Below are 72,089 nucleotides of genomic sequence, written 5' to 3' on the forward strand. Positions count from 1 at the left end.
CGACTTTGCTAGCGATGGTTCACTGTCTACATACGCTCTCATTCGCAGAGACGGCAGTTTAGCTTAGCCTTCAGCTACGTCCTTTGATACGATCTAGCAAGGCGCCATATTCAGTTACTATTCTGAACAGATAATATTGTGAATCACGTACCGTCAAGAGCGACGTTCTTCATTAATGGATTAAAGTTAAGTATCAAGCTAATTATGTCCGCTTTCTGAATTCTAACTCCTTGTCATGTTCCAGACCTCACGTCAGTATACACTCCTGGAAATTGAAATAAGAACACCGTGAATTCATTGTCCCAGGAAGGGGAAACTTTATTGACACATTCCTGGGGTCAGATACATCACATGATCACACTGACAGAACCACAGGCACATAGACACAGGCAACAGAGCATGCACAATGTCGGCACTAGTACAGTGTATATCCACCGTTCGCAGCAATGCAGGCTGCTATTCTCCCATGGAGACGATCGTAGAGATGCTGGATGTAGTCCTGTGGAACGGCTTGCCAAGCCATTTCCACCTGGCGCCTCAGTTGGACCAGCGTTCGTGCTGGACGTGCAGACCGCGTGAGACGACGCTTCATCCAGTCCCAAACATGCTCAATGGGGGACAGATCCGGAGATCTTGCTGGCCAGGGTAGTTGACTTACACCTTCTAGAGCACGTTGGGTGGCACGGGATACATGCGGACGTGCATTGTCCTGTTGGAACAGCAAGTTCCCTTGCCGGTCTAGGAATGGTAGAACGATGGGTTCGATGACGGTTTGGATGTACCGTGCACTATTCAGTGTCCCCTCGACGATCACCAGTGGTGTACGGCCAGTGTAGGAGATCGCTCCCCACACCATGATGCCGGGTGTTGGCCCTGTGTGCCTCGGTCGTATGCAGTCCTGATTGTGACGCTCACCTGCACGGCGCCAAACACGCATACGACCATCATTGGCACCAAGGCAGAAGCGACTCTCATCGCTGAAGACGACACGTCTCCATTCGTCCCTCCATTCACGCCTGTCGCGACACCACTGGAGGCGGGCTGCACGATGTTGGGGCGTGAGCGGAAGACGGCCTAACGGTGTGCGGGACCGTAGCCCAGCTTCATGGAGACGGTTGCGAATGGTCCTCGCCGATACCCCAGGAGCAACAGTGTCCCTAATTTGCTGGGAAGTGGCGGTGCGGTCCCCTACGGCACTGCGTAGGATCCTACGGTCTTGGCGTGCATCCGTGCGTCGCTGCGGTCCGGTCCCAGGTCGACGGGCACGTGCACCTTCCGCCGACCACTGGCGACAACATCGATGTACTGTGGAGACCTCACGCCCCACGTGTTGAGCAATTCGGCGGTACGTCCACCCGGCCTCCCGCATGCCCACTATACGCCCTCGCTCAAAGTCCGTCAACTCCACATACGGTTCACGTCCACGCTGTCGCGGCATGCTACCAGTGTTAAAGACTGCGATGGAGCTCCGTATGCCACGGCAAACTGGCTGACACTGACGGCGGCGGTGCACAAATGCTGCGCAGCTAGCGCCATTCGACGGCCAACACCGCGGTTCCTGGCGTGTCCGCTGTGCCGTGCGTGTGATCATTGCTTGTACAGCCCTCTCGCAGTGTCCGGAGCAAGTATGGTGGGTCTGACACACCGGTGTCAATGTGTTCTTTTTTACATTTCCAGGAATGTAGTTCTTCCCTCCACACGCCAGCCTGCGTGAGCTAAAACGCGTGCATTTCGGCCTCCTCTAGTAACACGGTGTTGGCTCTTCAGCCAACACAGCAAGAAACGTGCCGAAGTCTGCTTCGATTGGACAACATCCTATGAAGTCGACACGTAAAAGTGCTTCGCAACTCGGTATACTGTGGACAACAATGCGAGATCACATGAAAAAGGATCTTAAGGTCAGATCTTTTCGTAAACGAGTTACCAGACACAGAACGGAATGAATGCATTTTAGCCTGCCGTGCTTTGTTAACTCAATTTCCAAATGCAGTGAACCGTGCCAAGGTTATGTTTTCAGTTGAATGTGCCCATTTATTGCAGCTCAGGTGTTAGAAATATTGTCGTTTGGACCAAAGAGATTTCTCATCACACATCGAGTTGCAAGGAATACGCCTCATGTAGTGATATGGGCAGCGATGACTTCACAAGATCTGATTGGAGCGTACTTTTTTGAAGGGACTGTGAATGGCGTAAATTATTTACGTATTGTAAACATGGTTAATTTCTCAGCTAGAGGAAAGGGGCCTCGCGTAACATACGGTTGCAGCAAGACAGTCCGCCGGCCTGTGTGGCCGAGCGGTTCTAGGCGCTACAGTCTGGAACCGCGCGACGGCTACCGTCGCAGGTTTGAATCCTGCCTCGGGCATGGATGTGTGTGATGTCCTTAGGTTAGTTAGGTTTAAGTAGTTCTATGTTCTAAGGGACTGGTGACCTCAGACGTTAAGTCCCATAGTGCTCAGAGCCTCCACAATCCGCTCTTGCAGTGCGCGAGTTTCTAAATTAACACTTTCCAGGACAGTGGATAGGTCGTGATTCATCGGCAACGCCAGCTCCCTTGAAATGATCAACAAGAAGTCCCGACCTCACCACACATGACAATTCGTTATGGGGAATCATTAAGGCGCGTTTATCTGTACGTCGTTATGCAAAAAACAAACTGCGCAATACTGTTGAGAACGCATTTCGCACTATACAGGGTGTTTATAAATGAATATCGGGGTTTTAACGCTTTATAATATTTGTTATATTAAACATACAGTTATAAATGATATGTGAAACGAAAGACCAACTCACGCTGTTTAACAAAGAACCTTATAAATGTTCAATGTGAGCACCATTTGTCACACGGCACACATCAAGTCTTTAGCCGAGTTCTTCCCAAACGTTGATAAGTGTGTCTTCAGTGACTGTAGCAACAGCTGCTTCAATCCGGTTTCTTAGTTCAGGGAGGTCTGCTAGTAGCGGAGGCACGTACACACGATCCTTGATGAAGCCCCAAAGGAAAAAATCGCATGGCGTTAGGTCGGTTGAACGTGGAGGCCAATCAAAGCAAGCCCTGTCATTGGGCCCCTTGCGGCCTATCCAGCGTTTGGGTACAGTGAAGTTGTAAGTAGGCTTTTTAGGTTTTTTTTTATTGGTAACGCCACGTAGCGCTCTGTATGAAAATCACTGGCTGTACTGTGTGCAGTCTGTGGCTGGTCTGCATTGTTGCAATATTGCTATTGTAGTGTTGGGCAGTTAGATGTGAACAGCGTGTAGCGTTGCGCAGTTGGAGGTGGGCCGCCAGCAGTGGTGGATGTGGGGAGTGAGATGGCGGAGTTTTGAGAGCGGATGATCTGGACAGAGACAGTAAATTTGTAAGACTGGATGTCATGAACTGACATATATATTATGACTTTTGAACACTATTAAGGTAAATACATTGTTTGTTCTCTATCAAAATCTTTCATTTGCTAACTATGCCTATCAGTAGTTAGTGCCTTCAGTAGTTTGAATCTTTTATTTAGCTGGCTGTATTGCAGTAGTTCGAATAACGAAGATTTTTGTGAGGTAAATGATTCATGAAAGGTATAGGTTATTGTTACTCAGGGCCATTCTTTCGTAGGGATTACTGAAAGTCAGATTGCGTTGCGCTAAAAATATTGTGTGTCATTTTAGTGAATGTATGAGTACGTTCGGTTTTGCTCTGTTGTTTGAAAATCAAATAACATAAGATGATTATCAGCGCAGTAATTCATTAATTTTTCTATGGGGACGTTACAAAGTTCAATCAATCGCGTACTTCGCTGTGCCAGTCCAAACACAACTGTTTGTGTTGCTCTTTCATTTGAAATATCATTTATAACTATAAGTTTATTGTAATAAATATTATAAAGCGTTAAAATCCTAATATTCATTTATAAACACCCTGTAATACCGGACGTGCCAGAAACATGTCAAGATAACGCAGGGAATATGGAAATGTGGCCGGCCGCGGTGGTCTCGCGGTTCTAGGCGCGCAGTCCGGAACCGCGCGACTGCTACGGTCGCAGGTTCGAATCTTGCCTCGGGCATGGATGTGTGTGATGTCCTTAGGTTAGTTAGGTTTAAGTAGTTCTAAGTTCTAGGGGACTAATGACCACAGCAGTTGAGTCCCATAGTGCTCAGAGCCATTTTGAACCATGGAAATGTGTTTACAGCATGTAAGCACTTTTGTTTACGGCAAGTACGTACTTGTGGTCTCACAAACGAAAACAATCAGCCTTCGATACTACGTGGTGCGGGGACTTCTGGCCCATCCTGTACATTGCGAAGCCAGTCTGCGCGACGGGGGCTGTGTTGCATCGCACGGGATGCAGCTGTGGAGTGCGCCGGGATTTCCGTGAATGGCTTTACCGAAAAGGCCGCCAGCTGCGGACAGCCGTGACGCACGACGCACCATCTGCGTCACGACGCCCGGAAGTGGCAGCAGGCGCCGGAAGTGGCGCAAGCAGCTGACTCAGCGCCAGCCAGCCTCCGGGCTACAGGCGCGAGCCGGCCAGGCACTGACCGCGTATTTTTAGACGGCGGGAGGGGGGGGGGGGGGCGGAAACCGGAAGAGCGCTCTGTGTCCGCCCCGTTAATTCGGGAATATCTGGAGCATATCCTGCCCCGGCGGCGGCGCTGGCCGCCTGTAGGATGTGGGATTCACGCCACCCGACAAGTTCCTCCTGCAGCATTGCGGTTATCCAATGTCCAGAATAGCGTCAACCAAAGATAAGACTGTAACAGCGGATGCGCAACTAAGTAGCTGCTAGGACAGCTTAAAGGAAATTTCGTTTTTATGAGACATGATGAAAATCAAAGCTCGAAGACTAGCTGAAATAAGGTAATATAGTTTTAAGGGGGGTAGGACGTCAAACGGGCCGACTTGGAGCAGGAGAGGCACCACATGACATTTTAATTTCTACTGTCTATACTTTTACAAATAAATTCATAAAACTTTGAAAGCATGACCAGGAAGCGTTCAGGATTCATACTCACGGCAGTGGAAGTTCAAAAACGTAACATAATAATTTTTTTACATGTGAAATTTCATGATCTATTCACTTACTATTGGCTTTATTTGTTGCTATACGTACACTTTTGTTCCTAAGTAAGAGAGATCCTTCGATGAATTTTGCACAGCATGCAAACCATAGTTACAGGTGTATGAAACTCTAGAAATTATTTAATTTATGAAAAAATGAATGAGCTGTTACATTTTAAACTTCATGTTTAGATAAAACTCAAATTTTATAGTTAATTATCTCAATTTTTATCACAGTTTTTTAATAGATTTGGAAAATTCTAGAGTTTCATACACCTGTAAGAACTGTCTGTACACTGGGCAAAATTCATCGAAGAATCTCTCTTACTTAGGAAGAAAAGTGTACCTATAGCATCAAATGCAGCCAGTAGTAAGTGAAAAAAATGATGAAATTTCACGTGTAAAAAAAAAAAGGTATTTTGCTACGTTTTTGAACTTCCACTGCTATGAGTCTGAATCCTCAATCCTTCCTGGTCATGCTGACAAAGTTTTATGAAATTATTTGCAAAAGTACAGACAGTGGAAATTAAAATGTCCTGTGGTGTCTCTCCTGCTCCAAGTCGGCCTGTTTGACGTCCTACCCCCCCCTTTGCCATTATCAACTCACCTCCGAAAACAACATTGGATGATATCTGCATGTAAGTCTTGCCTATTTTATGTTTACATTTGCATTGGTACCTATGTCTAGTTGGAAGTGGCGACCATATTGCATCTATAGCAAAGTTTTTACTGTCAAAGCTTGGTAAGCATAAAATTTTTTGTAGTTGCGAAACGTGATGGTTCAGTGTTTTAGTACATCTTTATTACGGTGCTGTATGTTTCCAAAGTATATACAGCTTAGATGATACTACATTTTGTTGTTCTTATATTCCTATAAATTTTATTTATCTGCGGTCTGTATATGTTTTGTTTTCCATATTACTGTATGTTTTCGTATTCGTTTGTCAATTAAGTTTTCCGGATAGTATTCATGTGTAAAATCTGTGTGTTCATTTAGAATTTCGTGTGGATATTTTCTTGTATGAATGTATAATTCCAGTTCTCCGAGAATGTACATAGTAAGTCCTTTCGGTATCCTGTACGATATTTCCAACGCAGCTCTAATTTTCTCGACTTTGTGGTGTTGAGTTCTTAGATGTAAATAGAAGCTTGGCGGATTACTATCACTGTAGTAGTGTGTTCTTTAAATCTGGTCATAAAATTTCGTCCAGTTTGGCATATATAGAAATTGTGGCAGCATCATAGGTGACTTCCAGAAGTGGCATAGTCTGAAATTTTATTGTGCTTCAACGTAATTTAGTTGTAGGATTGTTACCCAGTTATATGTGTGTGGATTTAAATAATTATTTTATTTTATTTTATTTTTAAATTTTTATTTGATTTTTAAACTGTATGTATGTAGAATGTTCTATGTTTTTTTAAGGTTTCTATAGTAAGATGTGTGTCATAATGTATTGTGATGGGTTTCGATTTTGTGTGGTTTTTTATACAATTTTGTTACTATATCTGGATCAAAATCATGTTTGTAGGCTGTGTCACAGAGTATTTTCAGTTCTTTTTGTATAGCTGGTTGTTCTACCGTAAATTGGTTATTCTGTTAATCATTGAATGGAAGAAGGCATGCTTCTCTGTTTTAGGATGACAATAGTTGGCATTTATAATATTATCTACGGTGGTAGATAATCTGTATACGTCAAATGTGTGGCGGTTGTCGTCTTTGCTAATTTTCACTTCAAGGTAACTTACTGCATTAAAAAGAGCCATACGGGAAAAGAAAACAAACACAGACCAGAGATAAAATTTTTAAGGAAAATAAGAACAACAAAATGTAACATCATTTCTGTTAAGCTGTATATACTTTCGTAACACGTAACATCGTAGTAAGGAACTGTCAAAATATCTATGAAAAACGTACTTTTTACATTTCATAACTACAAAAAGTACTATATCTTCCAAGTCGTCACAGAAAAAAATTACTATAGTTGCAATATGGTCGTTACTTCCAACTAGACCAATGCAGTGCCAATGCAAAAGTGAACATGAAACAGCCACGATTTACGTATAGATAATCTTACCTGTGTTATTTTCGCAGATCACTTGGTAATTGCAATAAGCCGAAACAGGCATGTATATAAATCATTAGATCTGGATTACCTTATGGCAGCTACTATCGGAGCTTTTATTTTCGGTATTTCTTGTAACGACGTGTACTATGGTGCGTGCTCGACAGAACGTAAAACCTTGTTTTTGGTTGAGGAAGAAACTGACTTCACTTTTCAAGTCAGAGTGGCTAATGGCTACGCTGAGGCGTAATTACGTAACTACTGTACCACTGACACTACATTGATATAAAAAATTATTCAAATTAATTAAATCGCTATTCTTCACATGTATGGAGTAGTTTTTCTTAATTCGCAACATTCTATTGGTCGGTGAAATCGATGGAATGTAGTCAAAACAAAAGATTGCTAATAAAAAAACACGTCACGCCACTCGACGCCTGACGCCGCCGCCGCCGCCGCCACCGCCGCCTCCGCGAGCCACCGCCAGACGTAAGCCATCGCTCTCACACAGCTGCAGGGTCACAGCAGTTGGGTCAATTTTCGTGAATGCAGTTAGAATTCTTCGCGTGTTACACTGACGTCACAGAACTCAAAGGCGCGCACACGCAGGTCCCATACGCGATGACGCATAGCTGTGGTACGGTTCAGCACCGAGAGAGATGTTCCAGTGCTTCGCAGAGTAGCACAAGGCGCATTGGTCCTAGCGCGACATGAGACACACATTTAACTTGCTTAACTACCCATCGTGACTGACGCAATGCCGCGAAGTGCATTCACACAATGAAGCACTGTCTCCACCACCAGGACAAGGGTTGGTACCGACAGGGCATACACGCCCTTGTTTCGCGCTGGAGGACGGCCATAGAACGGGATGGTTATTACGTGGAAAAATAGGAAGAATAGATAGAACATCATTCTTTCGTGTGTGTAGTTCTCATTATGTTCACTAAAGAATTGTTGAAGACAAAAAATGCTGTGCATTACTTTCAGGGGAAACCTCGTAGTATGCCGTGTAATAATTTTGTAACCTTCGTTTACGTACACACACCTACGTCTTGTTGAATCGTAATCTGACTTGATACTGTCTCTAGATGTTGCTTCTTCCGTCGGTTCTTCTTTAAAAGAACGAACATGATGACAGGGTCGTAGAAATAAAACGGCTACTCGACTTCTGATTCCCAATTAACAGGCACATTTCACCTTATCTGCTTATCTTCTGCTGTCTTGACTGTGACCAGCATCGGACCTCATCTTCCCTAGCAGGGAAACAGATTATTTATTAAAGGGTTATAGGAGGCAACAGGGGAGTTCTACAGACCAGAAGTCGGACAGATCTGGTAAAATAATGTAAATATTTCCGTAAACAGTTAAATGGAAATGCGAGGTAGACTATTAAAATTAAAATGTCGGATGCTACGCACATGCGAATACCACAAAGCTTGCACAGAATACGTCTTGCTGCAGGACAAGGCAAAAGAAATAATTTGCAGTAGAAACAAGCGTTCTGTTAATTCGTCCAGCCCTTGATCAGAGAGAGGGGGGGGGGGGGGGGGGGAGAGAGAGAGAGAGAGAGTGAGAGAGAGAGAGAGAGAGAGGGAGAGACAGAGAGACTTTGTACACCGAGTCATAAATCGTAATGATGATTAACAACGAGAAACAATAAACTGAAGCCCAATGCAGTACAAAGCACTGTCACGCAAACATGGTTAGCTTTCGCGCGCCTGCCGATCGATATGCAAATCGTAGGATTTCTCACGGTTCATGATCGAAATTATAGCAGTTGCATTACTTAATAAGAATGCAGTTAAGATTTGTTCTGACCTGCAAGGCCTTGGTTTACGGTTCCATGGAGTGCCGGAAACTCGTCGAAAGGGGAGGGACGGAGAGGTGTCCCACTGCCATGAAGATGCTGTGGTCAGAAACTCAAAATAACGGCTCGAGCAGCCTTTATGGTTGCTGCTATACTACAAATTACTGGGAATATTTAAGTGCCGGCCGCGGTGGTCTAGCGGTTCTAGGCGCTCAGTCCGGAACCGCGCGACTGCTACGGTCGCAGGTTCAAATCCTGCCTCGGGCATGGATGTGTGTGATGTCCTTAGGTTAGTTAGGTTTAAGTAGTTCTAAGTTCTAGGGGACTGATGACCACAAATGTTAAGTCCCATAGTGCTCAGAGCCATTTTTGAACCAATATTTAAGCCAGGACTCGGAAAATTACTCAGCCCGCATGATTCAACAGTCTTTTGGCTAATCGAGCCTACGATCATAACTGACTGCCGGGGAAAATTAGTTTGATATGGTTTAACTGACGATAAATTCGTCGACTTTCTGTGTATTGATCGTATTGACCTTTGTGATACATCAGATGATTCGCAAATTTGCATATGGTTTGTATCTACCGTCAGAAAAGTATTCTGTTATGACACTGAGTCTTTGTCAAAAAGGCTGGATAGGATGACAGTGGCTCCTACTGCACACCTTGAGGTATGCTTGAGTAAAATCTTTGCTGTACTCGGTGCTTTGACCAATACTATCTGTTCAGTGAATGTTACATTTCTAGCACACTGAGATAGAACGGTAGTTGTTGACGTATGAAAATATAAGAAGAATTCTTCGAATTCCTCTGAATTGCAGCAACGTCTTACACCAGTCCTTACAGCACCTGGAGAGCATCACTACGTTAGACGTCGAAATGTTGTACACAATACTGCAATCATCAGCCCCGCTGAACGCCTGAACGTGCACCTTCGGTCGTACGCCTTTTATTTAGTGCGTTTTGTGACGCATCAAGCAGCAGATGGGTTGTGGCGAGAGAGTTCATCACATGACCCATTGGAATTGATTAATATTTTTGACAGTAGGATTATAGGTTTAAGAATTTGTTTCTTTTTCTGTATGTAAACAATGGAAATAAAATTAGTGTAGATGTGTTAACGAGAAGGAGAAAGCAGATCAAAGGCAGAAACCGACGAGCACCAGGTGGACGGAACATCGTCACCGAAAGTGGCAGAGCCCATTGTCTTGAAATACAGCTGCAGCCGCATACAAAAACTAAACTACTTTTACAAGTACTAAAAACGCTGTTCTTCTGTTGACGGTAGGTGGTTCCAGAGCGATATAGAGTGAGATTGTCGGCAGTGAAGTTGATCATTTGGTACTAAAACGATCTTAGTTGAAACGAGATGAGTTTGATAGATGCTACGAACATCTAATGCGTGAGTCAGATTCTAAATTTTCTATTATATGATATCATAAGACGGTAAGAACAAGAGATATACAATTTTAACTATCGTACGGGTGAATTTGTGAGTTTAAGGAACCATCTACTAACGGAGAACTGCGTTTTTAGTCGCTTGGTACGGAAACTGGCCCTAGTTACCACAGTCTGCTATGTTAACTCATTGGGAACAGTAGCACGTCTACATATATACTCTGCAAAGCATCAGAGGTGTATGGCAGAGGGTACGTCCCATTCTACCAGTTATTAAGGTTTTTTCCTGTTCCATTCACGTATGGAGAGCGGGAAGAATGATTGTTTGAATACCTCTGTGCGTGCAGCAAATATTCTAATCTTATCCTCACGATCCCTATGTGAGCTATACGTAATGGGCTAGAGCACGTTCTTGGAACTTTGTTAACAGACTTTCTCGGGATAGTTTACGTCTTTGTTCAGGAGTCTGCCAATTCAGGTCCTTCAGTATCTCTGTGACACTCTCCCACATATTAAACAAACCCTTCTCTGTATACGTTCAATATCCACAGTTAATGCTATCTGGTATGGGTCCCACACACTTAAGAAATATTTTGGAATAGGTCGCACTTCCCCAGTATTCTACCAGCAAACCGAAGTCTACCACCTGCTTTACCCATGACTGAACCTACAGGGGATAGGCAAAATAATGTGAACACCTATACTTACTTGAGAATGGTTTGTTAATAAGGGGCTGGACCCCCATTTGCCCATAATAAACCTGCGATTTTTCTTGGAATTCTGGCGTATAATGATTGCATAGTCTCCAGTGGAATTTTATGCCACTATTCGATGAGAACCTCTCCTAATTCCTGTAGTGACGAGGGAGGCGGAAATCTACTCCGGAGTCTGCACTCCAATACCTCTCACAAGGGTTCAATATGTTCAAGTTCGGGGACTGTGGTAGTCAGGGAAGATGCAGTTCAGTTGCATGCTGCCCATACCACGATTGTACTGTGTTGGCTGTGTGAATGGGTGCATTATCTTCCTGAAATATGGCATCATTGTTGGAGAACAACATTTGAATCATGGGGTGTCCCTGATCAACTAAAATGTTCACGTAATCGTTGAATGTAACAGGGCCTTTGAGAGAAATGACGAGACTAGCAGAATACCACGATATGGCTGCCCACACCACTACACTTCCATCTCCATACTTACCGTTGGTATCGAGCAAACAGGATTGTAGGCATCTTTTGGCGTTCTCCTAACGTAAACCCGTCCCAATGTAGGAAATAACGAAAACGTTGACTCGTCAACCAAATGATGTGTTTCCACTAATCATCCGTCCAGGATTTATGCTCCTTACACCTGGTTTCGGTATAGCAGTTCGTCCATGAATATTCGCTTTATGGAGTTCTCGGGGAACAGTGTCGATAGATAAGGGTCTAGAAGATTGCTGTGGTGTACGGGAAGGTGTCGTCGTTGAGTGACTGTAGGAGGATACAAGTTGATTAGACAGGATTTGTGATTGGTGTAAAGAATGGCAGCTAACTCTAAATATAGATAAATGTAAATTGATGCAGATGAATAGGAAAAAGAATCCTGTAATGTTTGAGTACTCCATTAGTAGTGTAGCGCTTGACACAGTCACGTCGATTAAATATTTGGGCGTAACATTGCAGAGCGATATGAAGTGGGACAAACATGTAATGACAGTTGTGGGGAAGGCGGATAGTCGTCTTCGGTTCATTGGTAGAATTTTGGCTCTCTGGCTCTGAGCACTATGGGACTTAACATCTATGGTCATCAGTCCCCTAGAACTTAGAACTACTTAAACCTAACTAACCTAAGGACAGCACACAACACCCAGCCATCACGAGGCAGAGAAAATCCCTGACCCCGCCGGGAATCGAACCCGGGAACCCGGGCGTGGGAAGCGAGAACGCTACCGCACGACCACGAGATGCGGGCTAGAATTTTGGGAAGATGTGGTTCATCTGTAAAGGAGGCCGCTTATAAAACACTAATACGACCTATTCTTGAGTACTGCTCGAGCGTTTGGGAATTCTTTTTGCAGGAATTCTTAAGCCGGCACTATTGACTATTTCTTCTAAAAGATTAATTTGCATTTCAGCAGATGCCACGTTTTCAGAAAGTATAGCAAAGCCAGCTGAAAATATGAGACTGTTTCTTCCAACACCTTTGTTTCCTTTTTCCAAGGCTTACTTTATTTCAATTAAATTCTAAATATATTTCCATGTGCGCCCTTTTTACTACAATCCAAGAGTGATTACGAGCTCCATATGGTCTTGTGTTACTCCCTGAACGTCTTTCAGTAAAACTATGTATTCTCAGTAATTATAGTAATTATTTGCAAGCGAGCATAAGAATATCCTCTATTTACATCGGTTTGATAATTCTGACTTTTTTCGTAATTTTGCACGTCGCCAAAGGAAATAACTGAATTCCTTCTAAACTAGAAATAAAACAATGAGAGCGAAGTATGAAATATAACCGTGAGCTGTCGATCTTTCTTGTACAAAAGTCGAGCTCCCGTTAGCAGATTCTCAAATACATAGCTTTGGCGGATACAGTTATCTTGTGATCGTTGGTTGTGTGAAAGGCTGAAGGTTCAGGGACTCACTTTTTGATACAGGCCTTTTTTAACTTCGTAAAAAAGGAAAACTTTGAGTAATGGTTGTTTATTATTGGATAGCTCAAAAATAGAGACATGTTGCCAACATATTACTCCATGAAATCGAAAAATCTCAGTCACTGGTCCAACTACCTCACCAATCTCCAAAGCCGCCCACACAACTGCCCGCTTTCAGAAGAGGCTGCTTCTTTTATGGTGGTAGCTAGTGACATCATTCCTATGATGTTAGACAAGCCGTACGTCAGAATTATGTAATAAATTAAGATCCATAGAGTTTTAATTTATGCTGATGATGGCCACTAATGTGGCTAATTCAGTGCATCTGAATGACATTAGTAGTCCCTCATAGATGGCTGCCTCTATTCGCTTGCAAATCTTGTTTATAATATAGCCTAATGATTGATCCGGGTTGAAAGGGAGTGGGATGGCTAGAAACATACAAAAACAAAAATCAATAGAAATATGTTAAAACAAAAACTAAATAGAATGTTGCTGTAACGCATATCAAACGATTCTGTTTGATCATAGGATTACGAAACCATGACTGGATTTTGTATATTACGAGAGTTGTCGATACTTCTTTACGACGGTTTACTTAATTCATTGTGATTAAAACATCATCCGGAGCGACCTTCAGTGGAATGAGCACATAAAACAAATTGTAGGGAAAGCAGATGACAGGCTGAGATTCATAGGAAGAATCTTAAGGAAATATAATTCATGTACTAAAGAAATGGATTACGAGGCTCTTGTCAAGCGATTCTCGAGTATTGTTTATCAGTCTGCGACCCTTATCATGTAGGACTGATAGAAAAGATATAGAAGATCCAAAGAAGAGCGGCGCGTTTTGTCAAGGGATAGTTTAGTCATTGCGAGAGCCTTACAGAGATGCTCAAACGAACTTCAGTGGTAGACACTACAAGAGAGGCGTTCTGTATCACGGAGATGTTTACTACTGAAATTTCGAGAGACTACTTTTACGTCCTCCCACATATGTCTCGCGTAATGACCACGGCGAGAAGATTCGAGAAATTAGAGTTAATACATATGCTTATCGACAATAATTTCTCTCGCGCGCCATTCCCGAGTGGAACAGGGGAGGGGGGATCAATTAGTGGTACCAGAAGTACCCTCCACCATACAACGTCAGGTGGCTTGCGAAGTTTTAATGTACATGTAGATGTAAATAAAACTAGTTGACTATTCAGATGTGTTTTGACCTGTTGCTTCGAATGGTTCAAATGGCTCTGAGCACTAAGGGACTTAACATCTGAGGTCATCAGTCCCCAGACTTAGAACTACTTAAACCTAACTAACCTAAGGACATCACACACATCCATGCCCGAGGTAGGATTCGAACCTGCGACCGTAGCGGTCTCGCGGTTGCAAACTGAAGCGCTTAGAACTGCTCGGTCACTCCAGCCGGCTGTTACTTCGACTGAAATAAGGCCTACATCAGTTTTATCGAAAGGATTTTGCAAAAATTAAGATGAAGAGTGCTCTGATATCACGCTGTGCAGGATTAGTTAATAAAAGCTATCTCCTAGAAAAGATGTTGCATCACTTTGAATAAGAGGTGATTATGACTCCCAGTACAATATATTAGTACAGATGCGGATCACTGTTAAAAGAGAAACCAAGTATTAAACCTTGTACTACACGAAGAAAACAGTTAATGTTTGTATATGCATGTAATAATATAGACATGTAAACGGAAATTTCCAGCAGTTTTATTGAGTCACCGAAAGTGACTGTTATTTTACATCAGAATCAGTTTTTATGATGTAGAATATAAGGTCATAATTTACGAAGGAGTTTTCACCTGAAACAAACGAATAAATCGAGTGGACAGTATCGATTTAGTATTTTTAAAAAGAACGGCGAGTACCGTAGTATTCCTTATTATCGTAAACTTCTCGCTACAGCCTCTCTCGGCAGTTTCTTAACCGACATTATTTCTTGTCTCAGATCGTGCAACGTTATCTGCGTGCAAAACACGGGTCGAGTACGAAGCGTGAGTTATTGTCTGGATATGTAGAATCTCAACGATTTACCACTTGAGATATTGTGCGTGAAATGTTGATGTCCCGTGGATTCCCACAGCGCCTGACTGCGTAGAGTCGTTCCGTGTCGCAACGAGCGGAAGAGCGTATAGTTAACCGAGACCGCTACGGCTGGTTTTTCATTACTGGCGACTGTTAGGCGGAACTGCATTTCCTGACGGCGGATCCCGTTCGATGGGTGGTGTGGGAAGCGGATGCGTCAAAGTGACGCAAGCAGACGGCGCAGGTATTTCTCAGCGAAGATCCCGCTGTGCTGATTTTACGCTCATATCGATTCACGCTGACTCAAGATATTAGCCTCCAACTCTAAAGCAAGGAAGCCTACTAAATATACAATCGTGTACGAGCCACATCTTAAAACAAAACAGTAGAAGCGAATAAATATATAATGTAGAAAGTGTGTGACGTACTTTATCTGTAATATACCTCCCATACAGGGAAACTTACGCTGAGGTGAGAAAAGTCACGGGATAGCGATATGTCCATAGACAGATGTCACTAATATAGTGCACACAAAGTATAAAAGGGCAGTGCATTTGCGGAGCTGTCATTTGTACTCAGGTGATTTACGTGAAAAGGGTTCCGACGTGATTAAGTTCCTACGACGGGAATTTACAGACTTAGAACGCGGAATGGTAGTTGGAGCTAGGTGCATGGGACATTCCATTTCGGAAATCGTTAGGGAATTGAATCGTCCAAGACCTACAGCGTCAAGAATGTTTCGAGAATAACACATATCAGGCATTACCTCTGACGGTCTCCACTTAACGACCGAGAGCAGCGGCGTTTGAGTAGAGTTGTCAGTGCTAACAGTCAAGCTACAATGAGTAAAATAAACACAACAACCAATTCTGTACGTGTGACTAACGTATCCGTTAGGACAGTGCGGCGAAATTTGGCGTTAATGGGCTACAGCAACAGACGACTGAGTGCCTTTGCTAAGAGCACGACATGGCCTGCAGTACCTGTCATGGGCGTGTTTATATGGAATGGACTTTTCCTCTGATCCAACTGAACCGATGATTGACTAGAAAAGGTTATGTTCGGCTACTTGAAAACCATCTGCAGCCATTGACAGACGTCATGTTCCCAAACGAGGACAGAACTTTCGTGGATGTCAGTGCACCGTGTCACCATCCCGTAATTGTTTGCAATTCGTTTGAAGAGCATCCTGGACAATTCAAGTAAATGATTTGGCCATCTACATCACCCGACATGGGACATAATCGAGAGGTGTTTTCGTGTATAAAATCCTGCACTGGTAACACTTTCGAAGTTATGGACGGCTATAGAGGTAGCAATATAGAGGCTCAATATTTCTGCAGGGGCACTTTCTAACAACCCTACCACAACAAAGGTCAAAAATTAACTATGATTTGTAGTGTTGCTCACGCTGCTAAATATTGCATTTTCGGGCAACAACAAAGTTATATTATGTGGTAGGTGTCATTAGAGCACAGTTTATAAAGTCATTTCATGAAATAATGGATAAACTAGGCACTCGTCTTTTCGTGTTTCCCACGCTGGTCTCGTTGTGAAATCATGGCTCAATCGTCGAAAATCTAGGTGGTGATGATTCCAAGCTCGGATGCAAAGAGGCCTAGGTGTTATTCTGCGATATTCAAAAGTTTTATAGATGTGTTTCATAAACCATTCTTGAAGATTAAACTTTTGCAAGTTATCACAATGGTGACGTAAAAAACATAATCAGCACTCTATAACGTTCCCAGTGTTATATTACGAAAAGACTTAAAAATTGAATAATATATTTTTATCATGTAGCCGTAAAACAATAATTTCTCTGTCGAGAAATGCAAGGAAATGCAATGCAAAGAAATAATTTATGACAAAATGATCTAAAGAGTCAACAAGAATTTTTTTAGTCGACTTCACTTCTTCATTTGTCTTGATAATGTACAGACGGACATCTTGCGAGTGCTGGCAAATGTAAGCGTATTTGTATGAGTTAAGCATATAATATATTAATTGAATATTATTGTGCACTTTTAATTTGTAAGAGGTGATCCCGATTTCATGTCCGCCTTCCTTGAATTAACCTGCATTCAAGTAATTTGGTTGGCTCTGAGCACTATGGGACTCAACTGCTGAGGTCATTAGTCCCCTAGAACTTAGAACTAGTTAAACCTAACTAACCTAAGGACATCACAAACATCCATGCCCGAGGCAGGATTCGAACCTGCGACCGTAGCGGTGTTGCGGTTCCAGACTGCAGCGCCTTTAACCGCACGGCCACGGCGGCCGGCATTCAAGTAATTTACAGTTCAACAATCGCAGCGGCCGATGCAGCCAACGACGCCATTACGTGGCGATATTAACTTATGAAAAATTAGCGGAAGCGGAAAACTCGCCCGCTATTAGCATAATATTAATTTTTCTCCACAGCCGCCCGACGTTGCAGCAAATACTTAGCTTTAAGATTCTTATTTTCAGTACCATAGCCGAGAGCCAGAGCCAGGACTCCGACTACGATACAATGGTTAACGGAGGTAAGAAAAATACTCTCGCGCGTGTGTGGGGCCGCAATTTTAATTAATAACTAAAGATTTCTTGCTTTAAAGTGGACTGACTAGCCGAGGAAATTAATATGAAAAGTTTATTACATTGTTCAACTTAAATATCATTTTTATTAAGGCCCACCACGTAAGTCGGCAACAATCAAAAAATAATAATAACAATAATAATATATTAAATTACGACGGCCGACGGACGCGAGAACTCCGAATTTAAGTTACACTTCTTTTTTATTACTTTTGTTGCAATATCACGTAACTCACAAAACGTCACTACACAATATAAAACATACTTTAAAATATCTTCCTCAGTGTTAAAGTTCACATTTTATAAACTGTCTACAATTTGTGTCTTTTCAACATGACGACCAAGACTTGACTCTCTCTAATAACAGCTTACGCGCCCAAAACTCAGAGTTACAAGTACGTCAAAGATCATAGTGACAAAAGAAAGAATTCACATAAGAATAATATCATTGCAATATAAACATATCGATGTATCAAAGTACCTCTACATTAATGAAATCAAATCTGAATGTTGTCTCAGAAATATGTTAACTACTTTACAGAAACACAGTAGAATATTGCTGGTATCGAGAGGTTGAGGTGAGGTGCCGTAATGGTTACGTAATTCAAGTACCATTACAACTTCCAACTACTCTTCGAGTAGCTGTGCAACACTAGGCAAAAGGAGGTCCGACAAGATGTTAGGAGATATCCCACGAATTTTGTCACCTCAGTGCAAAATGTTTGTATGCGTAGGTGGTACATCCCTTTCATATAGAGAAAATAAAAATACAAGACGTGTATACACGCTAAAAAGGTGTCTTATCCGAAATTAAGCGTATATTGTAGCAGTCTCACTGTATTTCATAAGGTCCTCCCGAGTGCAGTCACTGGGCGCTTTCGCTCGCTGTATGGACTGAATTTCACCACGATTAGATTCGTCACTTTTTGTGCAAGTCCCGTTCCTCGTAAGTCCTTTGACCGACCAATGCTCATACAAAGTCGGTTCAAAGGTCTCCATTTCCACCAGTCCAGATGAGAACTAGAGAGTAGAACTTCCTATTTATCTGCATAAATGATTTGGGAGACAATTTGAGCAGCCGTCTTCGGTTGTTTGCAGATGACGCTGTCGTATATCGACTAATACAGTCACCAGAAGACCAAAACAACTGCACAGTGATAGTTGAAAAATATCTGAATGGTGCGAAAAGTGGCAGTTGGCCATAAATAACGAAAAGTATGAGGTCATCCACGTGAGTGCTACAAGGAATCCGTTCAACTTCGCTTGCACGATAAATCAGTTTAATCTAAAAGCCGTAAATTCAACTAAATACCTAGGTATTACAATTACGAATAACTTAAATTGGAAGAAACACATAGAAAATGTTGTGCGGAAGGCTAATCAAAGACTGCATTTTATTGGCAGGCCACTCAGAAAATGTAGCAGACCTACTAATAAGACTGCCTACACAACGCTTTTTCCGTCCTCTTTTAGAATACTGCTGCGCGGTGTAGGATCCTTACCAGATAGGACTGACGGAGTACGTAGTAAAAGTTCAAATAAAGGCAGCACGTTTTGTATTATCGCGAAATATGGGAGAGAGTGTCACAGAAATGATACCGGATTTAGGCTGGAAATCATTAAAAGAAAGGCGTTTTTCGTTGCGATGGGATCTTCTCACGAAATTACAATCACCAACTTTCTTCTCCGAATGCGAAAATATTTTGTTGACCGAACGATCACCACGATAAAATAATGGAAATCAGAGCTCGTACGAAAAGATATAGGTGTTCATTCTTTCCGCGCGCTATGCGAGATTGGAATAATAGAGAATTGTGAAGGTGGTTCGATGAACCCTCTGCCACCCACTTAAATGTGATTTGCAGAGTATCCATGTAGATGCAGATGTAGATGTAGATGTTAAGAGCGTCAGGACGTTATTGCTGCCAGAGTGATTTTACGGACACTTTAGATGGCTGCAGTAATTGATAAAACTTCGCCTGGATTGAAGTTGTTTGGTTATGGGTTGACTGTCTCATAGCGGGTGACACTCTCATTTATCTATTTGATCCGTTGTTTTGAGCTCAGGACGCTCTTCTGATGTGTAGTGGAGCAATACTCGATAACGAACACAATTGATCCACTGTAACTGGTTTTACGCAGCCATTTATCTTTCTGCAGTTATTGTTGAGGATCGTGCCGATTTCCTTGTCGTGCTTAGATCTCTCCCATATCGGGCATCTATTCCCGGTGACTGAGGAGCAGTTTGCGAGTGCTATGGACCGTAGTAGGGATGCGTTGGCCCCCTCTTTAGTACGCCATTCCATGTTTGGATTTGTGCTTCGATATTTTCTACATTTTCATATATATGTCTATCGAATGTGTTACCCAGGTATGCTGGGTTGGGACTGTTTTCCAGATGCGTACCTTTCCAGACTATATTTAGTTCTTTTCTTGCCTCGTTGTTGTTAAGTTGGGAAAGGCACACCCGGGTTTTGCCAAGAGTCGGTCTTAGTTGATTTCCCTTGCAGTAGTGTGTGAAAGTCAAGACGTTGTGAGAATTAGCTTGGCATGCAGTTGCCGTTTCATTTGCGTAAATAAAAGGTCTCGTCTTTTCCCCAATAGGTTGATCATCATAATCCACCATCTCAATTCATGTATAAGTATCGAGCAACCTGGTCTGGCTTCCGTTCTTACCTCCGTCGTTTCCTGGGCCGACCTACTTTTCTTACCCCTTTCGGTATACATTGCACAGCCTTTTAAGGATATCTACTTTTTTTAGAATATGTTACTTCCATTTCTACTTATATGAGTCGATTTGTTCTGTTATTGCAAACTGTTAAAACTCGTTTCTAACATTTTCGACTTTAATGTATGTTTAAGTTCACACCGTTCAACCGATCTGGGAATTTCATTTCTGACATACTGGTCTATTTATGTCTCGTTTGCTATCCGAGGCTCAGATCCGCAAAGTAGCAATGGAACAACCACTGTTTTACAGGGTTTCAGTTGGGTTTCTTCATTTGTCTTTTTGTTCTTTTATTGTTCTCTAGAGAGTCCGAAGTTTACATTCTTATTCCTTATGCCTTTGCCAGAATCAAAGGAAATGTTACACCCCAGATAGCATTAAAATCACTTACCTCTGATCACACCTGCTGTTTTCTTCATATATAATTTAGATCTATAATTTAGCTAACCTGGTTTAATTTAAAAATATTTCTTTGCGATTTTTCTTCTGAAGTGGTTATTATAGTCCGGGAGACCAGTACACATTAAAATTTGGTATAATGGTCCATACCCACTTTTACTCCTTTGTTGTTTCCTCATCCCACTTTTTAATTATGTCGTCTATACAGGGTGTTAAAAAAAAAGGTACGGCCAAACTTTCAGGAAACATTCCTCACACACAAATAAAGAAAAGATGTTATGTGGACATGTGCCCGGAAACGCTTAATTTCCATGTTAGAGCTCATTTTAGTTTCTTCAGTATGTTCTTCCACCTACGCTCAATGGAGCACGTTATCATGATTTCATACGGGATACCCTACCTATGCTGCTAGAACATGTGCCTTTACAAGTACGACACAACATGTGGTTCATGCACGATGGAGCTCCTGCACATTTCAGTCGAAGTGTTCGTACGCTTCTCAACAGATTCGGTGACCAATGGATTGGTAGAGGCGGACCAATTCCATGGCCTCCACGCTCTCCTGACCTCAACCCTCTTGACTTTCATTTATGGGGACATTTGAAAGCTCTTGTCTACGCAACCCCGGTACCAAATGTAGAGACTCTTCGTGCTCGTATTGTGGACGGCTGTGATACAATACGCCATTCTCCAGGGCTGCATCAGCGCATCAGGGATTCCATGCTACGGAGGGTGGATGCATGTATCCTCGCTAACGGAGGACATTTTGAACATTTCCTGTAACAAAGTGTTTGAAGTGACGCTGGTACGTTCTGTTGCTGTGTGTTTCCATTCCATGATTTATGTGATCTGAAGAGAAGTAATAAAATGAGCTCTAACATGGAAAGTAAGCGTTTCCGGACACATGTCCACATAACATATTTTCTTTCTTTGTGTGTGAGGAATGTTTCCTGAAAGCTTGGCCGTACCTTTTTGTAACACCCTGTATATAAAAGGAATAACACTGGGAAAATACTACGACCTTGTTTATCTCCTTGGTCCGTAGTAATGCCATTCATGCTTACTTTGTTTCCCGTTTTTATTCCGAACCACGCGAGTACCCGACTTTTTCCGGGTGTGCATTTATTCCAGTCTTCTATTAGTACAGCTCCTTCTTTCTCTCTCTCTCTCTCTCTTTGTCCATCTCCTGCTACCCCTTCTCTATCCATCCCCTCCTCCCTTTCTCTCTGTCCATCTGCTCCTTCCTCTCTGTGAGTCTCTTCCTTCCTCCTCTGTCCATCTTCCCCTCCACTCCTTAACTTTTTCAAAGCTCGATGAGAAGTTTATCTTCTGTGCGCCACTGGGGCACTGTGCTGATTTGCCTGTCTTGCGCCGCATTTACGTGGCTAGTTACGTACATCAGGTTGTGCAAACGTCCAATTGTTTGATGAGAACGCTACTATCATTTAATGGTCTACGCTGCCACGGAAATCCTGCTCCTGCCCCGTCTATCAGTCGCTCCTCTCCACATTGCCCATCTCCTTCTTTCCCTCTTAAGTCAGTCCCTTCTCCCAATCTCCTCCTCCTATCTCTTTATCAATTTCCTTTTCTCCTTCTCTTTGCCATTGCCTCCTCCCCCTCTCTCTGTCCATATCCTCCTCCCCCCTCTTTGTCCATATCTTCCTCTTTCCTTACTTTGTCCATCCCCTCCTCTTCCCTTTTCTACCGATCTCCTCTGCTCCTCTCTCTGAACCTCTCCCTCCAACCTCTCTCTCTCTGTCCATCTGCCCCTCTTTTCTTTCTGTGTCTATCTCCTCCCCACCCCCATTTTCTCTCTCTCTCTCTCTCTCTCTCTCTCCACCTCCTCATCTTCTCTTACTGCACATTTCCCCATTCCTGCTTCCTCCTCTCTCCACATTATCATCGCTACTCGATAGGAGGTTGCTGTGTCTTAGCCTCAAATTATTTCTTCTCAAAATGGTTCAAATGGCTCTGAGCACTATGCGACTTAACTTCTGAGGTCATCAGTCGCCTAGAACTTAGAACTAATCAAACCTAACTATCCTAAGGACACCACACACTTCCATGCCCGAGGCAGGATTCGAACCTGCGACCGTAGCGGTTGCTCGGCTCCAGACTGTAGCGCCCAGAACCGCACGGCCACTCAGGCTGGCTATTTCTTTTCAGACAGTTAGTAGGATGTGTACCAAGTTTGGCTGAAATTGATCCAGGAGTTTTGGAGGAGCTTTTTACCTGTGTATTTGCCAGCATACGCACATGTCACATATATTTAACATATTTGACAAATATTTTTATACTTAGTTCACCAATATCTCTAGCGAATTTCGCCTTCAGTTTAATCTTCATATCTCCTGAACTATGTGTCGTACAATGGTATAATTTTGTAGGTACACTAAGGTGCAAATGGGGATGCTGTCTCTGGAATGTGTCGCGAGTGCAGTTGGTAGTGAAGAAATAAACGTCATGCCTGATGCGGCTGTTTACTATGTAAACAGTGAAGGCAGTGAAGATGCAGGAAGTGGCCAACTTCTTTCATCATTTTGTAGGAGTTCTCAGTTAGAAAATGTTTCGTAAAGGTTTGAAATTACGCGTAAAGTTTGTTGTAAGTCGTTAAGTGCTCTCAGTCTAAAATACGGATGAATAAAATCTGGGTATCTGCGTGATGTGAGCTACACTCCTTTTTCATACACACCCCACCCCGTGGTAGGTAGGTGGTTCTCATTCCCATTAAACTAAGTGGGCATAAGTCGCGGAAAGGGTTGCCCTATTTGAAGATGTGCCGTGTATGACGCCCGAATGTTGTGACACGAATTATACACAGGTGCGTAGTGAAGATGGAAGCACGTCGCAAAGTAACCGACTTTTTGAAAGCACACACAGACAATTTTTCCACTTGCGCACACCGCCACACAGGACAAGTGTTTGACGAACGAACGTCATGTCGTCTCGGTAGGGTCCTGCGGGGCGATACACAGTTTGGCCGCCTCCGATTTATATGCCAGGAGTTCTTTTCCACCAGGACTATTCGGAGGCAAATTCACGGTTTAAGCGTCACTTGCCAACAACCGCCAAGTGCCCCAATACCTTCCCATGACCTTACCCAGTCAATGTAACAGAGAAAGATTAAACTGTAGTGTATCATAGAGAGGGACAGAACGCACACACAGCGAGTATAAATTACTATCTTCATATCAAAGTATGGCGCTGGGGCAGTCGCTGTTCCCGTTCCGACACGTAAATCCAGTCATGAGGGATAGGGAACAATTACTTCCCTCATTTCCAACTTCCTGTTTTCACGTATCAAATCGACCCACAGCATACCCCGCCACAAAGACTGCAGTAAGTCAGAATGTCACTATGCAACGCTTTTAAGAAAATGGCTCTGAGCACTATGCGACTTAACATCTGAGGTCATCAGTCCCCTAGAACTTAGAACTACTTGAACCTAACTAACCTAAGGACATCACACACATCCATGCCCGAGGCAGGATTCGAACCTGCGACCGTAGCGGTCGCTCGGCTCCAGACTGTAGCGCCCAGAACCGCTAGGCACGCTTTTAAGAGAGGTGCATCATTTTATTATATTCCAAACAAGGAAACAAAAACCTTTCTATAAGCATTCGTTCGGAAAAAAATACTTGTTGAGATATGGGTCATGTAACTGGTGTAGAGAACGTTCAAATAAATATGCATTTTAGCTGAAATTGTGTTGTGGCGTAGCCGTACCGAGTCATGGACAGACAGATGCTGCCTCATCTCCGCTCGATACACTTGCGGACATGTAGTACATCATAGCACGCATTGTGTGTCAGAGGATGAAGACTTCTGGTTTTGAAATCGATTGCAGTTGGAGCAAAATAATAAATACAACCTGACCAACAAAAAATTATAAAAGGGAATAAGTATGTTATACCTATATCGATAGCTGAAACCTGTATAAATAAAATCGTAAATGTTTGTTTGTTCAAAATCGTAGCCGGCCGGAGTGGCCGAGCGGTTAAAGGCGCTGCAGTCTGGAACCGCACGACCACTACGGTCGCAGGTTCGAATCCTGCCTCGGGCATGGATGTGTGCGATGTCCTTAGGTTAGTTAGGTTTAAGTAGTTCTAAGTTCTAGGGGACTTATGACCACAGCAGTTGAGTCCCATAGCGCTCAGAGCCATTTGAACCATTTTTTTTTTTCAAAATCGTATATCGCCGAAAGCTCTTCATTTATTGTTTTGAAGCTTTGACACAACGTTTCGTTCTGTTTCGCGTGTGTTTTTGTTTACTTATTTTTAAGATATGTAATATATAGATAAATATGTAAAATATAAAGCAGAAATGCTATTGCCAAAAATCGCGAAAAGCTCTTTACAGATTTACTTCAAATTCTTACGTATTAGTACAATAAATGTTTCAACACACACACACACACACACACACACATATATATATATATATATATATATATATATATATATATATATATATATATGTATATATATACTATTGGCCATTAAAATTGTTGCTACACCAAGAATTCATTGGACAAATATATTGTACTAGAACTGACATGTGATTACATTTTCACGCAATTTGGGTGCATACATCTTGAGAAATCAGTACTCAAAACAACCACCTCTGGCCATAATAACGGCCTTGATACGCCTGGCCATTGTGTCAAACAGAGCTTGGATGGCGTGTACAGGTACAGCTGCCCATGCAGCTTCAACACGATACCACAGTTCATCAAGAGTAGTGACTGGCGTATTGTGACGAGCCAGTTGCTCGGCCACCATTGACCAGACGTTTTCAGTTGGTGAGAGATCTGGAGAATGTGCTGGCCAGGGCAGCAGTCAGACATTTTCTGTATCCAGAAAGGCCCCTACAGGACCTACAACATTCGGTCGTGCATTATCCTGCTGAAATGTGGGATTTTGCAGGGATCGAATGAAGGGTAGAGCCACGGAGCGTAACACATCTGAAATGTAACGTCCACTGTTCAAAGTGCCGTCAATGAGAACAAGAGGTGACCGAGACGTGTAACCAGTGGCACCCCATACCATCACGCCGGGTGATACGGCAGTATGGCGATGACGAATACACGCCTCCAAACAAAGTGCGTTCACCGCGATGTTGACTCGGGGGTCGAGACGTGGCTGCACGATCGGTTACAGCCATGCGGATAAGATGCCTGTCATCTCGACTGCTAGTGATACGAGGCCGTTGGGATCCAGCACGACGTTCCGTATTGCCCTCCTAAACCCACCGACTCCATATTCTGCTAACAGTCATTGGATCTCGACTAACGCGAGAAGCAATGTCGCGATACGATAAACCGCAATCGCGATAGGCCGCAATCCGACCTTGATCAAAGTCGGAAACGTGATGGTACGCATTTCTCCACCTTACACGAGGCATCACAACAACGTTTCACCAGGCAACGCCGGTCAGCTGCTGTTTGTGTATGAGAACTCGGTTGGAAACTTTCCTCATGTCAGCACGTTGTAGGTGTCGCCACGGGCGCCAAACTTGTGTCAATGCTCTGAAAAGCGAATCATTTGCATGTCTCAGCATCTTCTTCCTGTCGGTTAAATTTCGCGTGTGTAGCATGTCATCTTCGTGGTGTAGCAATTTTAATGGGCAGTAGTATATACATTGTTGTGGGTTGGCAGGAGAGCCAACACCAGGTTACAAGAGGAAGCCGAAAGGCACGCGTTTTAGCTCACGCAGGCTGGCGTGAGGTCTGGAACAGGACAAGGAAATTAGAATTTAGAAAAACGGACGTAGCTGGTGGAATACTTAACTTTAATCCATTAATGATGAGCGTCGCTCTTGACGGTGCATGATTACAGTATCAATAGTAACCGGTACTGGCGCCTTGCTAGGTCGTAGCAAATGACGTAGCTGAAGGCTATGCTAACTATCGTCTCGGCAAATGAGAGCGTATTTTGTCAGTGAACCATCACTAGCAAAGTCGGTTGTACAACTGGGGCGAGTGCTAGGAAGTCTATAGACCTGCCGTGTGGCGGCGCTCGGTCTGCAATCACTGATAGTGGCGACACGCGGGTCCGACGTATACTAACGGACCGCGGCCGATTTAAAGGCTACCACCTAGCAAGTGTGGTGTCTGGCGGTGACACCACATATATATATATATATATATATATATATATATATATATATATATATATATGTGTGTGTGTGTGTGTGTGTGTGTGTGTTTGTTAAAACGTTTATTACATAACATGTAAGCGCTCTATAATTGGTCAAATTCTGTAATTAGATATATACATACACATATTGCAGAATTTGGTCAATTATTGACCTTTTTCTTTTTATCTTCCGAGAACTTGTTCATGCGTTGGCTGATGGCCTTCCTCCGTTCCTTTGACTTCACCCTCCTAGACTGTGAATTCCGTTGTTGGACAAGAAATTTTGCAGTATTGATGAGTAGCCTGCAACTTTCCCTGTTCTGTATAGTGTCTTCCGCGTCGTTAAGTTTTCTCAAGTCCTTTCTTGCCTCTTCCAGCCCACCTGTGGTGTTTTTTTATTTGGAAACGAAATTAAAAATTTTCGTCGCTAGCCTATTCTCATTCATTGTCTAAATATAGGTGTATTAACCTCCTCTTTCCTATTGTATCTATGATTATTTCTATGTTTATGTGTAGGTCTTTATTTTTCCTCTTCATCCAGTTTTATCTTTGTTCTGTTGTGGTCCTAAAAATTTTTCTACGTATTTTCTTTTCTTTCTTTTCCAAATCTTCTTGTGCACCTTTTTAATTCAGTGTTAAGTATTTAGATCAATAAAGTGCTTCTGATTTAACTACTGTTGGGTAATGTTTAATTTTTGCCTGGAATGAAACTGATCTTTTATTATATCGATTCTTGGTGAGTTTGTATGCTAATACCATTTTATTCGGTACTTCCTTACTTGTGGTGTTATCTAACCCATTTCATTGTATCCATTCTCCCAAATACATGTCAACTCTTCTGATGTTTCCGTGTTGTGTTTGTATAGGTTTTTCTCTGTCGTGTTTATGTTCAATGTACTTCGTTTTTAAATATTATATTAGTAATCCGATGTTAGCTGCATTTTCGTGCAGTGCTTCTATCATTATCTTTGCATCTATTTTGTCCTTAGAAATTATTGCAATATTGCCAGGAAGAGAAATTTCACATCAGATCTTCCTCTTCTTTGACCTAAATTGATTCAATCGATGTTTCTCTCTTGTAGTTCTTTACCCCATTTCCTCATTACCTTATCTTAAGAGCAGATTGAAGAGAATCGGTGAGAGCCCATCGCCCTGCGAACACCAGTGTTAGTTCTGAAGGGTTCAGAAACTTCTACCAAAAACCTTAACTTTCGAAGTTGTGTCTGGGAGTGTCTGTTCTATTAATTGTCTGGTGGTTTTGTCGGTACCCGCTTCTTCTAGTCTTAGGAATACTATTCATCTGCCCACTGAATCATATTCCTTTCTGAAATCAATCAATGTAACGACTGTGCTAAGGTTCCGCATTTTTCAGGTCCTGAGAATAGTTTTCAAGTTAAAAATTTGCTCTGGCGACAATCTATTTTTTCTGAACCCTGATTAGTACTCGCCAGTTGTTTATTCTGCTTGGTCTTCCGTCTTTTTCAATACAGCTTCGGGTATAATTTTGCAGCTGACTAGAATCAGAGATATGCCTGGGTAATTGTTGGTATCTATCCTGTCTCCCTTCTTACGTAGTGGATGGATTATGGCTTGTTTCCAATCGTCCGGTATTCTTCCTTTCCCCCAGCAGTCTTTAATAACCTCATAAATTGTTTCAGCTGCCCTCTTCTCTCCCAGTTTCCACATCTCAGCTAATATACCGTCTTAACGGGCGCCCTGTTGTTTTTCAGCTATCCAGTGTATTGTTCAATCTGATGCAGCAAGGCTGGCGGTTCTAAAGGTGCGGTTTCTCTCGAGGCTGTCTGAAAATTAGTCTTTGTGCTGGTTCCTGGAGTCTGAAGTTTGTATCTATTTCCTCTAACCCTTTTTTGTCATATTCCCGTTATCTGTTCGAATAATTTTGATGTGTGTTTTTTAATCTCTGTGAATTTGTCTCAGTCTCTTTCCTTTTTGTGGGAGTTCCATTTTATCCAAACAGTTAGTCTATGCTCTATCGTTTCATCACATATCTTATTCCGCCACATATGTTTCCTTCTTCTTCGCCGTGCGGAGTGGCCGCGCGGTTTGAGGCGCCATGTCACGGATTTGGCGGCCCCTCCCGCCGGCAGTTCGAGTCCTCCCTCGGTCATGGATGTGTGTGTTGTTCTTAGCATAACTTAGTGTAAGTAGTGTGTAAGTCTAGGGGCCGATGACCTCAGCAGATTGGTTGTTCTTGTTCTTTCACCGCTTCTATGATAGCTACTCTGATTTCATCCCAATTTTCCATCTTCTTTGCTTGAAACTTTTCAACACATTCGTTCCCGTGATCTGACAGAAATTTTGTGTCAGTTCTACGGATTATTTTGTTTTGGGTTTTGGTTATTTAGGTTGAAATTTGGCTTTGATTTCTGTTAAAAAGTGGTCCGAATCTATGCCTAGTCATCTTCTGACGCGTACGTTCATGATTTTTCTATGGTTTTGCTTGGTTATTGCCACATGATCCAGTTGATATGAGCTTAAACGTTTATTAGGAGAAGACCAGGTCTTCTTACTCCTAGGTAATTTCCTGAAAAGGTTGAGATTAGTTTTACGTCAAATTGTCTGCAGAAGTTGATGCGTCTTTCTAGGTTCTTATTAGTGCGTTTGCTTGTAGGAAAATGTCCTACTGTTGCCTTGTATTTCTCTTCTCTACCGATCAGTACGTTGAAACCTCCAACGAATTGCTTTATGTTGTGCTTTGGTACTTTTGATGTATCATTTTATAGTGTCTCCCAAAATTGTTCGACTTTTCTGTTTTTTTTTTCTTTTATCGTTGGTGATAGGTGCATGTGCATTTATGATGGTATAGCGCTGGTTGGTTGATCAAAACGAGGGAAGTGATATTCGTTCCGAAGGGACGCAAAATTTAATACGGCTTTTGTTACATTCCCTTTGACCATGAAAGCTGTTCCAAGCAAAGTGACTTCCTATTTATTCTTTATGGTTGGTTTTACTGTATATATCCTGCAGCCCTCTCATTCAAATGCGTTCTATCGTCACCGTACCTGGTTTCCTGAAGCACTAGTATGGGTATGTTGCGTCTGTTTAATACATCCATCAATTCTTTAAGTTTCCCAGTCTTTTGTGTTGATGTTCAATCAACCTAGAAGATATTTCTTCTTAGGCCGCATGCGAGAAGTTCTAGGAAGCACCGACTTTTCCTTACATGATGTTCTACGCTCTCTACAGAATCCGACGGCCTAGTTGCATCAATGTTTCCAGTAATGAAGGATTGTTTACCTCCTGGAGTACTTTTCCATTCAGTGTTTATCATCATGGCTTGGTTGAAAATAAATTAGGAAGGAGTGTTAGTCTCTTTGTGGGATGTTACATCTGTGACCAAATCGCCAGAAGGGTCTTAACAGGGCGCCGAATTTGGGAACACACGTCTTTCGTAGCCGATCACTTTGGTAACAGGCGTTACTGATTTTTGCACCCGCCGTCAACATCTAGATAGACGTTGACCAAGTAATCGCTTGCTGCAAGTGAGACGTGACGTGTATTTTTCTTCCGTTTTGTTGGTTGCCTCTTCTGCTGGATCCACCGCGCTGACGACCGTCCTCTACGCCTTTACTACCGTTGAGGTATCACTGTCAGGAGAAAATGTCTCCTCCGCCTTCTTTACCGTTGAGGTTAATTTCTCTATTCGTCTCAGAAGCCGTTGATCTTCTTCATCTCAAGTCCCAAGTTGCTGACTAATTGCCTTCTTCTCTCCTTTTACCAAGCGATCAGCTATTAGAAATAAACTGTCCCACAGTGGTCGTCTGGATCATTGAATACTGAGCCCCTACCACGTAAAGGTGTGGCTTATCGGATTGTGATTAGTACCATTATAGAATATGGATTTGCAATAACAACAAACAAGGCTCAAGGTCAGAGAGACGGGGGAAGAGGAGATGGACAGAGATGTGTAGGAAACGGACATAGAAGACGGAAAGGAGGAGACGGACAGAGAGAGAAGGGGTAGGAAGAGGTGGAGAGAGTGAGGAGGAGACGATGGAAATAAAAAGGAGGGAGGAGGGGATGGACAAAGGGGGGGGGGGGGGAGAGGGGGCGCGAGGCTATAGAGAGAAGGCAGGGAGGAGGAGGTGGATAGAGAAAGTGGGAGGAGGTGGTGGATAGAGAAAAAGCGACAAGGTAGTGGACAGAGAGAATGGGAGAGAGAGAGGGGCAGGAGGAGGTGGAGAGAAGGGTGGAGGAGAAGATAGAGGAGAGGAGGTGATGGACAGCGTGAGGGTGGTGAAGGAGGAGATTGACAAAGAGAGATGGAGGAGGAAATAGAAATGAGGGGAGGAGGAGATTAGGACATATATCCAATTCCCAAAAAATGTTCTAATGTATGGAAATCTTATGGGACTTAACTGCTAAGGTCATCAGTCCCTAAGCTTACACACTACTTAACCTAAATTATCCTAAGGAAAACACACACACCCATGTCCGAGGGAGGACTCGAACCTCCGCCAGGATCAGCCGCCCAGTCCATGACTGCAGCGCCTCAGACCGCTCAGCTAATCCCGCGCGGCATCCAATTCCCATAGATATTAGAAATGTGTGGTTTTTCTTTTCTTTCTTTCCCATTTTGCAGCAATGCGTGGCCAGGAACAGCTAGTTCCTGAATAAATTTCGCTCGCCAGATTATCGAAAATGATTCCTCTGAGGAGCAGTCGCTCACATGACTCTAAATAGAAATGCTCTGGATCTAAGGGCATCTGGTTTTTCCTATTTGCAAGGTTGGGCACCAGTATGGTGACCGTGGAACGATACCACAGCTGGAAGATGATTGGGGGAAGCAACACACAACGTTTTATTTGGCGTACAAAATTTATAAGTACGCAGATCCTGGCAAAACCAGTGCATGTTTCAAAATAAAGGACAAGCTATGACGGGAAGTACGTGCAGGTGCATGTTGAGTGTGAAATGACTCCTTCCAGAGTGTTTTTACGCACGGGGAGTTTACCTGCATACTGCAACATAGCTACAGCGAACTCAGTGCAGTACGGACCTGTCATCGGGAACACAGGCCCATCCTGCGTGGAGAATGCCACACGACACGTCTCCCGTTTAACACTGTCCGTCTAGAATGGAGTTCTTGTTCCACCCTGAACACCGTGACCTTTCTTCGACGTTTTGTTGTACTGGGTACGTACAGGTTGTCAACCAAACTGATGGCGCGTGCACGCTCCTCCGACAGGAACGACTGAATGATTTGTCTCTGTAAAGTTCCTTGGTAAGGTCGGTTTCGCACGATGACTGAGCCTGGCAATACAGTGTCTATAAGAACATGTGTCAAATTTTTAGGGATTTAATCTAGACATCAAAACCTTACGAAAAGTTCATATGAACATGAATCTCAAAATCCTTCGTTAGGGAAATATAAAGGGAATTCACATTCCTATCTGCCAGGTCATACACGTGGCCCACATCCGCCATTTCAGACATAAAGTACATCGCTCTGATGTATTGCGACGGAAGTTAAAAATAGAGAAAACGACAATCAGACAAAACAAAACAAATGCCATGACCAACTAAAACAAAGAGAGTAAAAATGCACATTTGAGGTAAATTCAACCACGACTTCCTAAAGAGGAAGTCTTTAGGAAGTCGTGGTTGAATTTACCTCAAATGTGCATTTTTACTCTCTTTGTTTTAGTTGGTCATGGCATTTGTTTTGTTTTGTCTGATTGTCGTTTTCTCTATTTTTAACTTCCGTCGCAATACATCAGAGCGATGTACTTTATGTCTGAAATGGCGGATGTGGGCCACGTGTATGACCTGGTAGATAGGAATGTGGATGCTGCATGTCAGCTTCATGCTGAAAGCTACCCTCGCAGGCAGTCACTTGTGAAGGAACGTTTTACGGCTCCACCCTTGCTTGCGAGCGACAGGCTAATGTGAGAAGAGATTTGCAGTTGGTGAAAGACTATACGATGTCTGAACGCCTGCGAGGGTTCTTCGTACTGTGGATGAAGCCCTATCAACCAGTACAATGAGAATCGAAGAAGTATATCCTATAGTCTGTAGTCGCAATTTATTTATGTTGTCTACTGGCTACTGGTTTCGGTACACAGTACCATCTTCAGGCCACTCAAGTTCAAAAAATTTCTATAACATAATCTGAACGGCAGTCAAAAACCAATTTAGAAAAATTTTATGCTCTGTGGCAGCAAACGTGTGGTATATAATGAACCTTAAAATGTTTAGCTAGCGTCTTACTCCTGGCACGCAGGCGTCACACTGGCTTTCCAAGCAGGTATGTCAAATACTAAAAGAAGATGTCAATATTGAGCTTTAAATAGAAACAAATTGCGGCCAGTAGTGATAAGCGTCCCCCTATATACAGAGCTTATTTCATTTTATTTTTTTAGCTTTTAAAAAACTCAGAATGGGAAAGACAGCTAAAAATAGCAGAACATTTGGAATTAAGAAATTACGTAACTAACCAGGTCCAAGAAACAAATTGAAGTACGTAAGTATGACTTACACAGGTGGTATCTCGGATAAAATAACAAGGCTGTTTTGGAAGAAAGAGGTTAAGATAAGCTTCAAAAGTAGAAATTCATTGCATAACACACTTTCCCATAACGTTGATCCCAGAAAAATATCATCAAATTCGGGCGTTTAAAATATTTCCTGTAGTGATTGTAACAGTTTTTACATTGGGCAAAGGGGGTGAAACTTTCTGACAATGTTCAAAGAACATACTGCAGGGGCAACTAAAGAAAAATCTGCCTTTGGTAATCATCTTAGTAAAAATAAGCATAAATACAAACTGCAGGGAATAATTTTGAAATTTTGCTTATTGCCAACTGATGACTGTCTTGGAAACAAATCGAAATTTAGTCACTTAAAGAAAAGAGCGGATAAAGTACGTAATGGTTACGTTGAGCTGAGCGAAAAGAAATTTCTAGAACTGTTCACAAAATGGATATAAGGGTACCACGTCATGTTAGTTACTGGATACACTTTCGATCCAAAATTTACTGACTTTGTTGTTAAATTCAACCCCGTCCCCCTCCCAGTTTTAACTTTTGTGCTTGCAAAGTTTTATCAAGTTCTCCCCCATCCCCCCTATACGTATTACCTCGCTCCGCTTTTTTTGCCTTCCGTCGTCTGATAGTCCTCCCTTGTTCCCCCCCCCCCCCCCCCCCCCACCTCCCTCCGTGATACAACCCACACACTATTACTGAGTGCAAATGTATGGTATTTAGTTTACTGTATCCCAATGCTTACTGTGTTTCAAATGGTCGACGTAAAAATGTAATTTAGGATGATAGCGGCCCTAGCACCATGATGCTTTAATTTGTAGATGCACAAAGTAACTATGGACTTAAAATCTCATTACTTATAGACATACAGCACCGTCAGGTTCAGGACATAATTACTGGATTACAGCGCCACAGTGGGATAATGTTCACAGTGTGTTAAGTGTGTTTATCAAAATCTTGTACATGGCTGCACGTCCAGAGACCGTGAATAGTTACAATTGAAAGAAAATCAGCCCTCGGTCACTATTTTTAACAAATCAACCTGGTTTCGACACTGCTAGGAGTGTCTTCCTCAGAATTTAAAACAAAGAATGGTCTATATTCTATAACATGGCCACGGAATTATGATTAAAAATGTATGATGGAATATAAGTACTGAAAGACTGGCAGTACTTATATGTCATTTATAAAATAATAAATATGCCAAAAGGGCATTAGTCACAAAGATATTTAAGATAAAGAAAACTTCGCGCGCCCTTCTCTGCTGGTAGAGAAGACAGAGTATTCTAGAGAAGAGTCGAAGCCTAGCCATGAAACAGATCGGACGTGTGCAGTAGTAGTTGCGATGGAAATGATAAGTTGGCGGATCTACCAGTGTTTCATACATCAAAAGTGTTGGAAAGTGACGGCATAATTATTCTGATGAGTGTGTAGAAATTTAGGAGTTTTTAAGTGAATTTTGTGACGAGAAAAGACATATATTCCGCGTGGCGTATTGAGCAGGTCGGTGGCTAAAAACTGTGACTGTAATATTTGGCGAGCGTTCTCAATCAAAAACAATCCGTATTTTTGTAGCTGTTACATTTTCGGGAAATGCAACACCATGAATTTTCTAACGTGAGTGAAAGGGATTATGAGTGACTGTGTTAAGACTAGCACGGGCTTGGCAGTGATACTTGTTCACCTAAGTTTCAGAATATATTAATTGAGGACAAAATTTCCAACCTTTCATTTGTATGAAAACTTTCTCCCGAAACGTAGATTAGTGACTTAAATTGCAGCCTGGTTCACGTCGAAGTACAGTAGGTTTCGCTCGGCTTTCCTACTGATGATCTGCTGAGACAATGTTCGCAGGTAGGAGCAGGTACGTCGTAAAGGGACGGAAAGAACCGCGCCGCCGCACTGCGTGGTGACAAATGAAAACACTCGTATTACTACACGCAACAGACAATAAACACTTGTAAACGTATCGCGCTGTTAGCGAGGGACGGTCTCGCACACAGTCTGTGCTGTGGTGCCCGGCTGGTGCAGCCAATGGGGCTGCGACCCCGCCTACTGAGGCTGGCAGCGGGCGCTGCAGCGCGGCGCCGGCCGTGCGACGCGGCCGGGCCGGCTGTGTCGACATCTCATCGGCAGGCGGATGGCTATTGTCTCTTCCGCGGCTGAACCCGTTCGCCGTGTCGCAACGTCCGCAGCTGCGGCCGCCGCCGCCTCCGCCTGACGGATGGCTCTGGGGCCAGGAGCAACGGCCGACACTTGTGGCCGCTCGCTGCACCCACCTGCCGCGCGGACAGCACGCTGCTCGCTGCGACCACGGCCGTCGTTAACAGCTGCCCGTCTCAGCTCACGGGACAAACTGTGCACAAAATTGCAAATTAATAGTCATCACTATCTACCCAGACACTGACAGTAATATCCATCATCATTCCCCTTTCCGATTTTTTTTTTTAAAGAGTAAACGTACAATTGACTTCGTATTACTGTATTTATCTTCTGTACTATCTACGCATAAACGGCGAACTCTAGATAGCACAAATGTTGATGGTGTTAGGACAGCAGCCAGCCGGAAATTTACTTTCAGTTCCTTTATTCAAAGGGTACCGATACCGGTATGTATCAAAACATGTGGTGCGTGGTAGAAATCTTCTCGGTGACAAATCTAAAGTGTTCAGTGACATCAATTCACGTGTGCAACAATAAGAATGCAGTGGGAATGTATTTACATCTGTTGGACGAATGTTATCAAAACAAACACTCCAAACCGACGTTTCACGACAATTAAACTGTAAAAAACACACCACATGTCATAAAGAAAGCGTGTAAACTGTCTGAGGATGAATCACAACGATTCGAAACCGGTAACGGTACCCTTTGAATAAAGGAAATTTGTGGCTGGTTGCTGTCCTAACACCATCAACATTTGTCTTCAAACAACAGCCACGGTCTCCATCACCTCATCATATGACAAAATTGCATCTCTACTCCAAAAGCTGTCTTAAGCCGCTTTTACACGAGTGAAAAATGTAAATCATTATAATGTTGTAAGACGTGTATATTTCTATTGTCTATTGTCAAACCACAATTTATGAAAGATGTTTATATTTTATTGATAGGATTGGAAATACACTACTGGCGACTAAAATTGCTAAACCAATAAGAAATGCTGATGATAAACGGGTATTCATTGGACAAATATATTATACTAGACCTGACATGTGAGTACATTTTCAGGCAATTTCGGTGCATAGATCCTGAGAAATCAGTACCCAGAACAACCACCTCTGGCCGTAATAACGGCCTTGATACGGCTCGGCATTGAGTTGGATGGCGTGTACAGGTACAGCTACCCCTGCAGCTTCAACACGATACCACAGCTCATCAAGAGTGGTGACTGGCGTATTGTGACGAGCAAGTTGCTCGGCCACCATTGACCAGATGTTTTCAATTGGTGAGAGATCTGGGGAATGTGCTGGCCAGGGTAGGAGTTGAACATTTTCTGTATCCAGAAAGGCCCGTACAGGATCTGCAACATGCGGTCGTGCATTATCCTGCTGAAATGTAGGGTTTCGCAGGGATCGAATGACGTTTTGCCATTCGTGCACCCAGGTTCGTCATCGAGTACACCATCGCAGGCGCTCCTGTCTGTGATGCAGCTTCAAGGGTTACTGCAGCCATGGTCTCCGAGCTGATAGTCCGTGCTGCTGCAAACGTCGTCGAACTGTTCATGCAGATGGTTGTTGTCTTGCAAACGTCCCCATCTGTTGACTCAGGGATCGAGACGTGGCTGCAAGATCCGTTACAGCCATGCGGATAAGATGCCTGTCATCTCTACTGCTAGTGATACGAGGCCGTTGGGATCCAGCACGGCGTTCCGTATTACCCTCCTGAACCCACCGATTCCATATTCTGCTAACAGTCATTGGATCTCGACCAATGTCGCGATACGATAAACAGCAATCGCGATAGGCTACAATCTGACCTTTATCAAAGTCGGAAACGTGATGGTACGCATTTCTTCTCCTTACACGATACATCACAACAACGTTTCACCAGGCAACGTCGGTCAACTGCCGTTTGTGTATGCGAAATCGGCTGGAAATTTCCTCATGTCAGCACGTTGTAGGTGTCGCCACCGGCGCCAACCTTGTGTGAATGCTCTGAAAAGCTAATCATTTGCATATCACAGAATCTTCTTTCTTGCGGTTAAATTTCGCGCCTGTAACCGTCATCTTCGTGATGTATTATTTTTAATGGCCAGTAGTGTAATTGTGGTAGCAGGGAATTTCTGCACCAAAGTATTGTTGGCGGGAGAGACCGCACATTGATATAATTTTAAAAAGGGCGGGAGTGACCGCATATGGATACATTTTAAGAAAAGAGCGGGAAAGACCTCACATTGATACATTTTGTAATGGTAGCAGGGATTATCTGCACCAGAAAGCATTGTTGGCGGGAGAGACCGCACTTAAGCGTTCGTAGGAAGTCAGTAGTAAGCGAGAAGTGAAGCGAGTCGGTAGCAGGTCTGAAGCGAGAGGTTGAGAGGAGCGGTGTGCCTGTCAGCCACCAGCTATGATTTACAAGAGATTATAAACGGATGTACAGAGACATCGGTTAACTATTATCGTAAGAGGAACTAATATTATTGAATTTTTGTTTTTTTGTTTTGAGAGACTCAAGATTACTGAAGGTATGTTTGCGCAATGCTAGTTGTAAGATTATTGTAAAAAGTGAGTCGCATTTGAACGTTTGTAAAATCATTTCATTCAGAATATAATTCATTTTTGTCTGCAATATTCCATTACTGATTATAATCCATCCCAAAAATCATCAGCGTAAAACTTTGCAAAAATTTTATTGTTGTCAAGAAAATGTTTAACTATGAATTACGTAACTTCACTCAAATTAATTAAAGAATAACGTCAGCATTGCTATTAAAGAATAACGTCAGCTTTGGTAATAAATACAGCCACTTATTACGACAGTCCACAGCACCTAATAGAGTATAGTAAAACAGAGTAAGTATATTCATGTCGCAGTTCGATGGCGATCCAAAAACAGTAAAAAAGTAAGGAACAGTTTTGCGTTATTGCAGGTAACGACTGAGGACCACGACGACGACACATTCTACGTTTCGTCGAAATAATCAGAAAATCACTTTTAATAAGCAGCATTTAAATTTGTGTGCGATGATTGAGAAAGAGAATTAATTCGAAAGGGAACATTTCATTTGTTATTATTAAACAAGAGATAGAAATCCTAAGGGAAGGTTTCATAGGTTATTGTAGAAGGGAAGATTCCGTAACAAAAAGAGATATAGAGGAGACGGGAAGGTTTCAATGTGTTGAGATAAATCAACATTTAGTCTAATTAAACGACATCTTCTGTACACCATGAGCTGCACTAGAAATGTTGTATTTGTCAAAACTGGTTTTCGGCTTTATAACCCGTCACCAGTGACATCAGGTACAGAAGAACAAACAGCTGTATGTGCAACGACTTCTACAAAATGATAGCTGGTCATATTAAGCAGTAATATAAGTCTACTTAAATTACGCACCTCTACAGCAGTGACGTGTTTTCAGTTGATACGACAGGGTCTGATATATGTCCGATAACGTAGTACACAGTTTGTCATGTTCGTTACTGCTGTCAAATTTTACGAACTGACAATCGTTCATCATGTTTGACATAACTGTCGTACAGAGTAAACATGGAACTGACAGCTCAACGCAGCGTTTACTGAAGCCTGACTTTTGGTGAGGTATGATGGAGGAGCCAGAAAGCTTGTGTGTGGAACTAACATGATTTTCTGAAACGTATTGGTGTTGTAAGCTTCAGAGGTGGTTTAAACAATTTCTGAAATTGAACAATTATTTGCATACTAGTTGACTTAAACACATATAACGTAGAATCGTGTTATGAAAATAGCATCAAGTTATATATATATATACATTTAAAGCAGACTCCAGGTTTCGTAAGAACAATTAAATGAATAAAGACACTTGTTATCTAAGACAAATAGCACACTCTACTTACAGAAGCACTTTCATAATGAGCATACTATTCGAAGAAAAACCGGAGCTGACGACAACTGGTTAAAAGTATATCATTAAGCTACGTCTGTAAACACTAGATAATTAAACCCCATAAATAAAGGGCTACATAAACTATTTGAATACTACCGGTGTTTCGGTTAAGGCAAATTGTAATGTAATTATTTATGCTTACATACAGTACAAAAGCAAAAATACGTAAGATGTTTCTAGTTATGATTGCGTTAAGACAAGTTTCTTTCCTTGTATTTTTCGTCTGCTGTTCGAAAAATTACAGCCAAACACGACACATGTATTTGCCATTATGTCAAAACTCTAAAGATATCGTAGTTGTATCAGTTTATTCCCACTTCTTACTCTTTTTTGTCAGTAAATAAACAGCTTTTTACACGTCCTCTGCTTTCGCCGCCTTATTGCGGCGACATCAGTGATAGTGTATACGGTATAGCCAGTCTTGAAATGTATGTTTGTGGTCTGCCACAGGCATTCATACAATTACGTAAATTACAATTTTTGACATTTCACATGTGATATGTTGGATTATTTTGCAATGTAATACCTTTTGTATATTCTTCCTTCACACGTCTTATTAACTCCAGATAACATTAAACTTGCAGTGTTGTTTCTCCAGAATCGCTTTATAGCGTGTAGCAGTGCTCACGGTCAACGTTTTGACCACTTGATGTGGCAGCCGTAACAATAAACATATCAGCCGTAGCTGAATTAAGTGTTTGCTTGCATTTTTGACGGCAGACATTTGACTGCGGAACGGTAGTTAGTGGCTCTGTTATCTTGATGTTATTCAGTCATGAACATATATGTTAAATCGTTGAAGTTCTCTTAGAAGCTTGTTTCAAACGCCGCAGGAAAAAGTATATACTTCCATTAAAAATAGTCAAGTCGCTGTCGTAATTCGGCGATTATAGACGATAAAAATTACTTTCGTAAGTCAGGGAATTTGCCATATTGCCGGCCATAATTTGGCGAAAACCGCATCTCGATATATTTATGTATTTTGAGTATGTTTGGGGCGGCTCCTCTGATCTGTATCACGCTGTGTATGTTTACTACGTTTCTTGTAAACCATTAGGGCGACACACCAAAAATGTTATGATGTACATAACTACGTACAAGAGAAAACAGAGCTACTACAGACACAGAACAAAATTAAAAATAACAGACTGTAGTCCGTGTATCAGTGGCTCACTTCTGTACATTAAATTGCCGGAATCCATAAGAATACGTACTGGTCATGCATCTGAAACAAAATTTAAATATTGTCTTGTAAACCAATATCTACGTTCCAAAAAACTTATACATACACAGTATGTGCTAACCTACATAGATAAATGTGACACAGGTAAATATCATACAAGTATGGTATTGTACATAATATGATGTTTGAAAAAGTCATTATTTGATGATTACACGCAAAAAGAATAGTTAATAAATTATATTACACATTGTCTCAGTCGACTACTTGTAGAGAGTCTACTGCAGCGCCCCTGGCGTATTATTACTGTACTGAGACTCCCTTCTCACGAGTGGTCGTTATATTTTTAGACTCGGCGCCAAAATTACGTGTTCTGAGAGCAGTCTGCTGTAATAGGACGTTCATAGAAAAAATTCGAATGTAGTAACACTCCTAAGGAACTAACAATGACAGTAGGGTTTATTAATAAGCACAATGTTGTGGATAAAGATATACGATAAATTCTCAACAATGCTGAAAGCTGAAATAATGGGAAACGTTTCATCTAAACCTTACAAAATTTCTTCATTTATTTGCTCGAGAAAATACAAGTACAGAAACACTTCAAACAATGTTTAAAGGACAGTACACAGCATCTTTTTATTTGATCCTTTGCCTCTAAGCGCCAAATAAAACGCTATTTTCAATTAACTTGTGAGTCAACTGCCAGTTCCTCATTACCATGTTGTTGTTGTTGTTGTGGTCTTCAGTCCTGAGACTGGTTTGATGCAGCTCTCCATGCTACTCTATCCAAAGCAAGCTTCTTCTTCTCCCAGTACTTACTGCAGCCTACATCCTTCTGAATCTGCTTAGTGTATTCATCTCTTGGTCTCCCTCTACGCTTTTTACCCTCCACGCTGCCCTCCAGTACTAAATTGGCGATCCCTTGATGCCTCAGAATATGCCCTACCAACCGATCCCTTCGTCTTGACAAGTTGTGCCACAAATTTCTCTTCTCTCCAATTCTATTCAATACCTCCTCATTAGTTATGTGATCTACCCATGTAATCTTCAGCATTCTTCTGTAGCACTACAGTTCGAAAGTTTCTATTCTCTTCTTGTCTAAACTACTTATGGTACACGTTTCGCTTCCATACATGGCTACATTCCATACAAATACTTTCAGAAACGACTTCCTGACACTTAAATCTATACTCGATGTTAACAAATTTCCGTCATTACCATACAAACCAATAATACTAACCATCATTTAATTCAAATGACAGTACTCCACTGAAATGGCTGAACCAGGTACTTTGACAATTACTGAGCTGTTATAGTTGACTGTATGAGGATACAAGATGACTTAGAGAAAATGTCTAATTGGTGTGATGAATGCCAGCTAGCTCTAAATGCAACAAAATGTAAGTTAATGCGGAAGAGTAGGAGAAACAAGCCCGTAATATTCAGATACAATATTAGTAGTGGCCTGCTTGACAGAGTCACGTCGTTAAAATATCTGGGCGTAAAGTTGCAAAGCGGTATGAAATCGAACGAGCATGTGTGGATTGTGGTAGGGAAGGTGAATGGTCGACTATGGTTTGTTGGGAGAATTCTAGGAACGTGTGGTTCATCCGTAAAGGAGAGACATATAGGACGCTAGTGCGACCTGTTCTTAGGTACTGCTCGAGTGTTTGGGAACCGTACCAGGTCTGATTAAAGGAAGACATCCAAGGAAATTAGAGGCGAGCAGCTAGATTTGTTACTGGTATGTTCGAACAACAGGCAAGTGTGAGGGACATGGTTCTGGAACTTAAGTGGGAATCCCTGGTGGGAAAGCGACGTTCTTTCAGGCAGCATTGCTGAGAAAGTTTAGAGGACCAGCATTTGCAGCTGACTGCAGAAACATTCTACTGGCTCCAACATACACTGCGCGGAAGGATCACGACGTTAAGATACGAGAATTACGGCTCATACGGAGGCATATACACTACTGGCCATTAAAATTGCTACACCACGAAGATGACGGGCTACAGACGCTAAATTTAACCGACAGGAAGAAGATGCTGTGATATGCAAATGATTAGCTTTTCAGAGCATTCACACAAGGTTGGCGCCTGTGGCGACATCTACAACGTGCTGACATGAGGAAAGTTTCCAACCGATTTCGCATACACAAACAGCAGTTGACCGGCGTTGCCTAGTGGAACGTTGTTGTGATGCCTCGCGTAAGGAGGAGAAATGCTTACCATCACGTTTCCTACTTTGATAAAGGTCAGATTTTAACCTATTGCGATTGCGGTTGATCGTATCGCGACATTGCTGCTCGCGTTGGTCGAGATCCAATGACTGTTAGCAGAATATGGAATCTGTGGGTTCAGGAGGGTAATACGGAACGCTGTGTTGGATCCCAACGGCTTCGTATCACCATTAGCAGTCGAGATGACATGCATCTTATCCGCATGGCTGTAACGGATCGTGCAGCCACGTCTCGATCCCTGAGTCAACAGATGGGGACGTTTGCAAGACAACAACCATCTGCACGAACAGTCTGACGACGTTTGTAGCAGCAGGGACTATCAGCTCGGAGACCAGGGCTGCGGTTACCCTTGACGCTGGATCACAGACAGGAGCGCTTGCGATGGTGTACTCGACGAGGAACCTGGGTGCACAAATGGCAAAACGACATTTTTTCGGATGAATCCAGGTTGTGTTTACAGCATCATGATGGTCGCATCCGTGTTTGGCGACAGCGCGGTGAACGCACATTGGATGCGTGTATTCGTCATCGCCATACTGGCGTATCACCCGGCGTGATGGTATGGGGTGTCATTGGTTACACGTCTCGGTCACCTCCTGTTCGCATTGACGGCACTTTGAACAGTGGACGTTACATTTCAGATGTGTTACGACCCGTGGCTCTACCCTTCATTCGATCCCTGCGAAACCCTACATTTCAGCAGAATAATGCACGACCGCATGTTGCAGGTCCTGTACGGGCCTTTCTGGGTATAGAAAATGTTAGACTGCTGCCCTGGCCAGCACGTTATCCAAATCTCTCGCCAATTGAAAACGTCTGGTCAATGGTGGCCGAGCAACTGCCTCGTCACAATACGCCAGTCACTACTCTTGATGAACTGTGGTATCGTGTTGAAGCTGAATGAGCAGTTGTGCCTGTACACGCCATGCAAGCGCTGTTTGACTCAATGCCCAGGCGTATCAAGGCCGTTATTACGGCCAGAGGTGGTTGTTCTGGGTACTGATTTCTCAGGATCTATGCACCCAAATTGCGTGAAAATGTAATCACATGCCAGTTGTATTATAATATATTTGTCCAATGAATACCCGTTTATCATCTGCATTTCTTCTCGGTGTAGCAATTTTAATGGCCAGTAGTGTATGTGCAACAGGGAAGGCATAGGCGGAAAAGGCTAGAAGTAGGTCATTAGCTAAAATGTTCATTGGCAGTTAATAAAAACACTATTATTGAGCTACTCGACGACATTTGACACATGAATTTTCACTTGTGTAGCTGTCTCAGATTAAAATGAAAGACCAATACGAAAATCATAAATAGTTTGCAAGTATGTCTACTTGTCTATATCACCATTTTCTGCAAGGCAGATTTTGAGACAAATATGATATATTTTCCTGTGAAGGGATAAGGCAGTTTGTGCAGCTACGCTAGGTATGGCTGGATGTATGGTGCCCGCTTCACCGTACACAGAAACGCAGTCACTAAATAAGCCGTCGCCGTAGAATAGTCACACTGCGCCTTCTAACTGCTCCGAGATATTACGAAAACCACACTCCATTAACGCTAATGGAAATGTGGTACACCATATGTGGAAAGATTGTTCCTCGAGCACTTCTTAAGTGTCAAGAGTAACAACGAGCTGCCTGCGACTGCAAGAAAGCGTCCTTGTTATGTAAGGCCCATTGTGCCAAATTGTAGTGACAAATTTAGTTACTCTTGGAGGCCAAAATACACATGACGTTTATTTTTCTTTATCGGGCTTCTAAATTTCCATGGAAAGTGAGGTCATAAGAAGCAAAGTGTTATCACACTTGACAAGGACGTGGAGTCAGTCTAAAGTATCGGTTTCAGCAGCCTTCACAGAATTACCAGGAAGCTGCTTATGCAAATCACGATAAGGTTAAATGTTGGAATATGAACTTGTCTCTTGCTTAATATTGCAGTTCTTGGTAACCGGAGAAAGAGCGAGAAATATTAATATGGGATTGGTCAAGCTTTGCTTCGATGACTGTCATTTAGAATTTTACCACTCAAATGCTAAACAGAGCAGTTTACGCGAAATAGAAGAGGCTACGGGTGAAAGCGCGTCAACTTCAAACACAGGCTGAAATCATACTTGCTAAACAACACCCTGTAATCCATGTATACTAGTACAATTGTGTGGAAGACTGTGGTGTGTGTGTGTGTGTGTGACTGTGTGTGTGTGTGTGTGTGTGTGTGTGTGTGTGTGTGTGTGTGTGTCTGTGTGTGTTTGTGTGTGTGTGTGTGTGTGCGTTTAAGAAAGGGAGAGAAAGACACTGAACGAACACTGCATGACAAAAATAATGAAGTACCCCGAGGGCTTGTTTAGATGTCTGTATAACTCCGCGCACGTACACACCTTCGACGCCAGGTAAATGAATAAGGTCTATCAGAGTACATTAGTGTTGTTCGAGTTTTGTTACCAGGTCTGGTGGGGTACATAAGAGGCGTGAGCGTTATCAACACCGAACATAGTTTGAAAGGTCCCTCGTTGTCTCTATCCGGCTAACTGGTCAAAATGTGCAGTATTAAAATTTCCTGACCATTCGGATGTGACAGTGGACCGACGTTCCGGACTGCGTGGGAACTTGAAGGCACGCAAACTTGTCGTCAATTTTCAAGTCGACCCCGTCTGACTACCAAGGGAGAATCGATCATGTTGTACACCAAGCACATTGTAACCTATCCACACTTGCCCTAGCCATCCGAAAGCAAGTTATTGACTCTCTGTAACCTGTCTCATCCCACATAAGTGGTCGGAGATTAGCAGTTGCCGGCCTAAGGAATTATCGTCCCATGCGTGGGATACTGTCAACACCGCGGCACAAACTACTGCGTTTGGGATGGTGCCATGACCGGAAAGCATGGACTGCTGATGAACGACGCTGCATTGCGTTCAGCGCACGATCACCGTTCTACACTACATCAGAGAATCGTCGTTGGCGAATATGATGGTGGTCTGGGGAGAAGTCCCATTCTTCCCCTTTTGGAGAGGCATAGTCTACGTCTACATCTACATCTACAAGGTTACTCTGCAATTCACACTTAAGTGTCTGGCAGAGGGTTCATCGAACCATTTTCTCTACCATCCCACTCTCGAATTGCGGATGGGAAAAAGGAACACCTAAATCGTTCCGTTCGAGCTGTGATTTCTCTTGTTTTATTATGATTATCATTTCTCCCTACGTAGGTGGGTGTCAACAAAATATTTACGCATTCGGAAGAGAAAGTTGGTGATTGAAATTTCGTAAATACATCTCGCCGCAAAGAAAACCGCCTTTGTTTCAGTGACTGCTACGGCAACTCTCGTATCATTTCAGCGACGCTGTCACCCCTATTGCACGATAACACGAAACGAGTTGCCCTTCTTTGCATTTTTTCGATGTCCTCCGTCAATCCTACCTGGTAAGGATCCCATACCGCGCAGCAACATTCCAGTTGAGGACGGACAAGTGTAAAGTGAGCGGTCTCTGTAGTGGGTTTGTCGCATCTTCCAAGTGTTCTGCCAACAAAGCGCAGTCTTTGTTTCGCCTTCCCCACAATAACATCTATGTGGTCTTTCCAATTTAAGTTGGTCGTAATTGTAATTCCTAGGTATTTAGTCGAATTGACAGCCCTTGTACTTGTGCGGTTTATCGTATACCCAAAATTTATCGGATTTCTTTAACTACCCACGTGGATGACCCCGCACTTTTCTTTGTTTAGTGCTAATTGCCACTTTTCGCACCAGCAGAATTTCTCTCTAGATCATTTTGTAATCGGAATTGATGGTTTGATGATTTTACTAGACGGTAAATTACAGCGTCATCTGCAAACAATCTAAGGGGGCTGCTCAGATTATCACCTAGATCATTTATATAAATCAGGATCAGCAGAGGCCCTATGACACTACCTTGCGGAACGCCAGATATCACTTCCGTTCTACTCGATGATTTACCGTCTATCACTATTAACTGTGACCTCTCTGAGAGGAAATCGCGAATCCAGTCACACAACTGAGACGACACTCCATATGCACGCAATTTGATTAATAGTCGCTTGTGAGGAATTGTATCAAAAGCCTTCTGGAAATCTAGGAATATGGAATCGATCCGAGATCCTTTGTCGACAGCACTCATTACTTCATGGGAATAAAGAGCTAGCTGTGTTGCACAAGAACGATAGTGGTGTTATTTGTAGTATCATGGTGTGATGGGCCGGGCCATCCGGTGTGACTTCAGGTCAACCCTAGTAATGTGGTATGCCACTCATACCCTGCGTCATCCTATGTTACCTCCCACGCGACTTTATTGGGACGCCATGTTTCAACAGGACAATGCTCGTCCACGCATGACATATGCCTCTATGAACTGCGTGATCTTGAGGTATTCCGTGGCTACCAAAATCCCCAGATATGTCTCCAGTAGCATGTAAAAGGGACCAGTCCGGACGTCAGCTCCGTCCCAGTGTCTGTGGTCAGGATCTCGAGGACCAGTAACAACAGCTGAGGTTCGGCTCAGCCCAGGAGAGGATATAACGGCTCAAGGACACCCTTCGCAACTGGATCAGTGCACACGTGCCGGCCAGAGGGAGTACAACGTAATATTGATGAGCTGGTGCTTCACTTTTTTTGTCATACTTTGTACCTAAGTATAAATTACTCTATGCATCGAGAATCAGCGTAACTTTTGTATTAACCAGCTATGTGCTTGTTTACTATTGTGATCTGTTGCAGTTTAGAGGAGGAATATCTGTTGGAAAGAGCTTCTGTGCTCGGCATTTGTAATATCCCTCAAATTCGTCACTGATGAGGTAGTGATGCTTACTCCTCTCTTCGTTATGGACGTTTTGACGATTCTACAGAATTATTTACTCTAATAACTCAGCACCTACGTGCTCTTCGACCCTCTCTTCGTTATGGACATTTTGACGATTCTACAGAATTGTTTACTCTAATAACTCAGCACCTACTTGCTCTTTGACGTCCCTCCGGTTTGTTGTGAATATTCAAGCTGACGACGCATTTCCATCGTTGTACGAAAACTGTGTCACATAACTTTTGTTGTCGGAAAAAGGATCGCAACCGCTCTTTTGAGTCTTTACAGTGGCGATATTGTGAATGATCGTTAAATCTAAAATGTGGCCTGCGATACCTATGCAGCCGGCCGGGGTGGCCGAGCGGTTCTAGTCGCTTCAGTCTGGAACCGCGCGACCTCTACGGTCGCAGGTTCGAATCCTGCCTCGGGCATGGATGTGTGTGATGTCCTTAGGTTAGTTAGGTTTAAGTAGTTCTAAGTTCTAGGGGACTGATGACCTCAGAAGTTAAGTCCCGTAGTGCTCAGAGCCATTTGAACCATTTGATACCTATGTCCTAAATCACAGTACAGAGTGTCCTTTGGTGACATGAGAATATTACTCTCTGGATACCCAAGTATATTACAGCGTTTCGCCGTTAATGAAACCACTGTCAAGGGGTATTAAACAAGAATGATATGTCCTCCGTTCTGCCACGCCTATTCTCGAAAAACCCTTTACGTCTGGCCTCCTCCCACAAATAGACTAAACAGAACTACTCCTAAATTTATACTTGAACCTAAAGTTATCGCTGCAGACGAATTCTTAATTTGTCTTGAATAATTGCTTGTCAGTCTCCAGTGACCCAAGCTGATAAACAGCATAAATTTATTTAGCATGCTGGTCACTCGCTAGTACGCTAACAAGGAGGCAACATGGCAATTCGATTTTTGTATTTTTTATGTGGTTGGCTGCAGTTCCGAAATCAAATAGCAGTCATCAAAAGCACTTCCACGCAGCTCTCAAAAGTTCTCTAGAAAATCGACTTTGAAATTTTCTGTGATTCTTTAATACCCTAAAGCAGGATTGTTTCTCGGAAGAGCCGCGCAGCTGTGTGGTACATAGCGTGCGTGCTATGCTGGCGGTGGCACCGCAATAAATTTTTAAACAAAGGTGCATGTTTCATGAGTTTTCCGTGAAGTGTACAATACATAACAATGAAAGAAAGTTTTTCGTAATGTTTTTTATGTAAAAAGTCTTTATTAACAATCTCTATATCGTCACCCAATTCAAACCACTATGGACAGAAACTTGAAATTTAGACAAGGTATTGATCTTCCATCGTCTTTTATTTATTACTGTTGCCATAGTTTCCTTATTCTTTTATTATTTCATAAAGGTGTCAGACAAATCTTTAAACTTTTAAGGAGGGTAGGACGTCAAACGGGCCGACTTGGTGCAGGAGATGCACCATAGGGCATTTTAATTTCCACTGTCTATACTTTTACAAGTAAATTCATCAAACTTTGTCAGCAGGACCAGGAAGGATTCAGGATTCACACTCGTAGCAGCGGAAGTTCATAAACATAACAAAATAATTTTTTTAACATGTGAAATTTCGCCATTTTTTTCACTTACTATTGGCTGCATTTGTTGCTATAGGTACACTTTTCTTCATAAGTAAGAGAGACAGTTCGATGAATTTTTCACAGCATACAAACCATACTTACAGGTGTCTGAAAAATCTAGAAATTATTTAATTTATGTAAAAATGAAAGAGCTGTTACGTTTTAAACTTTATGTTTAGAAAAAAATTAAATTTTGTAGTTAATTATCTCAATTTTTACCGCAGTTTTTAATAGATTTGGAAAATTCTAGAGTTTTATACACCTGTAAGTATGGTTTGTATGCTGTGCAAAATTCATCAAAGAATCTCTCTTACCTGTGAAGAAAAATGTACCTATAGCATCAAATGCAGCCAACAGTAAGGGAAAAAATGATGAAATTTCATATGTAAAAAAGAATATTTTGTTATGTTTTTGCACTTCCACTGCTATGAATGTGAATAGTGAATCCTTCCTGGTCATGCTGACAAAGTTTTATGAATTTATTTGTAAAAGTATACACAGTAGAAAATAAAATGTCCTGTGGTACCTCTCCTGCTCCAAGTCGGCCCGTTTGACGTCCTACCCCGCCTTAAAGCAAATGAAGCAATGTACTTCATAGCTACATCACTTTGTAAAAATATTTCCAGACAAGGATTGGTGCCATTCTGCAAGACAACCGATGTCGAGAGACGTACAGACCAGGTGAGGGCAAGTCTTAAACACCACACGTACACGAGTTCCTTAAGCCATGACACAACGAAACAGGGACGTTATTGTCTCAGCATTACTGTATCAATCCTTTGCCATGTGTTTGTTGCTCGTTTCTGTCGGCATTGCTATTAAAATAGCACTGATCGCTTTTCCCATTTTGTATAACAACTCATAGTTTCAAATCAATGCAAAACTTACGAATAAAATTTACTCCTTTCTTTAAAAAAACGTTTATTTAAAAACGAAATATTTTAGCATTGCTGGTATGGTTAATACATATTTCAATTTTTTGCTCGGTTACTACTAAAAAATAAAAAAAAAACACTTTTTATAACGGAGACTAAACAAATACCGAAAAATGCCGATTACTCAGAACTAAAACAACGGTACCGGTTTTAACCGACCACTTTCTTCCATCGCTATGCTGCACATCTGTTGAGCTATGTCCACGGTATTCATTTTGCGATTGCTGGCGTCAGTTTCTCGACTTCTTGAACATTTTCATCTATGGACGTTCTTCCCGATCAGCAGTACCCAAGTCTGTGCACCCTTGGTCAAAATGTTGACACCATTCCCTGAATTTGGTCCATATACCGCCAGAATTTCGCAGTTAATCTGTGTCCAATGTAGACATTTTCCCCGCAAGAACAGTACGGCCCCGCTTACTTCAACTTTCCGGCTGCCGAGTAATTTCACTCACACACTGTGATTCCCTAGTTATGTGTACCACAGCAGAACCGTAGAAACCCGGAACATGTATCCTCTTCAGACTGCGCAATGATGGAATCTTTTGTGTAACTTTGCGAAGTCCCTTCATGTAAGACTGACGTAAGTGGCACCGACGAATTTGACCGAAACACCTCCACACGAGCTGCACCTCTGTACGCAGACTGCCCGCAGGGGAGACGGGGGCGGCTGGTGACCGGGTCGTTGGACGGAGAGGTCTGGGCCCGCAGCAAGGTCAAGGCGCGCTGCGCTGCGTCGTGACTCCCCCACCAGGGCCGTACACCATCAGCCCACCCGCCGGCGGGCTTGCGCAACGTGTTATGCAGCCGGCCAACTCCCTGGTACCCGGGAACACGCAGTTAGCGCGTGCCGACCAAATCTCCAGGGCCCGAGGAGCCAGTCGGCGCCGCAGCTTGCGAAAGGATTGTTATCACTGTGCGAACGATGTGCTAATTCACCGACAGTGAAAAAACTGGCACCGCGTCACCACATATTCTGGGCATCTGTAGTACACTGTGTGGTGAAATGAAACCGCACTAATCCCAGTAGTTCTGAAACGTCCCCTTAGAAAAATTATACAAGACTGTGCTTAAACTGACATACAATATTTTTAGCGCAACGCAATTTGACTTTCAAAAATCCCTACAAAAGAATGGCCCTGACTAACATTAACCTATGCGTTTCACAAATCGCTTACCTCACAAAAATCTTGGTTACTCGAACTACTGCAATACAGCAGGCGCCACTACTGCCAGCTAAATAAAAGATTCAAACTATGGAAGGCACTAACTACTGATAGGGATAGTTAGCAAATGAAAGATATTAATAGAGAACAAACAATGTATTTACCTTAATAGTCATAAAATATATATATATATATATATATATATATATATATATATATATATATATATATATATATATATATATATATATAGCAGTTCATGACAAATTACAAAACTCCGCCGTCTCACTCCCCACATCCGCCACTGCTGGCGGCTCACCTCCAACTGCACAACGCTACGCGCTGTTCACATCCCGCTGCCGCTGCCCAACACTACAATGGCAGACAACAATGCAAACCAGCCACAGACTGCACACAGCACAGCCAGTGATTCTCACACAGAGCGCTATGTAACGTTGCCAATAAGAAAACATAAACAGCCTACTTACAATTGTCACACTCCCTCGGAAAATGTATTTCGGGAGGACGAGAGCTGCCTTGTGTTCACCTGCTTGAACTTTTTATTTATTTTTCGAGTCCAGGACGTAAAATAATCACAAAAACTAATACGTTTTGATTCACATAACAAATTTGCAAAATTAAATACGTACTGTAGTATTTATGACACAGATTCAATAATATATACAAATAAGCAGCAAGAGGATTATATTTTTTGACAGGCCCAGTATTCGGCGGTTTTCATAGCAGTTTCGCTGGCTGCAGCAAGATCACAGATAGGGCATGCAGCCGGTAGGTTCCTGCAGACTAGCAGATGTTGCTCGTCCCGTACGTCACCACACTGACAAATTTCTACATCTACAACTACATCTACATCCATACTCCGCAAGCCACCTGACGGTGTGTGGCGGAGGGTACCATGAGTACCTTTATCGGTTCTCCCTTCTATTCCAGTCTCGTATTGTTCATGGAAAGAAGGATTGTCGGTATGCCTCTGTGTGCGCTCTAATCTCTCTGATTTTATCCTCATGGTCTCTTCGCGAGATATACGTACGAGGGAGCAATATACTGCTTGACTCCTCGGGGAAGGTATGTTCTCGAAACTTCAACAAAAGCCCGTACCGAGCTACTGAGCGTCTCTCCTGCAGAGTCTTCCACTGAAGTTGATCTATCATCTCCGTAACGCTTTCGCGATTACTAAATGATCCTGTAACGAAGCGCGCTGCTCTCTGTTGGATCTTCTCTATCTCTTCTATCAACCCTATCTGGTACGGATCCCACACTGCTGAGCAGTATTCAAGCAGTGGGCGAACAAGCGTACTGTAACCTACTTCCTTTGTTTTCGGATTGCATTTCCTTAGGATTCTTCCAATGAATCTCAGTCTGGCATCTGCTTTACCGACGATCAACTTTATATGATCATTCCATTTTAAATCAGTCCTAATGCGTACTCCCAGATAATTTATGGAATTAACTGCTTCCAGTTGATGACATGCTGTATTGTAGCTAAATGATAAAGGATCTATCTTTCTATGTATTCGCAGCACATTACACTTGTCTACATTGAGATTCAATTGCCATTCCCTGCACCATGCGTCAATTCGCTGCAGATCCTCCTGCATTTCAGTACAATTTTCTATTGTTACAACCTCTCGATATACCACAGCATCATCCGCAAAAAGCCGCAGTGAACTTCCGATGTCATCCAAAAGGTCATTTATGTATATTGTGTATAGCAACGGTCCTATGACACTCCCCTGCGGCACACCTGAAATGACTGTCACTTCGGAAGACTTCTCTCCATTGAGAATCACATGCTGCGTTTTGTTACCTAGGAACTCTTCAATCCAATGAAACAATTGGTCTGATAGTCCATATGCTCGTACTTTGTTCATTAAACGACTGTATCGAACGCCTTGCGGAATTCAAGAATCACGGCATCCACCTGGGAACCCGTGTCTATGGCCCTCTGAGTCTCGTGGATGAATAGCGCGAGCTGGGTTTCACACGATCGCCGTTTTCGAAACCCATGGTGATTCCTACAGAGTAGATTTCTAGTTTCCAGAAAATTCATTGTACTCGAATATAATACGTGTTCCAAAATTCTACAACTGATCGACGTTAGAGATATAGGTCTGTAGTTCTGTACATCTGTTAGACGTCCCTTCTTGAAAACGGGTTGACCTGTGCCCTTTTCCAATTCTTTGGAACGCTACGCTACGCTCTTCTAGAGACCTACGGTACACCGCTGCAAGAAGGGGGGCAAGTTCCTTCACGTACTCTGTGTAAAATCGAACTGGTATCCCATCAGGTCCAGCGGCCTTTCCTCTTTTGAGCGATTTTAATTGTTTCTCTATCCCTCTGTCGTCTATTTCGATATCTACCATTTTGTCATCTGTGGGACAATCTAGAGAAGGAACTACAGTGCAGTCTTCCTCTGTGAAACAGCTTTGGGGAAAGACATTTAGTATTTCCACCTTTAGTCTGTCATCCTCTGTTTCAGTACCTTTTTGGTCACAGAGTGTCTGGACATTTTGTTTTGATCCACCTACCGCTTTGACATAAGACCAAAATTTCTTAGGTTTTTCTGCCAAGTCAGTACATAGAACTTTACTTTCGATGGCTGCAGCTGGATCACAGATAGTGCATGCAGCCGGTAGGTTCCTGCAGACTAGCAGATGTTGTTCGTCCTGTACGTCACCACACTGACAAGTTTCCTCCTCATTACTGAAGCCCCACTTCCTGAGGTTAGCTTTGCACCTTGACACCCCAACTCGCAGTCTGTTCAAAGTCTTCCAGGTCACGTATGACAGGTGTGAACCTTGGGCTATTTCTTCCTTAACCGTTATGTGATTGTCTTCAGCTAGGGAGTCTCGCCAAAGCTCCTCTCTGTGAGTTCTGGGAGATGAACGAATTGCCGTACTTTTCTGTAGGAAGCTTTTTCCTGACCTCAGTCTTGGCTGCTGAGGGTCACGTCCGAACAAAGGATGTCTAGGGTCGATTTCTTGTTTTTTCTTCTCCACTTCTGTTGCAGCTTGCCCTCGAATGCGTGGCGGTGCTATACCCATAATTTGGTACAGCTTACTGACAGGAGTAGGTCGTAAGCAGGCTGTAACAATGCGTCCTGTCTTGTTCAGGGCTGTGTCTACATGTTTAGCATGTGCAGAGTTTTGCCAGACGGGTGCTGCGTATTCTGCGGCGGAGAAACATAGTACCAAGGCAGATGTTCTAAGCACTTTTGGCTGGGTACCACAGGTGGTTCCTGTAAGTTTGCGGATGATGTTGTTCCGCGCTTTTACCCTTTGAGGCTAGTTTCTTCACAGTGGGCTTTGAATGCGAGGGAACGGTCCATCTTCACCCCAAGGTATTTTGGAGTTTCGCAGTGGAGTAGTTCTTCATCTCTCCAAGTGATGTTCAGTTTCCTTTGGCTTCCCTATTTCTAAGATGGAATGCACAGACTTGGATCTTTCCAGGGTTCGGTTTCAGTTGGTTTTCATCGTAATACTTGGCCAAATTTTCAAGAGCTGTTGTCGGTTTCACCTCTACTTCCTCAAAGCTCTCACCTTGGGCAGCGAGTGCTGTATCATCAGCGTATATGAATGCCTTAGTTGAAGAGTTAATTGGCTGGTCATTTGTGTAGATATTATATAACAGCGGAGACAGCACACTTCCCTATTTGGAATGACCCTCGAGGAGATCGCACACTGTGAACTGAAGCATGTAGTCATCGTTAAATCGTCGATCGCAAGGACAGTTTCGGTAGATCGAGCTAACGCTCTGGTTGGCTAACGTGGACTGCTCCACTGAGCTCAGGCCGCACTCATCGACAAACAAGCGCCTGTTTCTACAGCGCAGTTGCCATTGTCAGTCAAGAAGAGTGCATTGTCAGTAACATAGGTGACTGTAGACGCGTGAGGTTGTGCGCGTTATGTTTTTGAACGGATATCAGACATTTACTGATATGGATTGTTTTATTTACGCATTGCTACTAAGCTAGATTTGTTCTAATGATGGCATGTTCGAGCAAAATACGAGGGCGAGTCAAATTAAACCCTTAAATATTTTGTTTAATATTATTTATTGTGCAGCAGTGGTACAAAGCTGTATCACTTTTCAACATATCTCCCCCACGCTCAATGCAAGTCCGACAGCGCATACAAATTCTTTTGGTAGTCCGCGCAACCACTCATGCACCGCGTGGCGTACCTCTTCATCAGAACAAAACTTCTTTCCTCCCTTTGCGTCTTTGAGTGGTCCAAACATATGGAAATCACTTGGGGCAAGGTCTGGTAAGTATGGTGGATGAGGAAGACACTCAAAATGCAGATCTGTGATTGTTGCAACTGTTGTACTGGCAGTGTGGGGCCTTTCATTGTCATGTTGCAAAAGGACACCTGCAGACAGCAATCCACGTCTGTTTGCTTTGACTGCAGGCCGCAGATGATTTTTTTAGGAGATCTGTCTACGGTGCAGTGGAGACAGTGGTCTCTCTAGGCATGTAATGCTACAAAATTACGCCTTTTTCGTCCCAAAGAGAGTCAGCATAACCTTCCCTGCTGATGGTTCTGTTCGAAACTTCTTTGGTTTTGGTGATGAGGAATGGCGCCATTCCTTGCTCGCTCTCTTCGTTTCCGGTTGGTGGAAGTGATCCCAGGTTTCGTTCCCAGTAACGATTTTTGCAAGGAAGCCACCACCTTCTCGTTCAACGTGCCGAAGAAGTTCTTCATAAGTATCAACACGTCGTTCTCTCATTTCAGGAGTCAGCTGCCGCGGCACCCATCTTGCAGACACTTTGTGAAACATCATGCACAATGTGGTGTGCTGACCCATGACTAATCTGTAAACATGCTGCAATGTCATTCAGTGTCACTCGGCGGTTTTGCTTCACTATGGCTTCAACTAGTGCAATGTTCTGCGGAGTCACAACTCTTTGTGCCTGACCTGGACGAGGAGCATCTTCCACTGAAGTCACACCATTTGCAAACTTCCTACTCCATTCGTAGGCTTGCTGCTGTGACAAACACGCATCACCGTACTGAACCTTCATTCGTCGAAGAATTTCAATAGATTTCACACCTTCACTACGCAAAATCAGAATAACGGAACGCTGTTCTTCCGTGGTGCAAGTCGATGTGGGGCGGCCATCTTTATACTGATACTGCGACGGTATGTGTGCATCTGCACTATGCTGCCACATACACGCCATTCTGCACGCTGTTTGTAGCACGCTTACCAACTTACAGGATAACGGCGCGAAACTTCGATTTGTTATCACAAATTTAAGGTTTTTATTTGAGTCACCTTCGTACAATAGAGGAGCTGGTAAAGATTATATCGCCAAGGCCCCTTTCACATGCGAGCCGTGCATCCAGATGCAGAGAGCTGAGGCGATTCGCGTTGCGTTGGACCTTACGTGTCCTTTCACACGACGGATTCAGAGCTTCGACTTCGGCTCACTGAGCCACAGTGCAGCTGAGTCGCCTGCAACTCGCTTTACACAAAGCTATATGGGTGCTTTCACATGGGACACAGTGAGCCGCTCGTCGCCGTCCTCGCGCAATTTCGGTACACGTTTTTGACGCAGCGGATCTACTGTTTCTGTCCATCGACCAGTGTACACCACTAGTTAAGGTCTGCGTGAGCCTCTAAAACCTTGGCGGAAACAGTGACTGTGTTTGACGTAGAGGGTTTCATTGCGGAAGTGCAAAGTAGGCCCGTGCTGTGGGACTATTCCACACCTGATTATTTGAACAAAGTAAAAAAGGCCGTAGCTTGGAATGAGATCTATAGAATGTACAACAAGGATTCTGACACCTTGCCCCCATAGGAGATGCAAATCATAGGTAAGTAAGTGTAAATATTTTAATTTATCTGTGGTTAGGTACTTTCTGTACAAACATACGAAACTGATACATTGTATTGCAGTTCGTTTTGTGCTACGTGACAACACATCTCAATTATCTTCCTTAACGTTTACATAACGGCTATATTCCAGACTACTATCATTCGCGTTTCCAGTACTGCTGACGAAGTAGTCTGCAAAATTATTGCGAATACTTTTCACTGCAATCGATCTATGGTTGGTAACTGAGCCACATTCTGTATCTTTAAGACCATCATACTGCATACTACCTTCAAATTTTATTCCGTCTTTGGTGCGAAGAGCAGTTTGGATTCAGTAGAAATGTTGGAACACGTGAGACAATACTGGCACTAGGACTTATCTTAGAAGATGGATTAAGGAAAGGTAAACCTGCGTTTCTAGCATTTGTAGACTTACAGAAAGCTTTTGACAATGTTGACTGGAGTTCTGAAGGCGGCAGGGGTCAAATACAGAGAGCGAAAGGCTATTTACAATTTGTACAGAAACCAGATGGCAGTTATAAGAAACGATGGGCATGAAAGGGAAGCAGTGGTTGGGAAGGGAGTGAGACATGGTTGTAGCCTATCCTCGATGTTATTCAATCTGTATATTGAGCAGGCAGTAAAGGAAACAAAAGAAAAATTCGTAGTAGGAATTAAAATCCATGGAGAAGAAATAAAAACTTTGAGGTTTGTCGATGATAGGAATGTAGTGGCATTAAATCGGGTGATGCTGAAGAAATTAGATTAGGAAATGAGACACTTACAGTTGTAGATGAGATTCGCTATTTGGGGAGCAAAATAACTGACGATAGTCGATGTAGGGAGGATATAAAACGTAGACTGGCAATGGCAAGGAATGCGTTTCTGAAGAAGAGAAATATGTTAACATCGAGTATAGATTTAAGTGTCAGGAAGTCGTTTCTGAAAGTATTTGTATGGAGTGTAGCCATGTGTGGAAGTGAAACATGGACAATAAATAGTTTATAGACAAGTAGAGAATGGAAGCTTTCGAAATGTGGTGCTACAGAAGAATGCTGAAGATCAGATGGGTAGATCACATAAGTAATGAAGAGGTACTGAATAGAATTGGGGACAAGAGAAATTTGTGGCACAACTTAACTAGAAGAAGGGATCGGTTGGTAGGACATGTTCTGAGGTATCAAGGGATCACCAATTTAGTATTGGAGGGCATCGTGGAGGGTAAAAATCGTAGAGGGAGACCAAGAGATGAATACACTAAGCAGATTCAGAAGGATGTAGGTTGCAGTAGGTACTGGGAGATGAAGAAGCTTGCACAGGATAGAGTAGCGTGGAGAGCTGCATCAAACCAGTTTCTGGACTGAAGACCGCAACAACAACTGCTGGTGCGAACAAATTTGTGAAGCAACACTTTATAATGTGTTCTGCAAACTCGAGGGAGACAGTCAATGGTCGGTTAAAAATTCGTCACTTATTCTACAATATTCCAAGTGTAGATTCAATAAGAGCCTTGTTCTAGACAGACGGTAGTTAAAGACTGTTTTTCAAAGACAGAGATCTTCCAGCAAAAGGACGCATGGCTTTGTGTTCCCTGGCAATGGGCGTGTGCTAGGTAAATCAAATGTTTTATTTATAATTTCGTTTCCGAAAGTCGATTTAATGAAGAGAGAAGAGTTAGAACTTTTTCCGTACCCTCCAATGTCAACAGTAGTGAAGCAATAGTTATGATCGCAAACATCTAGAAGTGCGTCTGAGAAATAATGATTGTAATTATAAAACATTGAGCCACTGCCTTGCGGATGAATAATCCTCACATGCCTTCCATCTATTACGCCAACGCAGTTCGGGAAATCTGTTACTTTGAAAAATCTGTCAGCTACTGCTTCCCACATGTCTTTGATTGGCATTGGATTACTCATTTGTTTCATGTGATTGCATATTTTCTTGCATGCATCCAGTATTATTGTAGACAGGGTTGAAATTCCAATTCGGAAAACGTAATTCAAATTAATAAGGGATCCGCCGGATGCTACGAACCTGTAAGAAGAATAGTCTTACATAAATATACTAATGACATCATATTTTTAGGGGACGATATACAAAAGAAGTGGAAGAAACTGAGTTATACGTACGGAATGTTAAAATACTCGAAACGTATAGAGTGGTTCTGCAGAAACCGACAAAACTAAATATATCTATTCTGACCTCCTGTAATTTTTGTCACCTGTTATTCAACACAGAATGTAAGTAAACAAAATATATGTTACTCGTGTGTTATCATATTCTGTATAATTGAACGTATTCAAATTGCTTCCTTTTTTTAATGCTGTCACGTACATAATTCTTCTCTAACTTATGTGAAGAAGATGACACAACTAGAAACGACGAAGCTGAAGAGGATTGCGATGAATTTCGAGCTCGTATTAATGAAGGAGAAGAGATCCCTTCAAAAATAATAAGAATTACAAAACAAGGTCCAAAATCAGACATAGACAAATCGTGTAATGTTTTACACCGAAGCATTGAAAGTAGAGAAGTGAACAGGGCAACACCGTCTAATGAGGATAAACTTTTTTATTATCTTTGGTAAAAGACTTGGCAGATATTCCAGAACACCAGAACACCGCAAGCTTCAGGCAAACTGTGAAATAAAAGAAGTGACTTCTAAATATAAGCTACAAACTTTTACGACTATGCATGAGCCATGTTATGCAAACTTTGGAGCACACATGGCACAACAATATGATATTCCCCCAGTTGCTTTTTATCCACTGCACCAGTTTCCCTCAAATGCCATTGCCATAAGTCACTCAACTCCCCCCCTCCCCCCCTCTCATCCATCGTCAGTCATGGTAAACAGCACTTACACACAACGTTCGTCTTAGCCCACTCCAGAAATCGAAAACCAATCTGATAATTCGTCAATTCTGAGCCTTTGGAAAAACTTCTTACTTCGTTAATATATACAATACTTCATTTTTTGTGCAATTCTGAAAAACTTCCATGCATTAGATTCTATTATGTCGGTACACATATTTGTATCTATGAAAAATAACTTATTCAAATTTTAATAACATGTTCCATGCTTTACAACAAAGAAGCTTGTTTTGCTGCCACCTGAGAGCCTTCCACTGTTATATGCCTCCTCATGTTGGTGTCCACCAACCGAAAGAATGGTTTGAGTACTGTACACAGTTAAATAAAAATTTAAAAATTTCTTAGGATCTACTCGAAGTGTCTTGTGAAGGCAATGAAAAACTCCTAAGCTTAATTTGGTGGCACCAGTGCTTTCTTTTCTGCACTTTGTGTTCCTTTATAACAACTGAAGCAACAGCAATAACTACTTCCGCTACAGGAAACATTTTCTTACTGAGTGATTGTAGTGTATTTTCTGTAAAGAAGGAAAAGGTTGCGATGGAGGAGCGTCGGGTTGGAGCTGCGCTTTTTACACTTTTAGTGGCAAACAGCTGTGTTCGTGTTGGATAAGAGACCGGATTAGGCGGCGGTATGATTTTGGAACATGTAAGAATCTCACTGCAGAGCTCATGTTGGAAAATCCACAACAGTACGAAAATCTTGAGAGAATGACAGCGATGGAGATGGAAGAAATGCTCTTTATAATTTGAACCAAAATTGCCAATCTAGATACAATAATGCGTAAATCCATTAGTGTTAAAGACAGAGTGCTAGTGAATCTAATATCTCTTGCATCAACTACATGTATTCTCTTTAATATTCAGTAAAGCAAAGATGACGATGAAATAACATACCCATAGACGTTCAAATACCATATGGGGCGGATATCTGATAAATGAAGCATTTACGGACATACATTTATTTAAACGCTTCTACTTGTATTGCCTTAAGGAACTACTCGTGTATTCCTGAAGGTCTGTTCTTCAAAATCCAATACAATAATAAAATCAATAAACAGCTTATCATTCAAAATTATAGTACCTGAACTTCGAATTCCGAAACGATTGTTTCCAAACATAACTACATTTGTTTCTCAATGTTAATTAGTCTATTTCATGAAATTACTTTGCTTGAATCCTGAATTGTGAATATTCTGTTAAATGTCTTTTGTGGAAGTGTTAAAAACTGTAGCCATTTCAGCCAACAAAGTTTGCTTCTTAACTCAGTTCCTGTGTTCCAGTAACTGTACTTTCCATAACGCTTACCTTTCCACATACAAACTAATTCAATGCACAACAGCGTCCTGAGCCTCTTCCTGACACCTTTCTTCGTTACTTTTTCTGCCGCACATCGCCCCTGTCGAGGCACACATTTTCAAATGTCCCCGTTGACTTATGTCAACGCCTGTACGCAGCCGGGATATTCATTTCATTGTAATTTCATGCGAAGCATTGCTTGGATCGCTAGCTGAAGTTAAAAATGGACTCTATAATCTCAGTTGGTCAGTAAATTTTCACTCTACAGCGGAGTGTGCGCTGATATGAAACTTCCTGGCACGTTAAAAGTGTGTGCCGGACCGAGACACGAACTCGGGACCTTTGCCTTTCGCGGGCAAGTGCTCTACCAATTGAGCTACCCAAGCACGACTCACGTCCCGTCCTCACAGCTTTAATTCCGCCAGAGAGGACCGCGCGTGAGCCGTGCTTGGGTAGCTCAGGTGGTAGAGCACTTGCCCGTGAAGGGCAAAGGTCCCGAGTTCGAGTCTCGGTCCGGCACACAGTTTTAATCTGCCAGGAAGTTTCAAGAATCGGTTTGTGCGCTTAATGTCAACAAGCAAGCAAGCAACGATGAGCAGATCGAAACTGTTACGAGGAGATTTTATGCTCAACGTAAATACATTAAAAAGACCAACGTCCATGTATTAAGGACCTGCAGCTAAGGATGATAAAAATTCAGGAGGAAGTACGTGATTAGTTAACACCCTCTGAAGATATATTGTAGAGCCACCACAAACCGAATAATACTTTATCACAGGAAGCAGAATGAAATCAAAGAAGCATCTACAGAACCGTTCTACAGTGAACCGTGACTGAAACAAATACGGAGGCACTGAACTAACAGAGACATTGTCTCCCATGTGAGTGAAGGGGGCTTCAGGTCCCCGTGTTGCCACCCTAATCCTCCACGCTTGCCCTAAGTTTCGCTTCCCGCGCCCGGGTTCCCGGGTTCGATTCCCAGCGGGCTCAGGGATTTTCTCTGCCTCGTGATGACTGGGTGTTGTGTGATGTCCTTAGGTTAGTTAGGTTTAAGTAGTTCTAAGTTCTAGGGGACTGATGACCATAGATGTTAAGTCCCATAGTGCTCAGAGCCATTTGAACCATTTTTGCCCTAAATTGCTTGAAACAAATACTGGAACAGTTCTTCAAAAACTCTCGCATCAAAGTCTTTACCGATGTTGCTGAAACACAGCAGTCAGGTTATAATACCACTATCTACGGGAAGTTGTTAAGCAATGACAGGGTTTTCCTATGAATTTTCCGGTACCTCTGACTCCTCTCCCCACATGTCCTTAATACGAAAACGACAGGCAGCCTCATAAGTCTGAAAAATGCAAATCTATCACTACCAAACATAGCACATACTATCCAACGTCATAAATGCTATAACGAAAATATTTCTTTTCTTTTTTTCACTTCGAATCACCTGTCTTTGGGGTACCTCAGATCAATCACTTGTTAGATGCTTGTGCTGTCTTTTTCTCCCAGTAGTTCTTCATTCTATCTGATCTCTTTTTTCTTTCCTCCTTTGATATTTGAATCGATTTCCTGGTGTTGATCTTAATTTGGAACCTCTTAGTTTTGTCTTTGGTCACGGTACCATTCTTTAACATGGCTTCGGTAATCTGGAGTGCTCTCAAATCCTTTTCACTTCATTAAACCAATTGGGTTGTCTTTCTTTTTTTTCTTTTGTAAAACAAGTCAAAGATTTGTTTAACTAGTCTGTCGGGATTCATTCGGAGTACGTGTGCGTAGAAATCAATCCTGCTTTTCCTCATGGTTTCTGAGAGTCTCTCCTACTTTGTTCAAATGTTCGAATGTGTGTGAAATCTTACGGGCCTTAACTGCTAAGGTGATCAGTCCCTGAGCTTACACACTACTTATCCTAAAGTATCCTAAGAACAAACACACACACCCATTCCCGAGGGAGGGCTCGAACCTCCGCCGGGACCAGCCGCACAGTCCATGACTGCAGCGCCCAATGACCGCTCTGCTAATCCCGCGCGGCTCTCTCCTACTTTGCATAGAGGACTTCGTTTCTTAGAAAACTTGTTTGTTATTTTGGAATTTGGGACACATGATCTTCCTCAGTATTTTCCTTTCCTTGATTTCTAATTTCACCACTTGCCCTTTCCTCCCCATGAGTCGTGTCTCTGCTGCACAGACTGCTTCCGGCTTAATTACTGTGTTATAATGCCTTATTTTGGTGTTCCAAGAGAGGTCTTTTTCATTGTATGTGTTTTTGGTTTCCTGGAAAGCAAATTCCATTTTGGTCCTACTTGCTTCCATTGCTTTCCCTTCAAGGTTGTTCAATTCAGTCCATTCCCCTAGGCACTTAAAACTCCTAACCACCTCTATTTTTGGAAAAAAATGGTTCAAATGGCTCTAAGCACTATGGGACTTAACATCTGAGATTATCAGTCCCCAAGACTTTGAACTACTTAAACCTAACTAACCTAAGGACAACACACACATCCATGCCCGAGACAGGATTCGAACTTGCGACCGTAGCAGCAGCGCGGTTCCGGACTAAAGCACCTAGAACCGCTCGGCCACAGCGGCCTGCCTATTTCTGGAGCTCCTACTTTAATTCTCTTAGGAGAATCTAGTTTATTCGTCATAATCTTCGTTTTTTTCGTAAGAAATCTTAAGTTCTATCTTCCCTGCCTGCTCTTGTAACTCAGCGATTTGTTCTTTAGCTTCCTGCCACGTTTCGACGAGAAGCGCCATGTTGTCAGCAAATGTCAAACACTTAATCGTGATTCCTTTGTTTTTTGTTCCATGTTTATTCCACCACTCGTTCTTGCATTCCATTCCCTCACAACTTTATCGAGTGCACAGTTAAACGGCAGGGGTGAGAGACCATCCCCTTGTCGGACCCCTGTTCTGATCTCAAAAGGTTCCGCTAGTTCACCCATGAATCTTTTTCGCTTTATAACAGAGGAAATAAATCTTTTTAATTTCGTTTTCAAAGTAAAAAACACCACGGGACGTTTGGAAGAGACAAGAAGGGATTTGATAATGCTTAATATCACAGAAGACAGCATACAGGACAGATAATATTTCAGACTAATGATCAGTACCGCTAAATTCCATATCCAACAACAAAAACCACAACCCAGGGGTTACTGAAACTGAACAGAGTCTGGCCGTAAGATATGAAGAAAAAGATTCTGACATATTGTTAGGTATTAAGCGGTCTAGAATTGGCCAAATCTTATAATAAATATTATAGTTATACTCGTACACTGAAGCGCCAAAGAAACTGGTATAGGCATCCGTATTCAAAGACAGAGATACGTAAACAGGAAGAATAATGTGCAGCGGTCGGCAATGCCTGTACAGGACAAGTGTCTGCCACAGTTGTTAGATCGGTTACTGCTTCTAAAGTGTCAGATTATAAAGATTTAAGTGAGTCTGAACGTGGGACTACGGTCAAACGCACAAGCGATGGGACACAACATATCCGAGATAGCGATGTAGTGGGGATTTTCCGTACGACCATTTCACGAGTGTAACGTGAATATCAGGAATCCGGTAAAACATCAAATACCTGCCGCCGGAAAAAGAACCTGCAAGAACGATACCAACGACAATTGAACAGAATCGTTCAACGTGACAGAAGTGCAACCCTACCACAAATTGCTCCAGATTTCAATGCTGGACCATCAACAAGTTCAGCGATGCAGTGTAATGCTACAGAGTCATACACCGAACACGATGGTCTTTCCTGTCGGTAGTGCCATGAGGCCGTCTGGAGCCTGGTTTTCTTGCGACTGCAAGTTCTTGTGACAACTTCTGTCAGCAATTATGTACAGTGGCTACATTCCTGCCAAGTCTTTCTGGAATATCGCAGAACGGACCTCCAGCTTCTCGTAGCCCTATTACACGACCTCGTTCAAACTCAGTGATGTGTTGATAATGGCATCCTTGTCGCCTTAAGGGGGGGGGGGGGGGGGGTAGGACGTCAAAAGGGCCGACTTGGAGCAGGAGAGGCACCACAGGGCATTTTGTTTTCTACTGTCTATACTTTTACAAACAAATTCATAAAATTTTGTCAACATGACCAGGAAGGATTCATGATTCACACTCATAGCAATGGAAGTGCAAAAACATAACAAAATAATTTTTTTTAGATATGAAATTTCATCATTTTTTTCACTTACTGTTGGCTGCATTTGTTGCTATAGGTACATTTTTCTTCACAAGTAAGGGAGATTCTGTGATGAATTTTGCACAGCATACAAATCATACTTGCAGGTGTATGAAACTCTAGAATTTTCCAAATCTATTAAAAACTGTGGTAAAAATTGAGATAATTAACTACAAAATTTGATTTTTTTTTCTAAACATTAAGTTTAAAACGTAACAGCTGATTCATTTTCTCATAAATTAAATAGATTCTACAGTTTCAGACACCTGTAATTATGGTTTGTATACTGTGCAAAATTCAACGAACAGTCTCTCTTACTTATGAAGAAAAGTGTACCTATAGCAACAAATGCAGCCAATAGTAAGTGAAAAAATGGTGAAATTTCACATGTAAAAAAAATTATTTCGTTATGTTTTTGAACTTCCTGAATCCTTCCTGGTCATGCTGACAAAGTTTTATGAATTTACTTGTAAAAGTATAGACAGTGTAAATTAAAATGTCCTGTGGTGCCTCTCCTGCCCCAAGTCGGCCCGTTTGACGCCCTACCCCCATTAAAGCCATTTTTGACTAACATCAATTCAACACCTCTAATCTCAAGGTAACTAACGCCCACGACAGCTACAGGGCGTTTAAAGGAAAACCTGAATTCCAACTTATACGACTGGGATGAAATCTAACAGACATCAACTTTCAGATGTAGAAATACGCATACCAACTTTCGTTTACGTAGCACAACTCTTTCTTGTTGTTGCTACTTTTTTCCGTCAGTGTATTTCCAATGGCGAACGCCCTCCCTTGGCCAAATTTCAGCTCGCTTATGTCTATGTCAGACGGTACACGGAGCTAGTAGCTGATCATGTTCAGCTGTCTGCTCAAACACAGCACTGAGATAGAAAACAGAGCATTTGCTAGTACTTTGGCTAGTGAATTCTGAGAGAGGAGATCGTGAACAGGACACGGTTAGAAAAACACATAAAATTAGTGTTTTGAGCACGTGTGGCCGGCCGGAGTGGCCGAGTGGTTCTAGGCGCTACAGTCTGGTTTGAATCATGCCTCGGGGATGGATGTGTGTGATGTCCTTAGGTTAGTTATGTTTAAGTAGTTCTGAGTTCTAGGGGACTGATGACCTGACAAGTTAAGTCCCATAGTGCTCAGAGCCATTTGAACCATTTTTTTGAGCACGTGTGATTTGTTAACAAGAGGTGTTAGCGCCCATTTAGACTCTCCAATGACACATCCGCATAAGATACGGGTTGTGGTGTCACCGCCAGACACCACACTTGCTAGGTGGTAGCCTTTAAATCGGCCGCGGTCCGTTAGTATACGTCGGACCCGCGTGTCGCCACTGTCAGTGATTGCAGACCGAGCGCCGCCACACGGCAGGTCTAGAGAGACTTCCTAGCACTCGCCCCAGTTGTACAACCGACTTTGCTAGCGATGGTTCACTGACAAAATACGTTCTCATTTGCCGAGACGATAGTTAGCATAGCCTTCAGCTACGTCATTTGCTACGACCTAGCAAGGCGCCATTATCAGTTGCTATTGATATTGTGAAGAATGTACAGACAAGAGCTACGTTCAACATTGATGGCTTAAAGTTAAGTATTCCACCAAGTACTACCTTTTTTCTGAAGTCTGAATTCCTCGTCCTGTTCCAGACCTCATGCCAGCCTGCGTGAGCTTAAACGCGTGCCTTTCGGCTTCCTCCAAACTCCGTGGGTTGGCTCCTGCCAATCCACAACATTTTGGCGACGAGGTTTTCTGCGTTTTTAACGATATTGCCCTGATTTACTTGTGTAATGGCTTCGCCACAATCTCCAGATGTACTGTCCGAATTTTATCGCTTGCAGAATCAGCAGACGCAGGCCTTACTGGATGTCCTTGGACAGCTCGTCCAGGGTCAACGAGCAATGCAAAATGATGCGGCGCCCGCCGCTCCACCGCTACCGCAGCCACACCACGCTGTTACACCACCTTTTCGTCCTTTTGATGCTGCACTGGAAAGCTGGACGGAGTGGTCACGCCAATTTGGATTCCATCTCGCCGCCTACAGAATTCAAGGTAATGAGCGGCAGCCTTTTCTCCTTTCCTCCGTAGGGGTACACACGTACCGTGTGATAGTCAAATTATTTCCCCGATGCGACTTAGCAACTCTATCCTACGACGAAATTTTGTCTGCATTAGATGCATATTTCAAAGAATCAGTCAATGTAGTTGCCAAACGGTATACCTTCTTTCGTACAAAACGTACAGCAGGTCAGACTAATAGGGAGTGGGTTGCAACCTTGCAAGGCCTTACTAGGGATTGTGCTTTTGAGTGTCAATGTGGACTCCCTTATTCAGATACTATGGTACGTGATGCAATTGCGCAGAACGTTTCTGATGTTCGTATAAGGGAACAGATTTTGAAACTAGTCAATCCCTCCCTTCAACAAGTGATGGACATATTGGATCGGCAGGACACACTTGACTTTGCTCAGGAATCATTTGAAACTTCACCAGCCGTGTGTCAGGTTAACCGGCCCGCCGGGCGAGCTGCACGGAACAGTGAACAGTCCTCGCGCCCGGCCGTGCCACTGCCGCCAGGCTCTCAGCCACGTGTGCCGCACAGGCACGCAAATGCAGTGCTAAAATCATGCCCGCGGTGTGCTACTAGACATTCACGTAAGAATTGCCCGTCACGCCAAGTTATTTGCTTTTTCTGTAATAAAAAAGGACATGTTCAGAGTGTTTGCCAGAAAAAGCTCAGATCAGACACTCACAACCATTCCAGGCCCTTTGCTTCGCGCCGAATTCGAACCAAGGATACTCAGGCTCGTGAACCTTCGCCCATGGCAATTCATGTAGTTCATTCCACTCCGCTCAGTGCCACTCTCTCTAACAGTGACTGTGTTCGTCCCCCAAATAGTGTGCGTCGACATCGACAGAAATCCCGTCATATCACAAGTGATTATGTACCAGTGTCAGTTCACGTTGCACGAGACAGTCGCTCTTGTCGTCAACAGGACAATAAACTTTTTGTCGACTTGGACATTAACGGAAAAGTGATACCATTCCAGCTCGATACCAGAGCTGCAGTTTCACTGATCAATCAAGACACGTACAAACAGCTGGGCACACCTCCATTGCGTGCCGCAGATGTTAAGCTCAGTAGCTATTCAGGTCAGCATATCCCTGTATTAGGACAGTGCAGCCTACTTGTAACATACAAAGGACAGACAAAACTTGTGTCATTGTACGTCCTTCGTTCTTCTTCTGCAGTGAACTTGTTTGGTTTCGATTTATTTCAGTTGTTCAACTTGTCTATAGTCAATCAGGTCCTATCAGTGAACCAGACTGTGCCTTCAGACAGTGTTTCTCGTCTATGTGAAGAGTTTGCAGACATTTTTGCACTGGGCCTTGGTTGCGCTAAGAACTATACAGCACATTTGGAACTGAAAGTAAACGCGCAACCGAAATTTTTCAGAGCGCGCTATGTTCCCCACGCATTGCGTGGATGAGGTCGCAAGAACATTAAACGATTTGGAATCACACGGTGTGATTGAACGAGTGCAGGCTTCTCTCTGGGCATCACCCTTAGTAATTTTACCAAAGCCTTCCGGAAAATTGAGACTTTGTGTGGACTTCAAGGCAACAGTGAATCCACAACTAGTGATTGCAACTTTTCCTTTACCCCACCCGGAAGATCTTTTTGACAAACTATGCCCGGGTAAATATTTTTCGAAGTTGGACCTAGCAGATGCGTACTTGCAAATACCGGTGGACGAAGAATCCCAGCGCGTTTTGGTGGTTAACACGCATCTTGGTTTGTATCGATTCAAACGACTGCCATTCAGGTGTGCATCCGCCCCTGCATTGTTTCAGCAATATCTGCAAACTGTTTGTGCGTCGGTCCCTACTGCAGCAAACTATCTGGACGATATAGTGATCTCCGGACAGACGGAAGAAGAACATTTGGCCAATCTCAGAACATTATTTCAGGTCTTGCGACAAAATGGTCTTCGCTTGCGGAAGGACAAATGTGTGTTTTTTGCTCGTGACTTACCCTACCTGGGACATGTACTCAATGCCCAAGGCATACATCCCAGTCCCGAGCACCTCCGTGCCATACAAGACTTGCCTTCGCCGCAGAATTTGATGCAGCTACAGAGTGTGCTGGGAAAAATTAATTATTATCATCGCTATGTGCGCCACGCCTCTTCCATTTCAGCTCCGCTTCATCGCTTACGCCGTAAAGGTGTTCCGTTCGTCTGGACGACGGAAAGCGAACGCGCCTTTCGCCAATTGAAATCGGCGTTGCTTTCCAATACTTGCCTTACGCCATTCGATCCCCAGAAACCCCTTTTGTTGATGGTGGATGCATCGGATTTCGGGATCGGTGCTGTGCTTGCGCACAAAGATGGATCGCACGATCGCCCTATTGCCTTTGCGTCCAAATTGCTCTCGTCTGCGCAAAGAAATTATTCACAGATCGAGAAAGAAGCATTGGCTCTCGTATTTGGTGTTACTAAGTTTCATGATTTCTTGTATGGTCGTCACTTTACCATCATCACAGACCACAAACCTTTGACATCGCTTTTTCATCCGAACAAGCCTGTACCTCCACGTACAGCGCAGAAATTCATTCGCTGGTGTATTTTCCCCTCACAGTACCGCTACGATATCTTGTATCGGTCCACTGCTAAGCACGGAAACGCCGATGCGTTGTCCCGTTTGCCTGTTGCTGAGGATAGAGCATTCGATTCCTCAGAACTTGCTTGCATGTTTATTGATTCGGAAACCGATGACGTGGTCGAATCGTTTCCGATTGATTTTCGTCGTGTAGCTACAGCCACAGCTGCCGACCCTGTCCTTGCTACCGTTCTGCGTTTTGTTGCTACGCAATGGCCCTTGTCAAAGTAACGGATCGGGGATCCGTTGGTTCGCCGATTTTTTGCTCACAAGGAGAGACTTTTTGTACGACGTGGTGTTTTGCTGTTGCGTTCTGGTAATGATCAGTCCAGGGTCGTGGTCTCACGTTCGTTACAGTCCTCTGTCTTACAGCTTCTCCACCAAGGACATTGGGGTATAGTGCGAACGAAACAACTTGCTCGTCAGCACTGTACTTGGTTCGGAATCGATGCTGCGATTACGAATATGTGCTCTTCTTGCATGGCGTGTGCCGAACAACAATCCGCACCACCGCGGAAATTCTTTGCATGGCCAAAAGCCACTTCCCCTTGGCAACGCTTACACATCGATTTTGCTGGTCCATTCTGGAATTCTCGGTGGTTGGTTCTGGTCGATTCATTCAGTAATTTTCCTTTTGTTGTCCGGATGTCTTCCACGACGTCATCTGCCACCATCCAAGCGTTATCTGCTATCTTTTGCACTGAAGGTCTTCCGCAGACTATTGTTTCCGACAATGGCCCACAATTCATGTCCGCAGAATTTCAGTCATTCTGCAAGGCCAATGGTATTCAACATCTGACAACCGCGCCGTTTTCGCCACAGTCAAACGGTGCCGCTGAACGATTGGTCCGGATTTTCAAGTCACAGATGTTGAAGTTAAATGAGTCGCATTCTCGGGAGGACGCGTTATTGCTCTTTTTGTCCTCGTATCGCTCTCAGCCCCGAGATGGTCGCTCGCCGGCTGAGTTGCTCCACGGTCGTCCTCATCGAACCTTGATGTCTTTGCTACACCCGCCGCATCAGGTTCCTGAGCAGCGGCAGACGCCTGCTTTTGCTCCAGGCGACGTTTTCTACTATAGTCACTATCGAGGTTCACGGCGTTGGCTCGAAGGGCGCATTCTTCGCTGCCTCGGCCGCGCTATGTATCTGGTTTTGGGGGCCTCTGGTGAGGTGCGCCGGCATCTCAACCAGCTGCGCCTCTGTCGTTGCATGGGATCTGCCGCTCGCCGTCTGCTTTCAGCGACGCTGCCGTCCGGTTAGCGCCCTGGGGACCCATCTACTGGCTCGCCTCAGCCCCAGGTGTTACCGACGCTGCCTTGCATTTTGCCCCATGGCGCCGCGCCGCCGCCGCCGCCTGTTCTCCCGCCGGCGACGCCCGCAGTGGACGCGTCGCTGCAACCGCCGGGCGCCTCCCTGGGTCGCGCGCTGCCGTTCGCTTCCCGTGCCCAGTTGTCCTCCGACATGGACCTCTTGCCCGCTCCGGACCATATGGCGTCTTCGCCCGTCGGGTGCCCCGGCCCGATGGAGGTCGACCCTTCGGCCCCTCCTGTCTCTCTGCGGGCGCATACACCGCATGTTGGCGTGCACCCTGGAGCAGGTTTTCAGGCGTTTCCTAGCTCCCCTCGGACCGAATGGCAGGGTGCGGGTGGCACAGCCTCGCCTGTTGTTAGGCTCCCCACCTCGTCGCATACGTCAACATGGGGTCCTCCCCACGGCGGGCGGAAGCCTTATAACACAATCGTACGCCGATTTGCGGGGGAGGAATGTGGTGTCATCGCCAGACACCACACTTGCTAGGTGGTAGCCTTTAAATCGGCCGCGGTCCGTTAGTATACGTCGGACCCGCGTGTCGCCACTGTCA

The sequence above is a fragment of the Schistocerca americana genome, chromosome 2 (assembly GCF_021461395.2).
Source record: "Schistocerca americana isolate TAMUIC-IGC-003095 chromosome 2, iqSchAmer2.1, whole genome shotgun sequence".
In the NCBI taxonomy this organism is placed as follows: domain Eukaryota; kingdom Metazoa; phylum Arthropoda; class Insecta; order Orthoptera; family Acrididae; genus Schistocerca; species Schistocerca americana.